At 44.8% G+C, this 71,908-nt stretch overlaps 1 protein-coding gene across 1 annotated transcript; it reads left to right on the top strand.

Moving 5' to 3' along the window:
- Positions 1–25,484: 25,484 nt before the first annotated feature.
- Positions 25,485–71,855, top strand: LOC138830070 (anaphase-promoting complex subunit 4-like; the record flags this gene model as incomplete). The annotated part of the gene is given in 25 exon segments (XM_070026495.1): positions 25,485–25,553; positions 25,884–26,200; positions 44,153–44,226; positions 44,341–44,368; positions 44,468–44,512; positions 45,379–45,463; positions 46,105–46,236; positions 47,768–47,851; positions 49,623–49,709; positions 50,468–50,532; positions 51,641–51,742; positions 53,929–54,062; positions 55,591–55,615; positions 56,000–56,055; positions 57,819–57,865; positions 59,569–59,652; positions 59,911–59,967; positions 61,892–61,985; positions 65,890–65,987; positions 66,813–66,874; positions 66,960–66,998; positions 67,080–67,184; positions 69,593–69,665; positions 70,107–70,282; positions 71,732–71,855. Coding segments are annotated over 25 exon segments (2,262 nt in total), but the record flags the coding sequence as incomplete, so codon positions are not given.
- Positions 71,856–71,908: the final 53 nt, after the last annotated feature.

Here is a 71,908-nt window from a genome sequence, read left to right as displayed (position 1 = left end):
AGCCTCCTCCTTTGTTTACCCTTCACATCCCTTCCCAGCCTCCCTCCCCCCCCCCCCCGCTCCCCCACCCAATCCCCCCCCACACACACCAGAGTTGGAAAGTTCATCCAAAAACTTTTCTTTATAGTATGTCTGAGTGCCTTCGATGGGATCCCAGGGATTAAAGTTAAACATTAGAGCCCAGTGTCCCTGGTTCGTACCTGTCATCCCTGCCACTCAGGAGGCTGAGATCTGAGGATCACAGTTCAAAGGCAGCCTGGGCAGGAAAGTGCATGAAACTCTTATCTCCAGTGAACCACCAGAAAACTGGAAGTGGTGGTGTGGCTCAAGTGGTAGAGTGCCAGCCTTGAGTGAAAGAGCTCAGGGAAAACACCCAGTCCCAGAGTTTAAGACCCAGGAGCAACACACCCACACCCACACCCACACCCACACCCACACCCACCCACCCACACACACACACACACACACACACACACACACACACACACACTTAAACCTTAGGACACAGAAAGGGTTTAGGGAGAGGTAAGGTAGTGATTTGGTATATAACTTATGTATGTATATATGTATGTATGTGCTTATTTATTTAGTTGATCATGGACTTGAACTCAGGGCCTGGGGGTTGTCCCTGAGCTCTTTTACTCAAGGCTGGTACTCTACTACTTGAACCACAGCTCCAAGTCTGGTTTTCTGGTGGTTCATTGGAGATAAGAGTCCTGCCCTAGGCTGGCTTTGAACCTTGACCCTCAGATCTCAGCCTCCTGAGTAGCTAGGATGATGAGCATGTGCCTGGCAGGCATTATAATTTTCTTCTTTTTTTTTTTGGGGGTCCGGTTGTGGGGCCTGAACTCTGGGCCTGGGTGCTGACCCTCAGCTCTTCCGCTCAAGGCTAGCAGTCTACCACTTGAGCCACAGCGCCACTTCCGGCTTTTTTCTTTTTGCTTATGTGGTGCTGAGGAATCAAACCCAGGGCCTCAGGCATGCAAGGTAAGCGCTCTACCTCTGAGCCACCTTCCCAGCCCGAGGCATTATAACTTTCAAGGCCTCATGTTGAGGGGTAGAGCACAGCTAGAGGTGGGGTGTATAGCAGATCACTCTCCTCCACAGGCCCATGGCTTTTCAGGGCCCATATTTGGTCACTTTGGGGTTATACAGAACATTCTCTGTGCTTTACCATCTCTGCGTTTCCACACTATTTATCTATCTCTTTTCATGGGTCTGACTTCCAACCCAGACTGAAACTCAGAGGTTAGGAACTGAGTCTCCATTGTGTGTGTCAGTCCTGGGGCATGAACTCAGGACCTGGGCACTGTCCCTGAGCTTCTTTGGCTCAGTGCTAGTGCTCTACCACTTGAGCCACAGCACCACTTCCAGCTTTTTTGTAATTTATTGGAGACAAGGGTCTTACGGGCTTTCCTGCCTGGGCTGGCTTTGAACCATGATCCTCAGATCTCAGCCTCCTGAGTAGCTGGGATGACAGGTGTGATCCATGGTACCCGGCTCAAGAGCTCGGTTTTCTAATCTCTGTATCCCCAAGACCTGGCAGTGTTGAGTGCAGGGGCGGCCTTCCCTGAGAGAGGCCTTTAGGTTAGAATTTGTTCACAGTGAGCTTCCGCTCTTTCTTCTCCATGGTGAGGAGCCTTAACTCAGGACAGCACTGTGGGCATTTGGTGGCTGCTGCTGAGGTGCGGATGACATCTCATTTCCATGGCAACAGGCCTATATACTGACAGTGTTCCTTGGAGGGTGGGGGTGGGGGGATATATATATAGATATAGATAGATAGATAGATAGATAGATAGATAGATAGATAGATAGATAGATAGATAGATAGATGCTTCCTCCCACACTGGAAGAACATCTGTTGTATTTTGGCATTTCTAGTCACCTATTTGCCCCCTCTAAATGTATTTATTCTGAGTTGTCTGTGTACTGTGGTCTGGGGTGGGGAGATGAAATGGATTCAGACAGGAAGAGAAGCAGAGATCAGGTAAAAAATAAATAGGGCTGGGAAGGTGACTCAGTGGTAGAGTGCTTACCTTGCATGCATGAGGCCCTGCGTTTGATTCCTTAGCACCACATAAGCTGAAAAAGCCAGTAGTTCTGTGGCTCAAGTGGTAGAGCACTAGGCTTGAGCTAAAGAGCTGAGGGACAGTGTCCAGGCCGAGTTCAAGCCCCATGACTGACAATAAATAAATAAATTCAATAAATAAATTATTAAATAAAAAATTAAACAGAAAGGACACCAGGCACTGGTGGCTCATGTCTGTCACCCTACTACCAGGAAGCTGAGATCTGAGGATGGAGGTTCAAAGCCAGTCCAGGCAGCAAAGTCCACGAGATGCTTATCTCCAGTGAGCCAGCAAAACCTGGAAGTGGAGCTGTGGCTCAGGTGGTAGAGTACCAGCCTTGAGTGAAAAAAGAAGCTCAGGGTGAGCATTCAGGTGCTCAGGTCAAGCCCTAGGACTGAGGAGAAAAAAAAATCAAATAGAAGATAATTAATAAGGAAAAATGAAGGTCCCCCTAAGAAAAAGGTGTCAGATGAAATTCAGAGGTACAGACAGCCATAGTCTAATACAAGGGAGGGGGGGAAGTGGGGGAAAGGACAGGAAGGATGAGAGGGAGAAGGAGGGAGGGAGGAAGGGAAGGAAAGTGAGGGAGCAAAGAGAAGAAGAGGAGGAAGAGGAGGGAGGGATGGAAGGAGGAAGAAAAGGAAGAGATATATAGAGGTAGATGAGAGATGGATGGGTGGATGGATAGGAGCAGAATGGAGAGAGCGAAGGGAGGGAGGGATTTTTCTTGTAGGTGACCAGGTAGAGGATGCAGCCCTGGGGAGTTGTGTTAGCAGCACTGGTGCCTCTTCCTGGCCGCCATGTTCCCAGAGCTGGCGTGGTGGCCGCACAGACATGGGAAGGCCTGCGGAGGTGGGCCCACCGGCTCACCGTAGACATAACCACAGTTTGTTGTTCTTGTGAGCTAAGAAGAATAAGATTATTAGGAAATAACATGAATTACATGAATAATATGAATATGAATTATTGGAAAAGTTCAACTGAACACTTGCAGTCCATTGACTTAAAAAAATTTTATTGTGGGGCCAGGAAGGTGGCTCAGTGGTAGAGTGCTCGCCTAGCATGCATGAGGCCCTGGGTTCAATTCCTCAAGACCATATACACAGAAAAAGCTGGAGGTGGTGCTGTGGTTCACGTGTTAGAGTGCCAGTTTTGAGCAGAAGCAGCAATCCTGAGTTCAGGCCCCAGGACTGGAAACAAAACAAAACATCCAAAAATTTACTGATGATGTGACATGCAGAGGGGTGACAGTGACATCATTCAGGTCATGAGCGCATTTCTTTGTGGATCATGTCCCCCCTTCTCTCACTCTCTCCCCCAGCTTTTCCCTCCTGTCCCCACTCACAAGTGATAGAGTTCATTCTCCACATGGTGTCCAGTGAGGTCCACGGCTGCCTTGATTCCCCTTCTGTCCCCCTATTTCTATGCCTCCCTCACCCGAAGACAGAGAAACCCACACAGGAGACCAGAGATAAGCAAGCAAAAGTGAAGAAAAATCCTCTTTCCATTTCTACTCTTTTTTTTTTTTAAGTAAATGACATGCAGCTCACCAAGGTGAATAACGTGTCAAAGACACACGGAGAGCACACACCGAAGTTCAGCCAGGGAATAATGTGGGCACATCTGGACTCAGACACCATTCTCTTGCATGCATGTATGTGTGTGCATGTGCACGCATGGGTGGGCACACATCCATGCGCAATGGGCACACATGCACATTGCACACACATGCACATATGTGCATGCACAATGCACGCACACGCACACACACATGTACAGGCGGGTATTCCTGGCAGGACCGGGGTTTGGAGCCAGCCTCCGGCTTGCTCTGCAGGCACTCCACTGCCCACGCCCTCAACCCACCCTGCCTGAGTTAAGGTGTTCATTTGGTCATCAGCAAGCCGGTCACACCAAGCTGCCCCCGGTGGGTACCTTCCCGCCTGTGGCCACGAGGGGTCACCCGAGGGTCGAGACAACTCCAGGGTGGATTCCCAGAGCATGGCCAGGTGGGATTCGATCAGAAGCTCCAGGCCCCTCGTCTGCCTTCGGTGGGTGGGGCGGGAGTCGGGGGGTGGGGGCCCTCAGGGTGTGGGTCGTGCACAGGTGGCATTGATCCCCTGGCTGTGGAGGCCTAGCTGCCTCACACAGATACAGACACACAGACATAGACAGACACACACACACATGCCCAGGCATCTCTGCCCCCCCAGGCCCGGGCCCATGTTTGAAATGCAGACTGTCATGTGAGGAGGCCCGTGTGCAGTTTGTGTGCACTGCCCCTCTGCCCACGGGCACTGAGGGGCCGGCGGGTGGGCGGGGCTGGGTCCAGGAAAGACCCCCCAGAGATGGCAGTAGAAGCAAGGGGGTCTCCCTGTGTCCTTATCCCCATCGGTCCATCTACCCATCCATCATCCATTCACCCATCCATCCACCTACCATCCACCACCCATCCATCCACCCGCCATCCATCCACCCATCCATCCATCCATCCACCCACCCATCTATCCATCCATCCACCCATCTGTCTATCCACCCATCCATCCATCCATCCATCCATCTACCCCATCCATCATCCACCCATCCATCCATCTTCCATACATCCACCATCCATTTATCTATCTACTCATCTGTCCATCCATATGTATGTAGCTGTCATTTATCATTTATCCACTTTCAATCATGTATCATCTATCCATCTATCTCTTATCAATCATCTACAATTTATCCAGTCTATCAATCATATTATCTACTTCCCTCCTTCCCTCTCTCCCTTCTTCCTTTCTTTTCTTCCCTTCCTCCCTCCCTTCTGTTCTCTCCAGCTCTCACCCATCTCTTGTCTGTGTCTGTCTGTCTGTCTGTCACCTGTGGAGTTGGTTCTTGTGACTACAGAGTTTGGCAGCTGGGATCCTGCCAGTGGCAGTGGGGTCGGTGGTTGTGGTGGGTGTTGTGTCTGGAGGCTGGGGGGTGGTCTGCTGCCCCCTGCTGGCCTCCCTGCCTCGGTGGATCCGGTTCTCCTCCCAGCTGTAGTGACTTGCAACCCCTGTGTGGCATGATGCTGTGGCTGCACTGGGCTGTGAATGAAGAACTCATCTTCTGTGAAAGTGCTTCCCACATGGACTCTGGGCATGACCAGGCCCCTTGACACTGACATACCAGCAGAGCTGGGCGTGTGCACAGCAAACCCTCCGTCTCCCTGCCCAGAAAGCCATGAGTGGCCACGTGGTTCTGAATAAATCTGTGACACGCTTGCACTTGAGTATTGTAAAAGTCAAGAATTCGGCCCTGTGTCCCTTCTGGAGGCCTTGGACAGGGAAGGCAATGAAGAAAGTACACATGATGTGAAATACGGAAGCATCAAGTATTGTTTATTACCAGTACTGGAATTTGAACCAAGAACCCTGTGTTTGCTAGGCAGACGCCCCACAAACTTGAGCCCCACTTCCCATCTCCTTTCACAACAGTGTTGTGAAAGCCCCACACCTCCACTCCTAGCCAGCCTCAGGCCTCCTTCTTCCTCACTCAAGACTTCTGTCTGGCTGAGATTATAGATGTTAACCACCATACTTGTATTCTCTGTAATTTTTTGTTTTTTGGGCCCAGGATGGCTTTGAACTATAATCTTCCCAACTGCCCAGAACCGGATTTGTTTGGACGTCTTCGTGTTACGGAGCAATGGAGATTCAAGAGGATGACGTGAGTGTCCTTAGGAGGAGGCAGGGGGCACAGTGCTCGTGTGGGGTGTGTGGGGCCTTACACGAATCTCGGTTCATGCAAGAAGTGGCCAGGGTGAAGGCAAGCAGATGGCGGAAGCTCAGAGCAGGCCTTCGGGAAGGAAGTGGCGCTGTGGCTCAAGGGGTAGAGCACCAGCCTTTGGCCGAAAGAGCTCAGGGACAGCGCCTAGGCCCCAAGTTCAAGCCCCAGGACTGGCACAGAAAAAGAAAAAAAGGAAAATTAAAAAAGAAATAACGAAGCTAAATCACAGCAAAGACGTGCCACGAGGCATAACAACATCTGCCTCGTGTTATTTCTGTCACGGAAGCCATAAGGAAGCTTTGAAATTTCCTTTTGCTCCCTTTTCCTTTATTTTTTCCTTTTCCTTAAACAAACAAGGCACCTGCCTCCCCACAGCCAGCGCCACCTGCCCCGCGCTCAGCTCTGCAGAGGACATGGTCGGAGAAGTGAAGGAAGGCACACGTGGTGTGGGGTTGGTGGCTGCCCTCTCTACATTAGCAGTGTTTTGGGGATCACTCGGGTGATCCAAGTCAGATCGGTCTACCTGGGCTGGCTTTGAACCTCAGTCCTCAGATCTCAACCTCCTGAGTAGCTGGGATGACAGGTGTGAGCCACAGCAACCCACTTCCTCCCTCTCTCTCTCTCTCTCTCTCTCTCTCTCTCTCTCTCTCTCTCTCTCTCTCTCTCTCTCTCTCCCTCCCTCCCTCTTTTCCTTGGGCTTGAACTCTGGGCACTGTCCCTGAGCTCCTTTTTTGCCCAAGGCTGACGTTCTACCACTTGAGTCACAGCAAACACGCCTAGTTTTTTTTTGGCGTAGTTTACTGAAGATCAGAATCTCTCAGACTTTCCTGCCCGGGGATGGCTTTGAACCTCGATCATTGGATCTCAGCCTCCTGAGTAGCTGGGATGGCAGGCGTGAGCCACTGCGCCCCGCCTGCTTCATCTTGTTTTGGATGCAGAATCCAGGCACTGTTGGCTGGTGGTGCATCTAAGCGAACCCTGGCTAGGTTTCTCCCTCCCTGCATTTTCTCCTTCACCTCTGTGCCAGTCCCTGGGATCTGGAATTATCCTGCCACAGAACCTCTTCATCTGTTCCTCAGTCATCTGCCTCCCCAGCCTGCCTTCAGTGCCCATTCCCTGGCTCTGCTCCACTGGAGTTTGTGGTGATATCATCTTCCTCCTCCTCCAGCTTTGGGCCCCACCACACCCCAAGCACTGAACTCCTGGATGCTGAGCTCTGCCACGAACCCTTCCTTCATCCTCCAGCCTCTGCCGACTTCATTTGATTCTTGCCACACCGTTGGTAATTCTCTATCTGAAATCGCTTCCAGTCTCGCAGATCTTTGCAAAGATCCTTCTGGAATAACATGTGGTTAAATGGCCACTTCATTTTGGTTTCATTTCTCCACTTGGCTTAACAACAACAACAACAAAGGCCAGTCCTAGGGGCTCACGCCTGTCATCCCAACCACTCAGGAGGCTGAGATCTGAGGATTGCGGTTCAAAGCCAGCCTGGGCAGCAAAGTCATGAGACTCTCATCTCCAATGGACAACCAGAAAACTGGAAATGGAGCTGTGGCTCAAGTGGTAGAGCACCCAGGTCCTGAGTTCAAGCCCCAAGATAGGTATACTGTACACACACACACACACACACACACACACACACACACACACACAGATGAGATTTCAGCCCTCATGGAGTGGCAGTGTCTGCTCCTGCCAGTTAACACCATCGTTTTCCCTTTTGTCTCGGATGATGGTGTTTTGCACATGGCACCATTAGACCAGGGGTGAGCTGGAATTGTCCTCTCACCGGCCAGCCCCGGCACCTTGCAGTGGATGTTCTATGGACTCCTTCCTGTGTGTTCTGGTGCCTTCTTGAACAACTCCTTGAAAGACCTCCCACGGTATTTGTCAGCTCCGGTCAACCACCTCTGCAGGCCAGGTCAGCCAGTGGACCAAACCTTTCTCCTCCAAGGAGAGAGAAGTAAAACGTCAGAACACTACATATTGCTCACAGGGTGGGAATATTAAAAAAAAAATTAGGTTATCATAGACTGTCCTTGGAAAATTCTGTAGCCCCAATTCTGACCTGAGCCAAACCATCGGGAAAAAACACTTCTCTACACGATCTTCCTCCCTGGACATGGCCCGTATCATACATACCGTATCATACACAATATATAGTATATATTACATATACTGTGTACTATTTAATATAAGTTATTTAAGTATAACACATGTATAATGTATAGTATGTATATATTATATAATATATAAACAGTATATTTAAATAACATTTAGACTATAACATATTTAAATATATATATATATTTAAATTATATATTATTTAAATATGTATATATTTAAATATATTATATTTACTATATTAAATATAATCATATATATGCATATATACATATATGTGTATATATATATAGACCTATATCTATATAGATATCTATATTTATGTCTATATCTAATATCTACAGATCTAGATCTATCTATCTATCCATCTATCTATCTTTCTATCTATCTATCTATCTATCTATCTATCTATCTATCTATCTATCTATCTATCTATCTATCTTCTGTTTATCTATCTATCTATCTACAAGTCTTTGCTCACTTGGGCTTGAATCTTTGTATCCTCTGGAAGGTTCTGGAGCTTTCCAGATGTCTGAGGAGAGGCTGATGTGGGATTGGCCCCATGTGTGGATGGAGTTGGGGTGTGGAGAAGTGCAGTGGCCCCTGGTCCCACAGCAGCACACACCGGGGTCTTCTGCCTGGGAATAGCCCCTGGGTGGATGGGGATGCATGTGCATGTGCACACACACAAACACACACACACACACACACACACACACACACACACACACACACACACACGGCTCCTCAGAGAGCGTTCTCCAGTTCCTGGTAGACTTTAGGAAGGCGTCCATTGGTCTCCACGTGTAGAATGTTGTTTGACTTAAAAGCGTGTGTTCTCCTTTGCATCTCTCCCGCTGTCCTCCAACCAACCAGGTGTAAGGCAGGGCACTCAGAGCAGTCAGCTGCCTGCACACGGGCCCTGGTTAAAGCCCAGCAAACTCACCATCAGGAGAATGGAGGCAAGGCAGCCTCGCCATGGCTGTGAAGCTTGTTTGTATAGTGCATGTCAAAAATGACCTGGAGGATGAGGTCTTAAATGCAAAAGCTTTATGGGTGCTTGGGGGCAAAATAACAATAAGAATAACAATAACAATAGCACAAATATAATAATACTAATAACAACAACAATAATAATTATAATAAATGAAATAACACTCCCCCAAATGAGACCGTGAGATGTTCAAATGCTACTTATATCTTTTGCTTTATGCACTCTCCAAATGTAATTTGAGAAAATATGCCATTATTCTCTTTTTTTAAATCTTTGGTTGGTTGTGGGTCTTGAACTCAAGACCCCGGATGCTGTCCCTGAGCTTTTCTGCTCAGGGATGGAGCTCTACCACTTGAGCCACAACTCTGCTTTTGGCTTTTTGAGTGGTTCATTGGAGGGATAAGAATCTCACAGACTTTTCCTGCCTGGTCTGGCTTCTAGCCATGATCCTCAGCTCTCAGCCTCCTGAGTCGCTGGGATGACAGGCGGGAGCCACCAGCGCCTGGCTGTATACCATAATTATTTAGAAGCTACTAGAATAAAAAATGCAAGGAAAGGAATTGACTATTCTAGAAATCTCAGGTTGAGGAAAAGTGCACGCTAGGGAAGTGCTGTACACACAGCTCCTTGGGCGTTTGAAACAGGCCTTTCTGGATACCTCCGGCTGTCCTTGAACTTGATATTCCCCCGGCATGCTGGGACTACAGAGGTGTACCATGACACTTGGCAAACAACATCTGTATTTAACAACCTAGTCGTCAGCCTGAGCTCTAACTAGGGCTGTTTTCTCTAGTGAAGCTGCTCTTAACTCCCTCCTTCCCTTCCTCTACTACCACCACCATCACGTGTGAGAGCCATGTTCTTCAGTAAGACAAGAATTGTGTCCTCCTAAAAAGAGTCCTTTGTTGGGGCTGCTACCATCATCACCGCAAATGGTACATATACGTCACAAAGTTCCTAGAGAGAGAGATTGGGTCACGCAGCCCATGAATGGACACAGAATTTAAGTGTCCGGCTGCCAGCCTTCAAAAAAGCCAAGTGAGGGCATTCGAGGCTCTGGGTTCAAATCCTGATACTCACTCTCGTACACACACACACACACACACACACACACACACTAACACACACACAACTTAGAGAAGAACATAGGTTGAAGATGACCTCATATGTGACAATGATTCATTTTCTTTGCAGATTTCCATGCGCATCTATAGACTAGCAGTAGCAAAAGCAAACAAAACAACAAAACAGAACTATGGTGGCCCTCTCAAATTGAAAAAATGAAAAACAAAGCCAAATTAAGCCCATGGTTCTGTCAGCTTCAGGCCTCCCACCAGGCAGAGAAAGTCGTTAAATAACACGAGGAGAATGCTCTAGAACCAATATACACACTGTGCCGAACAATCCGGTACTTGAGACATTGAAATGATAATTGTCCATTTGGTGACAATCATACAGATTAAGGTTAATTTCTGTGATTCTCAGCCACTCAGGAGGCTGAGATGTGAGGATCGTGATTGGAAGCCAGCCTTGTCAGGAAAATTGATAAGGCTCTCATCTCCAGTGAACCACCAAAAAGCTGGAAGTAGAGCTGTGGCCCAAACGATAGAGCACCAGCCTTGAGCACAAATTGCTCAGGGACAGTGCCCAGGCCTTGTGATTAAGTCCTAGGCTTGACACACACGTGTATTTTTGTTGGTCATGGTACTTGGACTCAGGGCCTGGGCGCTGTCCCTGAGCTCTTCAGCTCAAGACTAGCGCTCTACCAGTTGAGCCACAGTGCCACTTCTGGTTTTCTTGTGGGTTATTGAAGATAAGAGTCTCAAGGACTTTCGTGCCCTGGCTGGCTTTGAACTGCGATCCTCCCTCCTCCCCCCACCCAATTATACCCCCCTCCCCCCCCACACCGACATTGTAAAGTTGGTTTTGACATGACATTTTGTACTTCTCATTGTTGCAACAGGTCCACCTGAATCCTTAAACGACTTGTTTGTCCCCATCTCCTCCACATGTTATACTGACATCAAATATAGTGAAAGTGGGGGTTACACTGTGGGGGAGGAACATACAAAGCAACAAAGAAATAATCTTATAAATGCGTTAGAAACACATGCATGAAAGAAACGAAAACATTAAAATACATATTTAAGGGTTCATTTTCCTAACATCACATTATCTGACCTTTTCTGCTTGACTCATACCTATACTAGATATTGCAAATAAGGGAAACCATAGGACCTATGCTTCTTTGGGCCTGGCTTACTTCCTTCCCTCCTCCCTGTCTTCCTTCCTTCTTCCCTCCTTTCCTTCCTTCTTCCCTCCTCCCTATCTTCTTTTCTTCCTCCCTCCCTCCTCCGTCTTCCTTCCCTCCTTCTATCTTCCTTTTCCTTCCCTCCCCCTTCCTTCTCTCCCTCCCTCCATCTTTCCTTCCTTCTTCCCTCCTCCCTGTATTCCTTTCTTCCCTCCCTTCTTCCTTCCTTCCGCCTTCCCTTTTTTCTTCACTCCTCCCTGTATTCCTTCCTTCCCCCTTCTTCCTTCCTTCCTCCCTCCCTTCTTCCTTCCCTTCCTTCTTTCCTCCTGTCTTCCCTCCTGTCTTTTCTTTCCTCCCCCCGTCTTCCTTCTTCCTTCCTCCCTATCTTCCTTTCCTCCTCCCTGTCTGCCTGCTTGCCTTCCTTCCTTCCTTCCTTCCTTCCCTCCCTCCATTGTTGTGTCCCCTGGGATGAGGAGCTAAGGTACAGAGAACTGGCACACAGACTGGGCTGAGCTGTGTAAGCCTTGGGGTTGGTTTGTGGGAGATTCTTAGGAAAGTCTGGGGGTTGGGGTGGGGCTGGGACTGCTGATGACAGGGCATGGCTGGGGGGCAGACCAGAGGGCTGGTGATGAGAGTTTTGAGGTTCACCTTTGGTGCTGACAACAGGTGGGGTAGTGCGTGGTACAGTATCTGCCCCAGAAGCATTTTCCTTGTGCCAGAGGTTGGTTATCATGTGTGTGTGTGTGTGTGTGTGTGTGTGTGTGTGTGTGTGTGTGTGTGTGTGCATATGGTATTTTCTTTTTCCAGTGCTGGAGTTTGAACCTGGGGCTTCATGCTTATTAGGCAAGTGCAGTACCACTGAGCTATAGCCCAGGTACTGTTATATGTATATGATGTTGTTGACCTTTTATTTTTGATGCCAGTCCTGGGACTTGAACTCAGGGCCTGGGTGCTGTCCCTCAGCTCTTCAGCTCAAGGTTGGCACTCTACCCCTTGAGCCACAGCCCCACTTCTGCTTTTCTCATGGTTTATTGGAGATAAGAGTCTCACAGACTTTCCTGCCCAGGCTGGCTTTGAACTATGATCCTCAGATCTCAGCCTTCTGAATCTCTGGGATGTCAGGCAGATGCCTGGCTACTTCCTTGCTTTTTAAGTTCCCGATTAAGAAGACAGATGTCAGCATCTGCTTCCCACCTAGGCAGAGCCGAAGACTGATCATTAGGGAAATTTAAACTTCATTAATTACCCCATGTTCATAAGAGGCTCAGAGAGAACAGGAGTGCTGCTTAAGTAAATATGTTCTCCTCCCCAGGTGACGGCTCCCCTGCCATTCAGACACAGGCATCAGGGTTGGCTTTTTTGCCATTTAATTTTAATTTTAGTGGGTTGGGCCATTAAAAAACATTTGGGTTACCGAGCATTTGATCAGCTTCTTCCAGCAGGTTCTCTCGCAGAAACTGCTCTGTGCAATTTTGAAGCTACAAGCGATGTCTAAATCTAAAGTGGTTTATTTTATGTTACGTGTTTATTTTTACTTTAAAAAATTGTTATTATAAAGGTGATGTACAGAGGGATTACAGTTCTATAAGTCAGATAAAAAGTACATTTCTTTTTGGACAATGTTTATCTTGTGTGTGTGTGTGTGTGTGTGTGTGTGTGTGTGTGTGTGTGTGTGTGTGTGTGTGTGTGCTGGTCATGGGGCTTGAACTCAGGGCCTGGGTGCTGTTCCTGAGCCTTTGGATTTAAGGCTAATGCTCTACCACTTGAGCCACAGAGCCACTTGTGGCATTTTTGGTGGTTCACTGGAGGTAAGAATCTCATGGACTTTCCTGCCCAGGCTGGCTTTGAACTGAGATCCTCATATCTCAGCTTCCTGAGTAGCTAGAATGACAGGCGTGAGCCACTGGCGCCTGGCTCTAAGTTTGCTTATTTATTTTTTATTAGCACAGAGCATTCCATCTGTGAATAGCTGCAGCCGCCATCTTCTGGTTCCTTTACCCGGGAGTCCATGAATGCTTAAAGATTTTTCTTGTCAATTGTAGCCCAGGTTTAAGGGGACAGAGAAATGTCAGTTGATAAGTGAATGTTTCATGCTGAATTGTCCCATGTCAAGATTTCTTGACCTCCCATTACCCCACCCCTCACCTCCCAATCTCCGAGACGCTGAATAAAAATTGTGGTTATGTGTGTTGCTGTTTGATTGTCTCTTGCTTTAAAATTTAAATATTTTCCTTAAAATTTAAATACTTTGTTCATTCTGAGTCTCAAAAAGTGATTTCAAGCCAAGCACCAGTGGCTCACGCCTGTCATCCCAGCTACTCAGGAGGCTGAGATCTGAGGATTGTGGTTCAAAGCCAGCTCGGGCAGGAAAGTCCATGAGACTCTTATCTCCAATGAACCACCAGAAAATCGGAAGTGGAGCTGTGGCTCATGTGGTAGAGTGTCAGTCTTGAGTGAAAGGCTCAGGGACAGTGCCCAGGCCCTGAGGTCCAGCCCCAGGACTAATAAAAAATAAAAAAATAAATCTCACAGTTTTATTTCCTCTCCTTTTTCCTCCCCTCTCCTTGATAACTCAGGCTTCTCATTTGTGAGTAAGCTGAAATACAAATTCCTAAAGACTCCCTTAAAAAAACTGTCTTCCTCAAAACCTCTCCTTTGCAAGTTGTTATAACTGATTGTGACCGTCTGTTTGCACGGCTCTCACTATTTTTCCTTTTCACAAATCTGACCACCTTAGAAGCTGAGATCATTCTTGAGTTATTTTGGTCCATCAGTTGCCTGGTGAAATTTAAAAAAAAAACCCACATACAACCCAGTAAACACTCAATAAAGACTGTATAAATAAGTAAGTCTTCCCCTTGGAGATCTTTCATGGACCTTTCTCTCTTCCTCATTTGGTACCTTAATTATGTCAATTACTGTAAGTGTTCCGTTCCTGATTGCTGCAAGAATTCAACCCATTTACCCTCGAAGAATGGTTCTTATGAGAAGCAAGCAAGCCGGACATCAATGTCAGGAAAAGGACATCATATCACCACATATCTGATGCATCTGGGTCCAGGATTTCTTCGTTCTGTCACAGCAGGGGTCATGTTTTCCCTGAGGGGGTCACTGCCATGACTCTCAGGGGCTTTAAACATTGCTTGTGGTCCAGTCCCACACACACAGAAGAGTCATGAGGTCAGACTTCACTGATAAACCTTACATGACTTCCCCAAACCAAAGACAGCCAGCCTTCCATATTCACCTGGGCCACATCTATGGGTCCAACCAATGGTAGACAGAAAATCTCTGCATCACCGGCCACCAGTGACTCATGCCTGTAATCCCAGCTATGCAAGGAGGCTCATGGTTCCAGGCCAGCTTTTGCAAAAAGTTAGTGAGACTGCCTGCCCCACCCCCCACCTCAATAGAAAGAGCATGGTGGCACATGTCTATAATCTCAGCTATATGGGAGGTGTAGGTAGGAGGATCAAGGTTTGAGGCAGGCCCAGGCAAAAGCATGATGCCCTTTCTGGAAAAAAAATAGAACCTAAGGAAAAAAGTATTTGAGCTTATGTTTCAAATGGTAGTGCTTCTGCCTTGGAAGAATGAGGCTCTAGATTCAAATCTTGGTGCGAGCCCCAGAAAAATCTTTTGGTGTTCTATTTCTCTCCAATCCTCTTTCCCACATCAGCCTCTAACTGGCTCCCTGTACCCCAAGTCGTCCCATCCCACATTGCATTGCAGACCGCAAGTGAGCTGTGCATTTCCACTGTTGAACTACGGTTTCCTCAAGCACGATTGTCATCAGAAAGCTAGCACTGGAAATAGGGCTGATTCTCATTTTTTGGACTTTTTTTTTTGTCCTTGCACCCCCCCCCCACCATGGTTTTAATTCACTCGGTTCGCAGCCGGGAAGCTTAGCCCAGCAGTACGGAGCTGGTGCCACTGCCTTGCTCATATGTCATATGAGCATCAGTGGCTCATGCCTGTCTTCCCAGCTACTCAAGAGGCTGAGATCTAAGGATCACTGCCCAGGAGAACTCAGTGGACAGTTCCCATGCAGGAAAGAAACATAAAGATGAGGGTGAGCAGAACCTCCATTTTGCTGAGTTTAGAAGCTTTGTCCCTCAAGGAAGAGGAAGAGAACAGTTGAATGAATGAACCTGCCAATTACCAATGAATGAATGAATGACCAGCAACTACTAACCAACTAACCAATCACCAATGAATGAATGAATGAGCCATCAAGTACTAACTAACCAACTAAACAATCACCAGTGAGTGAATGAATGAACTATCAACTACTAACCAGCCAACCAACCAAACAATCACTAATGAATGAGCCATCAACTACTAAGCAACCAACTGACTAGATAAACATCCAACCAGCTAACCAATAACCAATGAAAGAATAAACATCCAACTAACCAACCATCAACAAATAAATGAGCATCAACTACTAACCAACCAACTGACCAGCCAAAACTAACCCAAAAAACATCCAACCAACTAACCAATAACCAATGAAAGAATAAACATCCAACTACCAACCAACCAACAACAAATGAATGAGCCATGAACTACTAACCAACCAGCCAACTAGCTAAAACTAACCAAAAACATCTAACCATCAAGCTACTTACCCACTGCCAACAAATGAGTGAATAAACCAATTACTAACCAGCTAACCAACTCACCAAACATCCAATCACCAACAAACCAATCACCAATGAATGCGTGAATGAATGAACCAACTGCCAACCAACCAATGAATTAACCAGCCAAAAAGCCAACCATCAACCAACCAAGCAGGCAGGCAAACACTGAATAAGCCAGCCAGTCCACGGCTGCCCACTCCAGTCCACGCAGCTCTCTGTGGTCCGGGATCTGCAAGGGCCACCTGGAAGCCTGGAGCATGGAAGCCAGGCTGCCCAGATGGTGTGGGAGGTAGGGGAGGCAGTGGGGAGGAAGGAGTAGGGAGCAGACAGTTGGGACAGGAGCAAAGAAGTAGCAGAGAAGCTTACTGAACCACACCCAGGCATGCTCCTGTGGCTGCTCCTGGTGTCTTGTCTGTGTCATGTGTGATCCAGGTAGAGCCCTGTGGTTCTGACTCTGCCTGCCCGTGGCTGGGTGAGATCTCCATCCAGGCCTTGGGCTGTGAAGTGGGGTAACATGACAACAGATGAAGCAGGTCCTCCGGGTTCTCAGTCCTGGGTCTCCACTTGAGGTTTCATGAGGCACCAACCATGCACGCAGAATGCTAAGGCCCAGCCACCGGTGGCTTTCTCTTATCCAGCTACCTCTACGGGTGGCATTCTCTGGCTATAGCTAACCAGAACAGAGTGAAGCAACAGGAAATATATATCATATGAGCGTCAGTGGCTCATGTCTGTCTTCCCAGCTACTCAAGAGGGTGAGATCTGAGGATCACAGTTTGAGGCTAGCCCAGGTTGGGAAAGTCCATGAGACTCTTAGCTCCACTGGACTGCAAAATGCTGGATGCAGGGTTGTGGTTCAAGTGGTAGAGCGCCAGCCTTGAGCATAAAACAAAAAGCCAAGGGACAGTGTCCCAGGCCCTGAGTTTTATTTCTTCCAAGGTGGCTGTGAACCTGGCACATTTCCACTGTTTCAAAACCATTTCCTCTTTGCACTGACCACACAGAGGAGGCAGCTCGTCCAATTGCTTGTGCCATGGGCGAAATAAAAGACCCTGGCTTGCTTTGGCTTTTAAGCACATTTTCTTTTGCACATGCTTTCTTGTCCCTCCCAAATGGAGCCATCCAATTACTCTCCTCTTTGGTCTTTTAATTTCACATTTTTTTTCCTTTTTCTTTTTTGTATACTTGGAGACTGCACTGAATTCGCAAGCAAAGCACCCAAAGAGCATTTAGATGAAAAGAAATGTATTTTACCTTGTAGCCACGTCACCTGGACTAGCCCTTGTGTTAAACCAAGTGAAGAAAACAAGGTTCTTATCACTATTATTATTATTACTTGCTCATTGTGGGGCTTGAACTCAGGGCCTGGACACTGTCCCTAAGCTTTTTTTTTTCCCCTCAAGGCTAGCACCCTAGCATATTAAGTCACAGTCTTTTGGGCAGCTAACTGGAGATGAGAATCTCACAGACTTTCCTTGCCAGGTCTGGCTTTGGACTGTGATCCTCAGATCTCAGCTTCCTGAGTAGCTGGGATGACAGGCATGAGCTACCAAGCACCAGCCACCTTCAACTTTTCTTGAGACTCCTCCCCTCCAACACCACAGTCCCCTCTTCTGCAGTTTCCTCGCTTAAACCTGGGGTGCTGGCCATTCCTTGTAGGCCTTTCATCCCCTGCCTCACCATTCCACCAGAACATGCGAGTGGGTACAACCTCCCTCCCCAAATCTGGGAGACATGAGTCTCAGCTTCGCCTGCTCTGAGAATAATGATGAGGCCTTTGCTGAATTCTGAAGGTCATGGCCGGGTGGGAAGGTGGAGTTGCAGTCTCTTTCCTGTGCCATCTGTTCCCCGTGGATCTCGATGCTTCTAGGTACAGCATGTCTGAAATCCCCCATCATCTTTTCCAAGTGGGTGCTGGGCCTTGCTGGTGCGTTGGGGTCTGGGTTGGCCACAGTCGTGGTTGACACTGAGCGCTTGTGGTGCCTTGTGTGACTGGGTGATTTGTGTGTGTGTGTGTGTGTGTGTGTGTGTGATTTTTTGGAGAAGGCATGGCATGGGGTGTTAGAACAAGTGGGGGAGGGGAAGAGAGAATGCTGGACATCTTTTCTGAGCAGAGACACAACGAGGAGGGGAGTGGTTTCCTAGGAGATGGAGCTCTTCTTTATTTAAAGTTTTCCCAAAGAAAGATTTCTGTGCTGGCTTCTGTTCAGTTACTAGATGAGGGGGAGACAGCCTGGGAGGCCCCACTCAGCTCTGCTCTCCGTCAGGAGCCATTGTGGGTCAGCTGAGTCCCCCCCCCACCCCACCCCTTGTCCTCCCTGCTTCCCTTTCCTACAGCGATCCTACCGAAGGCAGTGGGGCTTGGCTTCCCAGGACTGAGAATCAGTACCTTGTTGGAGAGGGAGGAGGACTCTGTTTGCCTGAGTGCTTGTGATAAGTGTCTCGGCCAGTGGAAGGTGATAGGAGTCAAAACATGGGTGAAAGCACACGACGGCTACCACCCTGCCCCAGGCCCCTGATTTCAGCATCTTCCTCAGCTCAAGGGGCGACCAGTCTTCCTCAAGGTTGAGCGAGGTTGATGCGGACAGCACTGGGATATTGCACAGTGCTGGCTTGGGCTCCTGGTGTGGATCTGGGGAGATCTGAGGGCCTGATGCTGAGATCTGAGGATCAGGGTTCAAAGCCTGCCTGAGCAGGAAAGTCCGTGAGACTTTACTGCCAATGAGCCACCAGAAAACCAGAAGTGGCACTGTGGCTCAAGTGGTAGAGTGCCAGCCTTGAGCTGAAGAGCTCAGGGACAGTGCCTAGGCCCTGAGTTCAAGATCTATGACTGGCACACACACACACACACACACACTCACAGAGTGGAATGGCTCAAGTCTCTAGAGCTCTAAGTTCACACAGGAGTGTAGGGTCGGAACACGTCTTGTCACTTGGTCCCACAAGCATGTCAATACTGTAAGACAGCTATTCTCTCTGTTTTTTTGGTGGTCATGGGTCTTGAACTCAGGGCCTGGGCACTATCTCTGAGCTCTTTTGCTCAAAGCAGGCCCTCTACCAACTTAAGCCACAGTGCAACTTCTGGTTTTTTGGTAGTTTATTGGAGTCAAGACTCTTATGGACTTTCCTGCCCTGGCTGGCTTTGAACTGTGATCCTCAGATTTCAGCCTCCTGAGTAGCTGGGATGACAGGCGCCTGGCTTGTAGAATTCTTGCAAGGGCAGTGAAGAGCCGGGCAGCTGGCAGGGTCTGATCAGCACAGCCAATGACACCCGCAGCGATCACCCATCTTTGCTCCCATCCTCAACCAATCAGTCGCTGTAGGCCTATTTAATTAAATCTACCAGTTGATCTGATCACAGGAAGGTTTCCTTTCTTATGGACATAGACACTTTAACCACTGGGAAGATATGCCCTACATTTAACATGATGAATTGCCATTTTGATTCATATTAAGTCTCTGGTGAATCTGTGTAGTGTAGGTCAGCTCTCCTGGATTCCTCCCACTCCACAGGGATCCAAAAACTCAATTAGTTGTCTTCATTAGTTACTATCTCTTCTTCTCATTAACTAATGGCATGGGTCTCTTTCTGGGCCACCCAACATGTTATTTAACATTATTCTGTCTCAGATTCATACAAGGCTTCAAAAGGTAGACAGGAGCTGTGGACAGGAACCGTGGACAGGAGCTGTGGACAGAATACATAGCTCAGCTACTCTCAGGGTTGATTCCAAATCGTTCTATGTTGATACAAGTGTCAAAAAGGCAGATGGGCAGGGGCAGAGGGAAGATACCTGCAGTTTCGGTTATCCGTTTTCTATTGTTGCTTTAAGAAATCATCACAGCCTATTGCTGGTGGCTCCCGCCTGTCATCCTAGCTACTCTGGAGGCTCAGATCTGTGGATCAAGGTTTGAGGCCAGCCTGAGCCAGGGAAGATCATGAGACTCTTATCTGCAAGGAACCACCAAATTAAATAAATAAATAAGGGCAGATAGAGAGTTGTGGCTCAAGTGGTAGAGCGCCAGCCTTGGGCAGAAGAGCTCAGGGAAGTGCCCAGGCCCTGAGTTCAAGCCCCACAATCGACAAAGAAAAAAAAGAAAAAAGATCATACACTGGGCCTCACTCTGAGTCTGGGAAGAACATTACCATTTCATGAGATCCTGATGGTCTCCTGGGGTCAGGGGTCAAAATCATCACAAAAGCTGCCCATGTGTCCTCAGAGATTCACAGTGAACTTCCTCAGGCCAAACGAAGTATCTAGTCTTGGGTGCTGTTTAACTTGGTTTCTCAAATTTGATATTTTAACATTTTGGGGTGAGTGTGTGTGTGTGTGTGTGTGTGTGTGTGTGTGTGTGTGTGTGTGTGTGTGTGTGTGTGTGTGAGTGAGTGCCAATCCTCTGTCTTGAACTCAGGGTCTGGGCACCGTTCTCCACTTTTGTGCTCAAGGCTGGTGCTCTATCACTTGAGCCACAGCTCCACTTCTGGCCTTTTGAAGGTTCATTGGAGATAAGGACTTTCCTGCTGAGCTTCTCACCACGATCCTCCAATCTCAGCCTCTTGAGTGGCTGGGATGAAGATACAGACTACGGGGCAGTTCTTGTTCTCACTGGGCCAGCCTGGACTGAAGAAGAGCACAGGTTAGCAAATCCATCCCTGGGGCCGGCCCGGACCACCTTGCTGTCCATCGTGTCCCCTGTGGGTTTTCTTCATGTTCTCCATGCTGGTGTACTGAGGCTGCCAGCTGTCCCCAGCTGTTCCTAGCTCTAGGCCCCCTTTCTGGGCGCAGGGCTTGGACGTGTTTGTCGAGGGCATGTGTCCTTGCTTTCTTGGCTGGTGACTTTTCTGACACAATAGCTTGGGCACACCCTGCTGCCTTCCATTCTCTGCAAACATTCCAGCAGAAGGCCTCCACAAAGGCGGCTCAGCACCTGGCCAGTCTCAGACAGCAGGACTTAACTGGGCCTTTTCAGGATCGACATGAGCTGGCCCCACCCTCAGAGACAAGAGGACAGGGGACAGACAGACCCCCCCCCAGCCCTGTGAAGGACAAGCAGCCCTTTACTAGTGGGTTCCATCAGCCCAGGGAAGGATTCTAAGAGGCCTTGTCTTGCCTTGCATTGGGGCTTATTGGCTGGTTTGTGGCTGTTTGAACTGCACTGCATCAGGGAACATCCTAGTACTTGAGACACAAAAGCCACAGGCCTTGAATGACCACAGGAGGGCCACTAAATTGTGCTCCACATCTTGGCACAATTGAACAATGCTTAGTTAGGTCAAAACTTTGTCTATCATTCTCACAAAGACCCAAGTGGATTTCCCATGTCTGTCTTTTTTTTCCCTTCCTTCCTTTTCTCTCTCTCTGTTCCCTCTCACCCCTTTCTCTTTGATGCCAGTCCTGGGGCTTGAACTCAGGGCCTGGGTGCTGTCCTTGAAGTTCTTTGGTTCAAGGCTGGTGCTCTATCACTTGAGCCACACCTCCAGTTCCAACTTTTCTTGGTGGTTCATTGGAGATCAGAGTTTCACGGACTTTCCTGCCTGAGCTGGCTTCCAACCACGATCCTCAGATCTCAGTGTCCTGAGTAGCTAGGATGACAGGTGTGAGCCACCAGCATCTGGCACTATTCAGAGCTATTTTTATTTAATGCAACAAATTAGGCAAGTTAGGTGAAATAGTTAATATTCCAGAAGGATACAAATTCTCAAAAAAAAATTCCCAAGAAGAAATAGAAGTCTAAATAGGTCTGAAATATATAGAGGTTGAATTAGTAATTAAAAATCTTCCTACAGTGCCACCCCAGTGCCAGCTGGTGTCAATAGCAAATTTTACCAGGCCTTCAGAAAATTTCAATAACACCATGCTAAATAAACATGTTCAGGAGGAAGGATGGGCTACGTTCAGCTTGACAGTGCTAGTGCAGACTCAAACCCAGATAAAGGGGGCACAGGACAAGGAGCCAAGGAAAATCTCTTCCCAGGAGTGTAGCAGCATCCTCTAAAACCAAAAACTTTCCAGAAAGTGAAATGAAAACCACAATGAAAAAAATCTCTAAAGACACACAGAAATATCCACTGTCAGAAAGCCCCACATTCTTATACACTGGGAAAATTAAAATTTTTAATTTTTTTGTGCTTGTACAGGGAATTGAACTCGGGTCCTTTTAGCCTTTTATTATGATTGAATTTTAAAAAAGTTACATACCTGTCATCCCAGAGACTCAGGAAGCTGAGATCTGAGGATCACAGTTGAAAGCCAGCCTGGGCAGGAAAAGTCCGGGAGACTCTTATCTCCAAGGAACTACCAACAAAACCCAAAGTGGAGCTGTGGCTCAAGTGGTAGAGTGGCAACCTTGAATGAAAAAAGCTCAGGCAATTTGATGTTAGTACACTAGACACATAGATGTAAATATGACAATAAAATCCCTATGTGCAATTAATTTATGCTAATCCAGAAGGAACAAAAGAAAGCGACTCAGACACAAGTAACTGTGCCTTGCCTACGGCTATCATCGGAAAAGCATTTACTAGCATTCACTGATAATTATTACACGTGAGGTTGGAAATTAGCAATTTTCTCCTGTCATTCCTTCAGCATTTATGACTTGCATGAAAAACCTTTTGTTTCCATTGTTCACTATGTGGGGCATCCCAAGGGAGTAATGATTTATATAATGAATCATGGTCAATAATGGTCATTATTGATTTTTGCTTATACATTTATGTATATTTGGTGTATATGCTGGTCCTGAGGCTTGAACTCAGGGCCTGGGTACTGTCTTTGAGCTTTTTCACCCAAGGCTGGTGCTCTACCACTTGAACCACAACTCCACTTCTGGTTTCTGGTGGTTCATTGGAGATCAGAATCTCATGGACTTTCCTGCCCGGGCTGGCTTTGAACAGCCAATCCTCAGATCTCAGCCTCCTGAGTAGTTGAGATGACAGGCATGAGACACCAGTGCCTGGCCCAAGGATATTTTAATCATGATCCTTGGTGATCTCAACCTAGTTTTCCCTGTCCCCTTCTCCACCCCCACCCTACCCCCAGCCCCTTTGGCTGGGTATTTTGAAAGTGATGCTGAGCACTCTGGAGATGAAGCTGAATGCAAGCGCAAGTTGAACTGGAAACGGGTTTAGTGAGATGTTATTTATGAAGCTCGAATCAGCTCCTTAGAGACTTAGGTTGTTGGTAGCTTGCCCCAGAGAGAGAAAGACTTTCTGGTACAAGAACAAGTCACAATTGCCCTGTTCATCTCCTTGCTCTTTCTGGATGTGAAGCTGTGGGATAGATAAATGGATTAAAGTAGATTGCTGGCAACTGTGAAAGTGGAAGGAAAAAACCTGTTGAAATTGTTCTGGGAAGGGGAGAAAGAGTGCTAGAAGGGGTGGGACTGCAATATATTGATAATCTGTGTGGAAATGTACAATGAAACACCTGTAATACTAATACAAGCTAACGTATATGCATATACATTATAGACATACAGAAAGAGGCACTCTGTATTGCATGCATGCATGCATGCATGTATGTATGTATGTATGTATGTATGTATGTATGTATGTATGTATGTATGTATGTATGTATGTATCTGGCATTGCCTCTCTCTCAGTCCTCGGTGAGAATTTGTTTTTCTCAATAAGCATTGCTGGGGAATACAGTCAGACCCCTTGTCTCATTAGAACGCACTTTCCTTTGGGGTGGTGAGGAGGTGTGCCAGGACATCATAATTTGTCACATCAAGGAATGGCGTTTCAGATTTGAAAAAGCTGCCTGGCTCCTGATATAGTTTTAATGAAAGGTCTGTGGTTCACAGAGGCCAAGTTGTTTGTAAAAATGTGTAAAAGTAGCCGGGTGTCAGTGGCTCACACCTGTCATCCTAGTTACACAGGAGGCTGAGATCTGGAGGATCATGTCTGGAGTCCTCGCTGAGATCTGGAGGCCGGAGTCTGGAGGCCCAGCAAGGGGCAGCAAAATCGGCTGGACATAGTCCCCTGTGGACAAAGCCGGGTTGCCATTCCGATTTTAAGGAGAAGTCTAGAACCAGCGGGCCGCAGTCCTGCTAGGTCCTGCACAGGAAGCCGGTGCAAAGTGGGCCGGGGCCTGGCTTGGCGACAGAGCACCCACCCGAGACAGACGGTCTGCACGCGAACGAGCGGGTGTGAACTGTGAACCGTGTGAACAGGCGTGACAGGTGTGATTCCAGCTCGAGTGTCGGGGAGGCTGGGGACTGCGGGGTGCCCTGGACCCCCCATCCTGCTTGCACTTATCTCAGTCTGCACCTTCCCAGGGATCAAACTCCGGGCCTTGAATTTTGGGCCTGCAGGCTGCACTTTCCCCTTGAGGCTGGCGCTGCACCGCTTGAACCACAGCTCCACTCCGGGTTTTGTGCTGGTTAGCTGGAACTCTGGAGAACCCCGCAGACTTCCCAGCCTGGGCTCTGATACGGGTTCCAGGGGAGATGGCGGTGGCCCTCGGCTGCGCCTAGGCTCCTAAAAGGCTGGAACCAAGCCTAGCATGCGCCTGGCCACCTGGCCAAGGCCACCGTATGCAAATTACCGCCTGTCAATCATACCTCTCAACCTATCAGAGGCCCCCACGGAGGAGTTTAGCCAATCAGAGGCACCCAGGGGCAGCCCCGCCCACGGCCTGGGCCCCTTCATCGCCTCAGCGGCCAGCAGGAGGCTCCGCCAACTGGGGTTTGGCCTCGGGTATCCCCCAGTTCGACCCAGTGCCTGGCGCTTGATGTGGGCCGCCGCCCCCAGCTAGGGTGCTCGCGATCCCGCAGGGCAGAGGCGGGGGTGCAGGCCCGCTGGTGGGGCACGCGCCTGCGTGTGCTGTGTGTGCAGCCTCGGGGGTGTGAACCCCAAATCCAGCCATGGCCCGGCCTCCTGTGCGGTCCTGGGGTGCTGCCGCGCCGCCCGGTTCCTCCCAGAGTGCTCCAGACGCCAATCAACCAACTGAGGTAAACCTGCCACGGGAGGGAGGCGGCCCGACCCTTGACCCCAACCCCCGCCCGCGCGCACGGAGCCGCGGTGAGCGCCCAGGGTCGGGCCTGCGGGGGGCGGGGCTGGGCTGCGGGGACCTCGCTGTCGATCTCTGCGGGTTTTGGGGGTCGAGGGGATCCCGGGGGGCTTGTTGTGGTTCTCTGCGGGTTTCGGGGGCGGGGCCGGGGCTGGGCCCTGGGGATCCCCCTGGGCCCTGGGGATCCCTCCCTTCTCCCGGGTCCTGCACGGGGCTGGCATGGCAGGTGAAGCCCCTGAGGACGCGTGCGTGCAGAAGGGGCGGGACAGTGCGCAAGGGGGATGGTGGTGGGGGCGTGCGCAGGGGACAGCGGGCAGTGCGCATATGCGTAAGGGCGGGGGGAATGGCAGCGGCAGCGCGCGCGGGGGGGGGGGGGCGGGAGCACGGCGGGGGCCTGCGGGGCTGAGCGTGTGTGAGCCAGCACAGGCCTGCGAGCGGAGCCCCGGTTGTGGCACGGGCACCTGCAGAGCTGTCTGCACAAGCCAGGGTAGGAGGAGGAGGAAGGAGAGGAGGAAGAAGAGGAGGAAGGAGGAAAAGGAGGAAGGAGAGGAGGAAGGAGATAAAGGAGGAATGAGAGGAGGAGGAGGAGGCCCCGCCGCCGCCACCGCCGCAGCCGCCAGCGCAGCCATGATCCGGGTGCCCCCTACCTGTCAGCCCCCACAGCCCGGGGCTTCGGCCGCATCAGCCGAAGCCAGTGTGAGTGACTGCCGGTGCTGGCCCGCGCGTGCCCGTGTGCGCGCCTCCCCCCCCCCCCGCCCCCCGACCCCCTCGGGTCGCCCGTCCCGGCGCTGCCCTGCGCCCCCCCTTACACACACACACGCACTCGGGGTGCGGTTCTCCCCCTCCACTGCTACCCACTTGGGATGTCTCCTGGAGCACGCCCCCCTCCACACTGACCCTCTTTCTCTCTCTCTTCCCCCCCCCTAGGAAGGGGCGGCGGCGCCATGCTCCACCGCCGCCAGGGGGACACAGCTGGCTCCCTGCTGCTCCACCCCAAGCTTCCACTGCTGAGCCTCTGTGAGGAAGAGGAGGGTCAGGAAGAAGAGCCAGGCGCGGAGCCCCACCGACAGTAGGAGCCCCACCCTCGGGCCACTGGAGGGGGGAACCGGGGCCACCCACCGACCGACCCACTGGACTGCCCGCCAGCCCACCGGCCCGCCACCCCGCCACCCATGCTGGGGCCGCCCCACCGTGCCCTCGGACCCCAGGGCCAGATTTCCATGCAAGCTCCCTGGCTCCCTCCCAAGTGGATATGACAGGCAGCACCCCAGGCCTGAGCCACCCACCAATGCTGGCCGCTGCCCTGACCGGCCGGGCTACAGGTTCGGCTCTTACCCATACAGGTGAGCCCCGCGCCGGCCGTGCCCCCCCCCACTCCTCACAGGGCTCAAGGGGCTCCCCGCACCCCTGTCCCCTTCCCGGACCACACACACACACACAAAAGGGGTCTCTACTATTCATTCCCTTCAAGTGATTCTTTATTCATTTATTTTTGGGTCTCTCACCCCAAAAAACGGATCTGAAAAATAATGCTTTTTTTTGGGGGGGGGGAAGACTTCTAACAAAGAAGGCGGCCTCTTTCCCCTCCATCATCAAACAGGTTTTATTGGGGGATCCTGGCAGGGGGCAGGTGGGAGGGTGGGTAGGCGTCTGGGTGAATGATGATTTTCTAGTTAAATGCCATTGTCTTCGCCAAGAGCTCCAGCTATCTATTCTTTTTTCTTTTTTTGGGGGGGGGGTCCGGTCGTGGGGCCTGAACTCTGGGCCTGGGCACTGTCCCTCAGCTTTTTAAGCTCAAGGCTAGCGCTCTACCACTTGATCCACAGCGCCACTTCCGGCTTTTTTCTTTTTGCTTATGTGGTGCTGGGGAATCGAACCCAGGGCCTCATGCATGCAAGGCAAGCGCTCTACGACTGAGCCTCCTCCCCAGCCCATGTGCTCCAGCTATCTAGATTCCAACCCCCCCCACTTCTCCCCTTCTGCCTAATGTCTCCACCCCCACCCCCACCCCCCTATCTCCTGGCTCCATCTTTCCACCCCATCCTAATGATCTGCACCCTTACATTAAAAATCAGGAGAGAGGATTACAGCAAGGGTCACTGCGGCCATCTCGAGGGCAGACTGCTGGTCCCGTGCTGCCTCCCATCCCTGGAGGCCAGGTCGCCCAGGGGTCCAGGCTGGCTGGAGAGGCAGGATTGCCAGGTTCCACCCCCCCTAGGGGGTCGCTGAGGGAGACCTTAAAATCCTGAGCTGGGCAAGGAGGGACTGTGTCTGTAATCTGCTTTTTCATTTGGATTTGTGTGTGTGGGGGGGGGGAGATTTCTTTATTTCTTTATGTTTTTCAATCATCCTCCACACCATGTGTTCTCTCTCTGAGCTGTAAATTTCTCCTGTGTCTACACATCTATTTATACCCACACATTCCTCCCACCTCCCCCTTCCCTCCCTATTTTTTGGGGGCAAACTGCTGGAGCTCCTCAGTTGCAAATGGCTCTCTCCCTGAGTTCAAAATGCAGGGTGTGTGGGAAGGGAGTCCACACGTGAGAGAGCTTTTGTGCTGAACAAAGGGATGGTACTGACCCCGCACGTACGTGCGTGTGTGGTGTGTGTGTGTGTGTGTGTGTCTTACCAGCCCTGAAAATCGCATGGATACTTCCATTTCCCCCACCTTCCCCTTTCATCCATTTTCACAATATGGCAAAATGTCGGTTAGGCAGCATCTTAATGTGTGTGTGCATGTGTGTGTGGGGGCGGGGGAGGAGAGCTGAAGAAAGACTTAGTGAAATGATTCTTCTATGAGCCACTTGGGCAAGCCAAGGTAACTCTTGAGGGAAAAACAAGATGGGATCACGACCCAGCTAGGGGTGGCAACAGCTGGAGCTTCTGATCTTCCAGGGCCCACCTTCCTGCCTCACTCAACAGACAGCTGCAAACTCAGGGAACAGGTACACACCAGCCTGAGCTTGGGATCAAGGTCTGGAAGGAATCTAGAGCAGAATCATCAATAATGCTTTCCCGATATCTCATCCCTTTCTTTATGTGTGTTACTTATTTTCCCATCTCTGGTCTTAAAAAAGCGAATCAGCAATGCTTTGGAACCATTGAGATGGAGAGTCAACGGAAGGCGCTCGTCCCTCTGCCCTGTAGTAGATGATTATTAAAAAAAAAAAAAAAGAATTGGCCAGAAAGGGCGGATGGATGTCAGCCAGATGCCCAGTCATCTCCTCTTGTTTCAGAGTGTGTGTGAGACTCCAGTCTGTGCCCGAGGTGTCTCAGAGTGAGAGGTTCGAGTCCCACCGCCTCCACACATCCTCGAGGTGCTTGCTCACTTTGGAGGTCCCTCAGCTGGCTTCTCCACCTGCTTGCTCCAGGAAGGAGGTGGGCTGGGAGAACTCTTCATCTTTCTTCAGAATAGCTCAGAGGCAGGGGTGGGGTGGGCCATGATTGCAGGTAGAGTTCGCAGGTGAGTACCTTTGGGTCTCCCAGTGATTGGCGTGGAGTGGGTTGGGGCGATGGCAGGGTCTCAGCCCCCGTCCCTCCCCACTCACCCAGTAGGACAAAGCCAGGTTTCCAGCTGTCATGTGTGGACCCCAGGACCCACCAGCAATGGGGAGGGAGGGGTGACAGAAGGTGGGTGCAGAGGAAGAGAAGAGAAAGGGCATGAGGAGAATGTGGAGGGGCAGGACCCGAGTGGGGGTGAGGGGTTCCGACTGGCCAAGGCCTTTGGGGGAGTGGCCACAGGTGGGCCTTTGTGGGGTGGGGGGGACCCCCAAGACGAGGGGTCGGGGTGAGGGGGGAGCCTTTGTTCTCCTCTCCTCCTGGCTGCATGAATTGCCAGTTGGGTTGGCTTTTTGTCTCCTCCTGCCCCCTCCCCCCTGTCATGCATGACGAGGTTGCTGGTGGGAGCAAAAGTAGTTTTAATAGCAACAGCAATGAGGAGCACGCATGGTATGCAATTAAGACAAGAAATTAATAGGAAACCAAGACTTCCCAGGAAGGGTCAGTGGTGCTGTGAAGCGAGGAGTCCCAGCCCCCCTGGGGGCCGTGTTTCTGGGTTGCCGGGCTGGGGTCCCTGCATGGAGATGGTGGCCCATGGGCTCCGGCCTGCCTCCTCTTCTCACTCATTGGCCTTGGCTCTAGGAAGCCTGTCTTGTCTGAAAGTCTGCCTCTGCTACTGGGTGATTTTTTTCTTAGGGGTGATGCAGCAGGCAGAGGAGTAAGTGAGGATAAATGGCAGGATAGGGAAGGGAGGAGAAAAATCCCTCTCGAAAAATCACCCCCTCTGCACACCAGTTGCTTTTTTTGGCTGTTGTGGGGCTTGAGCTCTGTGCCTGGGTGCTGTCACTGCGGGCTTGAGCTCAAGGTGAGTGCTCTACCACTTGAACCACAGCACCACTACCTCCAACCTTTTCCCAGTAATTTACTGGAGACAAGAGACTCACAGACTTTCCCACCCGGGCTGGCTTTGAACCTCTATCCTCAGATCTCAGTAGCTTGGATGACAGGTGTGAGCTGCTGGTGCCTGGCTTCTTTCTCCTCCTTCTTTTATTTAGTCTGGTTGAGAAGAGCGGCTCCTACTGGAGGCGGAGGGAACTGTAGGACCTTGCATCTAGAAAGATGGCAGCAGATTCTTCCCTGTCCTCTTGGCTTTTGGCCTCATGGCCCCCATGGGTAGGGCCTGGTGCAGGGGAGGCCAGGTAGGGAACAGCACCGGGGCTGAAATCAGCAGATGGAGGAAGTGATCTTCAGCAGGGAGAAGCAGGCTGAGTGGATCTGGCTCTCAGCATGTTTTTTACATCATAAGACATCTTTCCAGATCCTTCTCATCTCTGCTGGATTTGAGGATGGGGCGGGAGAGGACAGGGAAGATGATGATGGCATTTTATGTTTCGCTGTTCAAGAATCAACTGACAATGACATCTGTGCTCCCCTCTGTGGGCTGACGTCCCTTCAGTTGTCTGAGGCAGGGTGTGAGGAAGGGGCAGGGAGAACTGGCCGTTTGACTGTGTGTGGTTGGGCGTGGTGGTTCCAAGCTAGTGTGCTTCTCTTTCCTTTTTCCGTTTTGAACTTGAACTTGGTCCCTGACCCTATTGGCTGGCACTCTATCAACGGAGACACGCCTCTGTGGCTATGTGTGGTTCACGCCTCTGTGGCTATGTGTGGTTGGGCATGGTGGTTCCAAGCTAGTGTGCTTTTCTTTCCTTTTTCCGTTTTGAACTTGGTCCCTGACCCTATTGGCTGGCAATCTATCAACGGAGACACGCCTCTGTGGCTGTGTGTGGTTGGGTTTGGTGGTTCCAAGCTAGTGTGCTTCTCTTTCCTTTTTCCATTTTGAATTTGAACTTGGTCCCTGACCCTATTGGCTGGCACTCTATCAACGGAGACATGCCTCCTTCCCCCCCCTGCAGTTCCTCTTTTGAACTACAAAGATAAAGGTTGACCCAAGGGGGTGGGGTGTGGATGGTCTTGGCCAGGCAAGGCTCTTCTGTTTTGTTTTGTTTTTCAGCCCCATCCTCCAAGCTTCCCTGACAATTCTAGAAAGCTCTTCCTCACAGTTGACTCCCATTTTCCCTTCTCTGCCATTGGGTGTGCACAGCCCCATCCTCGTGGAGTCCCTCCACCCCCCTCCCCTACCCTCTCTGTAAATAGAGATCAAAAGGGGAGTTATGGGTCTAATGAGTTGTTCACATTTTATTAGAGTGGATCTCCTCTTTCAACCACAAGGGATTCTCCAGAGACAGGAGATTAGTGGTGGGATTGATGTCCTCTTCCAGGATGCCGGGGCTGGGCCAGCAGCAGGCAGTCCAGAGAGGGGTGGGCTTCAGGGCCTGCCCAGGCCCTGGCGGTGGCACAAAACCCATTGGGTGCCTCAGCCCCTGGGGGCAGGAATGGGAGAGTGGTGGTATGAGCTGGAAGGGCGTGCTCGTGGTTGGATGTCCATGCTCCTCCCAGGTTAGTGGCCTTGTGGCCTTTCTCTGGGCCTTCTCGAAGCTACCGGCACCTGCTCAGGATTTTGGGTGTACTTGGTGCCCCGAAATTCTCTTCACGCACCCTGCTGGAGAACGGGAAGTATGTGAACTTCTCCAGGGCGCGGAGAGAGATTTCAATTCAGCACTTGTATTTAACATTGTTGAGTGACTAGTAGCACCTAATGAAATACACACGTGTGGACTAAGTGAAGGAATGAATGAGTTAATGAAGCTGGGGGCAGGGGTTGTCTGGTCTGGTGGATTAGAGGAAACCGGAAACGTCCAGCTCTGACCTGCTAGAAAGATGTCCACTGCCGGCTTCTCATTTAAGAGATGGGGGAAAGTGAGGCCCAGGGTCTCCAGGTTGATTTGCCTCAGGGCTGGCGGCTCCTCAGTACCCATGTCCAGTGGGTCTTCTTTTAATGGGTGATTTGCTTTCTTATTCTTTCTTTGGGTCCCCCCCTTTGTAATTGATCTTATCTGATATCTTGGCATCTCTTCTCTTTCACATTGTCTTCTTTTAGTTAATTAGATTTTTTTTTTTTGGTGCCAGTTGTGGGGCTTGAGCGCTGCCCCTGAGTTTTTTTTAATTTTTAATTAATTAATTAATTTTGATTTTGCTCAATGCTGGCGGCTCTGCCTCTTGAGTCACACCTCCACCTCTTGCTTTTTGGTCTCACAGACCTTCCTGGCCTAGGCTGGCTTTGAATATTGACCCTCAGATCTCAGCCTCCTGAGTGGCTGGTATTGCAGGTGTGAGCCACTGGTGCCCAACTTCTGTCTTTTCTAAGTGTGTGTGTGTGTGTGTGTGTGTGTGTGTGTGTGATTTCTCTATTCAACTATTCAATAAATACCTGCTACAGACAGATTTGCCAAACATGGGGTGACCACTGGGGCTGGACTCTGTTCTCTGCCTTCTAGCACTGTGGGAACAGAGTGCTTGGAGACCATCTCAGGGCCGGGTGAGATATCTCAGGAAGAGTGTGTGGGGAGAGAGGGATAGTCCATATTACAATTAATTTTTTTTTTTTTTTGCTGGTTGGGGCCTGAATTCTGGGCCTGGGCACTGTCCCTCAGTTCTTCAGCTCAAGGTTAGCACTCTACCACTTGAGCCACAGCGCCACTTCCAGCTTTTTTGCTTATGTGGTGCTGAGGAATTGAACCTAGGGCCTCAGGCATGCAAGGCAAGAACTCTACCACTGAGCCTCCTTCCCAGCCCACAATTGATTTTTTATTGTGATGATAAAGATGACGTGCAGAAGGGTGACAGTTACATCAGTTGGGTTGTGAGCTCGTTTTTCTGTGGACCATGTCTTCTCTTCCCTCGCTCTCTCCCCCAGTTTCTTCCTCCCGTCCCCATCCAGGAGTGGTAGAGTTCATTCTCCACGTGGTGTCCACTGAGGACCACGGCTGCCTTTGTTCACCCTCTGTCGCCTCATTTCTGTGCCTCCCCTTCCTTTGTTGTTGTTGGTTGTTTTCTGATGCAGATCCTGGGGCTTGAACTCAGGACCTGGATACTGTCTTTTGCTCAAGGCTAGTGCTTTATCATTTGAGCCACAGCCTCACTTCTGGCTTTTTGCTGGTGCCTTGGAGATAAGAGTCTCACAGAGTTTTTCTATCTAGGCTGGCTTTGACCCACGATCCTCCTGTCTCAGCCTTCTGAGCTCCTCAGGTGACAGGCCAGAGCCACATGTTCCCCACCCATATTTCAGTTTCCCCCTGAAGGATGAATTGCAGGAAAGGAGGAGAGAGTGGTTTCAGGAGGAGGAGGAAGGACACAGGGAGAAGGAGCTGGTGGAGGGCCCAGCCCTCCGTGTTCTGCACCCCCACTCAGGGAGACACATAACGAGGGGCACGTGCATGCATTCTCTGGCCAGCGGGAAGGGGGCCGGCTCCCTGATCTAGCCGCACCAGAGCTGTCCAGCTGAGGGGCTAGTGAAGGACACACGAAGCAAGCTTCCTCCCTGGCCACTGGCTTTCTTGCTGGCCAGGAGGAAGAAAGGGAAGCTGCTGGTTGACTCTCGGCCAAGACAGAGTTGGATGGGGGCCCAGGCCTGGCTGTTCACAGCGAGGGGCTGGCCTGGGCCCCTGTGTTTCTGGAGTGGTGAAGGCCGTGCCGTGCACACACTGGCCACTTTCACTGGGGGTGCAGAGCAGGCCGGGTGAGGGGTGTGGGGGGGATTGGACAGAAGGGGGGTGCCCAGGACAACCTCTGGGCGTGTCCCAATCCTGTAGCACTTCCTTCCTCAATGTGGACAGAGGAAGGGGCGGGGGCAGACCCCACGCACGGAAGCACCCAGCCCCTGGGGTTGTGGTTTGGACAGATGCCGCCCCCAAATTGATTTTTCACCTTCGAATCTCCACGCTGTGGTTTGCATTCGGAAAGACAATTCACAAACACGAAGCGAGGCTCAGCTGAAGATGTGCTCACTTGCTCTCCCCCCCCTCTCTAGCTCTCTCTTTCTCTCACTCACTCAATGGGTGGGTGCTTTCCTCCACTAGCTGGGCACCCAGCCCTTTTCACTTTAGCTGCTTTTATTCAGGTAGGGGACCTCAGATGGTGATCTTCCCATGCATACCTTTGGCATAGCTGGGATTACAGGTGCAAGCTCTCATACCTGGCCTTTAGCCTGAAGGCCAGATGTGGTACTCTGGGGCTGGAACTGTTGGGGATGAATTTTTAGGGGTCTCTGAAGGGCAGCGCCTGGAGGTAGAGGCACAAGACTATGCCTTTGAGGCCAGAGCAAGAGGGGAACTGAGGAGAGGCCAAGGTGGATCTATAGATGTCAGGCCTGGCTGGGGGTGGGAGGTGGACATGGTGGTCAGAATCCTTCACTGGACTTCCGGGTGTTGTAGGGGGGTGGGAGAGAGTTGTAGGTGAGAGCTTCCTTGGCCTTGAACTAGAGCCACAGCTCTACTTCCCACCTCTCTGCCGGCTCATTGGAGATAAAAGCACTTCCCTCCTCCCGTCTTCTGGGGCCCCATCAGGTCATGCGGATGTCAAAATAGAGGTTGGTGGAAGAGTAAAGAGGGGAAGGAGGAAGAGTGAGGAGGAAGAATAAGGAGCAGGAGAGGAAGAGGAGGAGAAAAAGAAAAAGAGAAGGAGGAATGAGGAGGAGGAAGAGCAAGGAGGAGGAGGAGGAAGCCTTAAGAGACACCTTTGCTCACCTGACTGTGGCTATAATCACTGATGGTTAGCCTGGCTGGCTTCGTCGTTTTTGCACAACCACCTTTTTTGGCTTCCTCCTTTCTGTGTTTTAAAATAAATGGGAACCCAGATGTACAGAGGTAGGAAAAAGAAAAAAAAGCCAATCAAGATCAAGATTTATGGATCTGTGTTCCTGAACAAAGCCCAGTGCATTCATTTATTTACCTATTTCTTTTCTGCTATTTTTCTTCTGGATGCCTGTTGGTGGAGGTGGGTTGGGGAGGAGTGGTAGTGAGTGTAATCTGGGTTTTCGGGTGTGTGTGGTAGGTTCTACAATATTCAGGGAAATCAAGTCACGCCTCATGGATCTGTGTTTTCAGACCTTGGCTGGTGGGCTCCACCTAGGCAGGGGCAGTGATCACAGACAGACTGAGTGACCATGGCTGGGAGTTCCTACCAGGCAGGCCAGGTGTGCCTCTGGAGTGTCAGAATGGGAGCCTTGCTTGTGTGTGTGTGTTTCTCCTTGTTAGAAACTCCAGGAATTGTTGATGAAACTCAAGGGTCATTATTTGTTTGATTTGCACCCACCTCTGCTGGAAATGACTTGAGAACAATTCCACTTTGGCCTACCTAGGGTTCTGGGCCGCAGGTGCCCTATCATAGGGAGGGGCACGTAGAATCTACTGGAGTGAGACGGAGACTAGACTTGAAGGGAGGGAAGGCCTTGCCGGTCTAGCTGTAGTCATGTAGGAGGAGGGCTGAACCAATTGCACCTGTGTTGGTCATTCGGTCTTCATCTAGCTTCATCCTTCTGTGTGGATGCTGTTTCCCCAAATTCCTCCAACTCCATTTCAAAGCTCTTCTCTCCTCTAGTTGCATCCCAAAGGGGGTGTCCGCTGCAATTCTTGATTGTTCTCCTCAGCTAGAAATAAGCTCTGAGCATGTCTGTCCTCGAACTCCTGTCCTCATCTCTGTTCCTAGCATTTTTCCTAAGTGGTTTTGGGGTCAGGTCTTATGAGGGTTTTTCACCCCTTCGTCATCCCAGGTCCTCTCTCTGTCCTTCCGTTTTCTGGAACAAACACGATCTTACTTCCTTAATCTTCCCGACCTCTTATTTATTTAGTTGGTCATGGGACTTGAACTCAGGGCCTGGGCGCTGTCCCTGAGCCTCCTTGTGCTCAAGGCTAGCACTCTACCACTTGAGCCACAGCGCCACTTCTGGTTTTCGAGTGGTTCATTGGAGATAAGAGTCTCACAGGGACTTTCTTGCTCATGCTGGCTTCGAACGATGATCCTCAGACCTCAGCCTTCTGAGTAGCTAGGATCACAGGCATGAGCCATTGGCGCCCAGCTGTTTTCTTTTAAAATTTATTCTGTGCCTATTTACAAAGGTGCTTTGGTTTCAAGAAGAAAAACCCAAGAAGGTTACTTCTGAAATACACACGATCCTTTCAAGAACCTTCTCCTGGAGTCTGTTTTGCTGGTGAATCCACATTTATTTACAGAAAGCAAGATGAGAGCACTTAAGGGAAAACACAAGTAGGTTTCTAGACATAGGGAACTTGAGATCATTAATGTTTTTGAAAAAATAAAAAAATAAAGGGTGGGGTGAAAGCTCTACAGGCCTTTGGTGTGAATCTGACTAGGATAGTCTCCCATTGGTACTTGTGACTGGTCTCTGCTGGTGGTGACTTCCGGCAGCTACGGTGCTGATGGGATAGATGTCCTTGGAGGCTCGTGGCTGGCCCTTGGCATTCTGTGTCAGGTTCATACGTGGAGGCCTCAGGAGACTGGCCTTGTGTGATTCTCGCTGCCCTTCAGAGGCACAGAGACAGGGGCTGCAGAACTTGGGGTGGCACTGATACCAGCCAGGTTTCCGAGTAGGTCTCCTGAGAGTTGAGCTCCTGGTGTGTGGCCTGCTGGGGGTGTAAGGCACGGTTTACATTGTAAGTGAAGGAACTCCTTATCCGCACTGGCTTTGGGACGTCCCCCAAAGTGCCCTTCTAGAGCCTTGTCTCTTCGCACATCACACAAGGCTGATTTGGTTCGAATGAATGACTAGAATTCCTGCAAAATAGCCCATTTCCAGGTTTTGATGTACTTTGTGGAGGACAAGAGGGCGGGAAATTGCCCCGCACGTGGTGATCCTGTTTCCCACAAGGCTGAGTTCTGGCCGCTGTCCTCTCCACCTTCCCCTTTCCTGCTGTACATATGTCCCCAGCGCCCCCCTGTGCATCTGGGAGACCGTCTACTCTCCTGCGCCTGTCTCTGCCTGCATTCTGTCTGTGTATTCGGACTCTATGTGGAGATTGACTGTGATTCTCCCTACTCAAGAATGGCCGGCGGGAGTGCTGTTTCAGTGATGGGTTTTTTAATCATTGTTGTTTTTAAAGGAGCTTTCCAGAAAGGATGTGAAGCCAGGTGTTGTCACTTTCTCCTATCATTCTAGCTACACCTGAGGCAGAGATTGGGAGGATGGAGTTTCTAGATCAGCTAGGGTAAAAAATTCAGGAGAATCCAGGTGCCTATTGCTCATGCCTGGAACCCCAGTTTCTCTGAAATTTGAGGATTGAGGTTCAAAACCAGCAGAGGCATAAAAATCCTCGAGACTCTTATTTCCAATGAACCACTAGAAAATCAGAAATGGAGCTGGGCTCAAGTGGTACAGCACTAGGTCTCTAGCAAAAGAGCTAAGGGACAGGTTTATGATCATTGTCTGAAAATCCATGGGATGGAATGGCTTCCTTGCTCACCCATGATCATAATAGGCTGAGGTCTCCCAAGTGTGTAGGTGGCAGTACAGAATTGTGTGGTGAGTTCAAGGCTGGTGCTGTACCACTTGAGCCACAGCACCACTTCTGGTTTTCTAGTGGTTCATTGGAGATCAGAGTTGCACAGACTTTCCTTCCCAGGCTGGCTTTGAGCCATGATCCTCAGATCTCAGCCTCCTGAGTCACTGGGATGACAGGTGTGAGCCACTAGTACCTGATGTATTATACCTGGTGTATATAATACACCTGCTGTATTATGAATGTATTTTGTTTTGAGATTTCTCCGATGCAGCCAGCAGCTTTGGCGGCATCTTGGATACATTTCATGTCTTGTCTCTCCCGATGTCTCTTAGAAGCATGTGGGTTCTTTGGCCAGTGGATGAGCTCAATACTTCTTGAGAACCTGTGGGACCCCTGGGTGTCTGTTTATTTAGAGGATGTGGCCCCTCCGTCCGCAGCCTCCCCTGCCAGCCGGGTTGGGGGGTCAGTGGCTGGCATCCAAAGAGAGCAGGATCTACGGGGTCATGCGTGTGGGGCAGTGCTATTTGGGTGTGGTGGGGGACTGGGACTGCCCTGCAAATGCAGAGCACAATCAGCCTGGGCGCCGTGTAGCAACCCCTCCCCCCCAGCCTGCCCCCCATCCAGACTGAACAAGACTCTGTTCTTTTGCTGGGAACATTTTTGAATTTCAACCTAGAGGAAGGGGCAGATGGGTCCCTGATAGTATGTCATCATCCCCTCCCCTCCGCTCCCCTCCCCTTCCTTTTCCTCTCCCCTCTTCCCCTTCCCTTCCTTTCCCTCCTTTTCCCTCCCCTTCTGTTCCCCTTCCCTCTCCCCTTCCCCCTCTCCCTCTCTCCTCTCTTCCCTCCCCTTCTTCTTTTCCTTCCTTGGAGACAGTGTGCCTGTATTTGCCCCAGAATATCATTCTTTATTCCTTTGCATTCAACACAGTTTGACATTTTGCATGATTGTCTGGGTACTAGTATTAGATGTCATCTTATCCTTCTCTAATAATAATTTTAACAACCAAAAGTCAATTGGTGTGTGTGTGTGTGTGTGTGTGTGTGTGTGTGTGTGTGTGTGTGTGTGTGTGTGAGTGTGAGTGTGTGTGTGTGTGTGTGTGATAGTACTGGGGCTTGAACTCAGGACCTCCTTTGCTCATGCTCAGATTTTTCTCTCCTGGCTGACACTCTACTACTTGAGCTATGCTTCCTGTCTCTAAAAAGTCAGTTTATTAAAGTGATACTTTAATAAATTAGTAATTAATTAAGTGGAGTAAAGGTACTCTACCATTTGAGCCATGTATCAAGTTCATTGTCGCATTTTTAAATTTATTGTGCTTGTCCTGGGCTTTGAACTCAGGGTCTGGGCGCTTTCCCTGCGCTATTTTTGCTGAAGGCTGGTGCTCTACCACTTGAGCCACAATTCTACTTCTGGCCTTTGGTGGTTCACTGGAGATCAGAGTCTCATGGACTTTCCTGCCCAGGCTGGTTTCAAACCTCGATCCTCAGCTCTCAGCCTCCTGAGTAGCTGGAATGACAGGTGTGAGCTGCCAGGTGCCTCCATTTTAATGGGGGGGGGTAATCTATTCTGAGATCTTGGCAGAACATGTAAGTCAGGGAGTCGCAGATGCTCATCTGGAACGTTCTCCATGTCCTCAGACTTCCTCCAAGGAAGTTTGTCTGCTGGTTCTCCATGGAGGTGACCTTTGGGCTGGCTCTTGGTTGGAGCTCTCTCCCTAGTGTCTGACTGGTTCAGCCACCCTCCCGTGAGGCTCCCCACTCCTGAGTATCGCCTCTGTGGCTACACGTGTTACTCTGGTATCTTTGCAATCGCTGGCCTAGTGCTCTTCAGGGAGGTCAGCCATGAGTCATATGCAGACGAGGCCCCAGGACCCCTCTGACTAGTGTCAGCGTGTCCATCGGGAGCTGAAGTAGAGTCGGCTTTCTCGTGCCTAAATAAATGCCGTACTTCCTGGGGGTAAAACTCATGTTATCTTGTGTCAAGTCCTGAACAGAGGATTTGGCCTGGGCTGAAGTGTGTGTGTGTGTGTGTGTGTGTGTGTGTGTGTGTGTGTGTGTGTGTGTGTGTCTGTGTCTGTGTCTGTGTGTGTGTCTGTGTGTCTGTGTGTGTGTCTCGGTGTGTGTGTGTCTGTGTGTGTGCTGGTCCTGGGGCTTGAACTCAGAGCCTAGGTGCTTTTCTGAGCTTTTTTACTAAAGACTAGTGCTCTACCACTTGAACCACTGCTCCACTTCTGACTTTTTGCTGGTTCATTGGAACTAAAGACTCCCATCAGACTTTCCTGCCCAGGCTGGCTTTGAACCACGGTCCTCAGATCTCAATCTTCTGAATGGCTAGAATTGATAGGTATGAGCCACTGGAGCCTGCCTCAGAACCCCACCTTTTATTTCAGTGTTCTCTCTGCTTCTCTGCCAAGGTGTACATTCTCCACAGGCATGGTCTAATGCTGTGTCCTTGTTCATAGGGATTTTGTTTAACATCACTTATGTGTTTATGTGTTGCAAGCTAGCTGGTATTCAAAGGACATTTAATGCCCACCTTTGCCTGCTTAGTGTTGGGAGAGCAGCAGGAGAAGGGGATGGAGCAGAGGTCCCAGCTGGGACTTTGGATGAGACCAAAATGTGGGTTGTGTTGGACTTTATCCCATGAGAAGATAGAAGCTGGGGTGGGGTCCTCAAATTGGGTAAAAATCTCTGACTGGGGGAAGACTCTCTTGATTTTTCAATTTGTTTTCCAATTTTTATTTTTATGTAGGTCATGGGGCTTGAACTCAGGGCCTGGGTGCTGCCCTTGAGCTCTGATTTGCTCAAGAGTAATGCTCTACCATTTGAGCCACAGCTCTACTTCTAGCTTTTTGTGGTTCATTGGGGATAAGAGTCTCACGGACTTCCCTGCCTGGGCTGGTTTCGAGCCACAATCCTCAGATCTCAGCCTCCTGAGTAGGTAGGAAGACAGGCGTGAGCTACCAGTGTGGAAAAGGAGAGGATGGGAGAGACCGTTGGGAAGACAAGCTAGAGCAGGGCCATGGGGATGGTGCCATCTGCCCAGGCCATGGGCAGCTTTGCCCTGGCTGCGGTGGGGGAAATGTCTGCCTGTGTCTGCTCTCTCAGGTCCCCAGTCCTCAGGGAGGTGAAGGCCTGCTTGTCTAGTGGAGCCTGGCTCACAGGTTTTCTGCTGGCTGGGCCAAGCTGTCAGCTCCCTCCTATTGGGAGATAAAGAGGAGAGGAAAGTCGTGCGGCCCACATTGGCATCACCCCGGGGCGAGGTTCGCATAGGGCACCACAGCCTCTCCTTGCTCAGGGAATGGCAAAGAGCCGTCTGCAGCCACTGCCGCCGCCTCCAGTGTAGAGAGCAGAGGACATGCAGGGACCCCCAGCTCTGCAAGGAGTGTGAAGGTGTGGGTGATCGGAAGGTTCTAGTTTCCAGATCTTTCCTTCCCGCCTGCCTGTCTTCCATTGCCAGAGACAGTGCCAGCCCTCCCCTCTCCCCTTTGTGGCTTTTTCTTACATGTCAAAAGAAGAGGGTGTCTCTCATTTACCTAGAATTTCACTACCTAGCTAGTCCCAAGGTGTTAATGCTCCTAAGGTCATAGAAAATGATAATAAGAAATACTGGTGTTAGAGGAAGCATGGTGTATGTGTGTGTATGTGTGTGTGTGTGTGTGCGTGCACGCATGCGTGTGTACACACATATGCACCAGTCTTGGGGCTTGAACTCAGGGCCTTGGCACTGTCCCTGAGCTTTTGTGGTGGTACTCTACCCCTTTGGGTCACAGGCCCCTTGACTGGACCCAAAAAACAAACAAACAAAAACCAAAGATTATCAGTGTATATTCTGGTTGTAAACAAGTGTCACATAATCCAATATTGGGCAAAATTAGATTTCTTTTTTTGGGGGGAGGGTTCCAATTGTGAGGCCTGAACTCTGGGCCTGGGTGCTGTCCCTCAGCTCTTCAGCTCAAGGCTAGCACTCTACCACTTGAGCCACAGTGCCACTTCTGGCTTTTTTTCTTTTTTGCTTATGTGGTGCTGAGGAATCGAACCCAGGGCCTCAGGCATGCAAGGCAAGCACTCTACCACCGAGCCACCTTCCCAGCCCCGTCCTTTGGAATTTTTTTAAATGGTTAAACATTTTTCATAGCTCGAATTCTATCTGTTGGAGATACCTCTTTGGAAAAATGTGGCTTCTTGGCAAAGATAAGTGCAGTAAACTCTAACTTTGTTCTTTCTATACTCCTGTCCTCTACCCTTTGGTCAAGCACCAGCTGCCGTTTGCCAGTCTAATCAATGCCATCATGGCCTTTTACCCAGAAAATATTTCAGCAGTAGTTGTACAGGCTCGGAAGCATTCTTATGAATATGTATGAATAAGTGTGAATAAGATATGCATAATGTAAATAAGTAGGTCACACATGAGGACCCCCTGCTTTGACTCCAGTTCTTTCATTTCTGTGTGGTCTTTTGCCTCTTGCTACCTCTTCTATCGTGGCTGGTAGGGCTATGATGACTGAACTTCTCTGCCAGGTGTTTCACAGTGACAGTCCTTTTCTGAGCTGTGGTACACATCCAGTCAGCTCTGTAAACTACTAAATCCTAGTGTCAACTTTGTCTGCATCATTAGTACTCTAAGAAAAAAGCAAATTGCTTTTGTAAAGTGAATATATATTCTTCATTGCTTAATTTTTATCTAGGTAAATGTAAGGACTTAAAATTCTTTGACGGGCTGGGAAGGTGGCTCAGTGGCAGAGCACTTGCCTTGCAAGCATGAGGCCCTGGGTTCGATTCCTCAGCACCACATAAGCAAAAAGAAAAAAGCCCGAAGTGGTGCTGTGGCTCAAGTGGTAGAGTGCTAGCCTTGAGCTGAAGAGCTAAGGGACAGCGCCCAGGCCTAGAGTTCAGGCCCCACTACTGAACCCAAAATAAATAAATAAATAAACAAACAAATAAATAATATTCTTTGAAAGCTTATCACTGAAAAGTAGCAACTGCTTTTATTTTGGTGAACAGTTTTCCACGTTGCTTGATATGTTCAAATAGAGATCTATGTGTGTACTTTTATTAAGTCAGTGAGCTGTAAACCCTCTGTACATCACCTTTATAATAACAATACAATTTTTTAAAGTTAATGATGCTTCCTATTTTCATACATAATTTTTTTCTTTTTGGCTCAATAGAGATAGATTTATCACATTAATGTTAAATGCCTGCATAGCAATTCACTCTTTCATATATTCTAATTTACTAAATATGACTCCTATGGTGGTTTTAGGTAATTGTCAGTTTTGGGTTTTTATAAGCAATGTTGTATAAACATTCTGAGTACTTGAAATAACTCTGTGTAATTACTCCTTAGATTAATTACTAGAAGTAAAATTTCCAAAAATGCTTTCAAAATAGTATAGACAAGTAAAGCTTGCAGTAAAGGTAGACTGAGGGGCTAGTGAATCTGGGTGATGTTGAATTTGGGGAAGGGAGGATTAAAAAATTTACTTTTCTGCAGGGAGCCTGTGGCTCACGCCTGTAATCCTAGCTATTCAAGAGGCTAAGATCAAAGCCAGCCTGAGCAGGAAAGTCCATGAGACTCTTATCTCCAATTCACTACCACAAAACCAGAATTGGCCCTGTGGCTCAAGTGGTAGAGCACTCACCTTGAGGTGAAGAGCTGAGGGACAGCACCCCGGCTAGAGTTCAAGGCCCAGAGTTCAAACCCCACTACCAACCACCCCCCCCTAAAAAAATAATTTTTTCCCTCACCTCCTCCTCACTGATTAAATTTTACTAACTTGATATCAAATAAATTTGTAAATCCTGAATGTTAACTGACAACTTGATGAAGGGCCTGAAAGAAATAGATAACAAGGTGGTAGCCTGGCATTTGAAATATACATGAATCCACAGTGATTAATCCGTTATCAGATAATCAGTGAATCTTCTAGAAAGTGAGAGAAGCAGACCATATTTGTACTTCCTATCCCAGCTCACTTACTTGCTAACTGTGTTCTCAATACTTGGTACTCATGGTTTAGAATTGTTTCCTGTTAAGTCTAGAAACTCAGGATAGCTACTTTGTGTAAAAGTGTGAAAAATACTTCTAAATTCCCATTCTTTCATTTGCTAGCTTATCTGTTTCCAGTCTTATCTGAAAATGACAAGGGGAAATAAACCTATTTATAAGCCAAGTGCAGTAGTACATGCCTATAAACCCACATGCTGTTATCCCAGCTACTGAGACTGTTGCAAAGTTTATGATATAGTCTCTTGTACCTGCTGTTTTGTCAGATGGCAAATGTATGTAAGCCATAGAACCAGTAATTAAATGATATATTAATTGCACTGTTCTGTAAAGTTACTTTTAGTAGCAAAATTTCTTAGATTTGAGTTAAAAAATCATATATTTTCAGTATCCCAATACTGAGTATATATGAAAGGTGGATTTTGTGTGTGTGTTTTTGTTTTTGTTTTTATCTGGCATAAGAGCTTGAACTCAGGGCCTAAGTGCTGTTCCTAAGCTTTCATGCTGAAGGCTAGTGCTCTATTACTTTGAGGCACAGCTCCACTTCCTGTTTTCTTGTGGTTAATGGGAGATAAGAGTCCCACAGACTTTCCTGCCGAGGCTGGCTTTGAACCATGGTCCTCAGATCTCAGCCTCTTGAGCAGCTAGGATTACAGGCACCTGGCCGAAGGTATTTTATGCTAAGAAAGCTGTTTTTGTTTTTGCTTTGGGTCTGGTTGTGGGGCCTGAACTCTGGGCCTGGGCACTGTCCCTCAGCTCTTCAGCTCAAGGCAAGTGCTCTACCACTCCAGCCACTGCGCCACTTCTGACCTTTTTTTTTCTGCTTATGTGGTGCTGAGGAAGCGAACACAGGGCCTCATGTATGCAAGGCAAGCGCTCTACCACTGAGCCACCTTCCCAGCCCAAGAAAACTGTTGAATAACAGTAGGTCCATTTGTTTTTACAAACAAAAGAAATTTCTGCTTTTATCATTTCTTATTTGTGATTATTAGACAGGTAAACTATCTGTGCCATATCTTTACTTTTTGTTGTTGTTGGTTGTGGGGCTTCAACTCTGGGCCTGGGCTCTGTTCCTGAGCTCTTTAGCTCAAGGATAGCCCTCTACCACTTGAGCCACAGCACCACTTCTCATTTTCTGGTGGTTTATTGGAGATAAGAGTCTCACTGAGTTTCCTGCCCCGGCTTGCTTTGAACGGTGACACTCATGTTTCAGCCTCCTGAGTAGCTAGGATTATAGGCATGAGCCATGAGCCAGGGTGTCTTGTATATCTTTACTTCTTAAAGTTATGGAATGAGTCTTTAAAAAATATATTTTTAATAGAAAGAGAAGTAACTTATTACTGTTTGTGTAATGCCTGTTTCCCTTCCTTTTAGTGTTCTAATATCGTTCTATAATGCTGAAGATGAGTCAAACATTCTCTTACCCAAGCTGCCCACATTACCAAAAAAGTAAGTATCAGAGTTGTATTTCTTTGGACTTAATCTTGCAGGTTAATCTGCTTTAAATATTGGTACATACTTCTCTCATGAGTATCATTTTACCTTTGTCTCTCCTTTCTCTCATTATAGCAGCACCTCAAAAATATTTAGGTAAAATATACTTTTTTGTTGTTTTCAAATAAAATAATGTTTTTTTTTTAGTTGAAAGAACATGGTTGAAAGATGACTCAATTTATCTTTATATTGTAGTGAGGAGAATTCTGATGAAATTATTAAACGCTTGGGAGATGTCAGGTAAATCTAATTTAAATAAGTCACTTTTCATATTGGAGGAACATTTCCAAATTTTCAGGAGCAAATCTTTTGTTATGTTATCTCATTGTAGACACGCTGTGTCTTCAAATAATAGATGTCACCGTCTTGCTGTTTTTACTGTGTGCTCGTTCTTTGTTTCGTGTGTTAGCAGTAATGCAGTATACTTGTTTTTAATAAGTAAAAGGGGATAGTACTAGAATTTTTAAAATTTCAATTTTAATTATCCAAGTTCTTCATTGTGTCATATCCATAATAAAACTGTTTTGTTATTGGCTGTATGTGAATACAATTATTAGTATGTTATGTTACTATAAATGCTTAATGTTAGCTATAAGAAATATATATTGTTCTTTGGAAACAAAAGAAATGGCCTGCTGTGATTGAATATTGAGAGTTGCTGTGTTTGCTTAGTGTATCAGTTTTCCCCACAGAGGAATTTTAGCACTCAGATTAGATTAAAGCAGTAACAATTGATATTTTGGCTAAAAAAACCACAGTCATCTAAAAGAGAGAAGAGGAACCAGCAGGAGGGAGAAAGGAAAAAGAGATGGTGAGGGAAGGTGAATATATATGTATGACAATACCAGCATGAAGCCCTACAGAAACTTAGGAAGGAATAGATAGGGAGGAAGGATAGTTAAGAAAGAGTAATATAGATTAGGAGTAAATTTGATCAAAGTGTATTATATTCATGTTGTAAATATCACAGTGTAACACTTTTGTACTATAAGTTCATGCTAATTATTTTTTAAAGATAGTGTAGAAATAAAATCCACAAATATAAAAAACACCCACAATCATCTGTGTTGTTCACTGGTTCTCTGCTTGTTACATTTTTTTATTAGATTAAATATTCTTGTCCTTGGAGGAAGCTCTGGATTTATTGAGCTTTATGCTTATGGGATGTTCAAAATTGCTCGAGTCACAGGAGTGAGTTTTTCTTTTAGGTTTCCTGTATTATTTCTCTTAAAATATAGTGGCTAGTTTACTTATGGAATAAGAATAACATAGTAAGTTTTATTTTTATTTTTTCAGTTTCAATTTGTTTTTAAATAATTAGAGGATTTTTTAAGCTAAAATAATGATATTACTATAGAGATGAGAAACTTTTGGTGGAATTACTCATGCTTTTTCCTTTAATGAAAAGATTGATCTGATCCACTTGACTGTGATTTAACTGGAGCCTAATGAAAGCTATCGGAAGCCACTCTTTGTTGAGTACTGAGTCTCCTACTACTGCTAAATCAGTCTTCTCCAGAGCCTTTTTCATCTCGCTCTCACAATTCCCCAAGGTGTAGAAAATATCATAGCCTTCAGGGAATTTGTTCATCAACCTTTGATGTGCAACTGTTGATGGGATTGGGATCAGAAGTTTTAATGTTTATAGGTCTTTGTGACTAGGAGGAGCCCTTTACCTGCTTTACCTACCTTTACCTGCTACATGAGTATAGCTGAAACCAGAAGTGTGTGTCACAGCTTTCTAAAGTTGTGTATAAATTGTTGCTTCCAGTATTACAAAGTGCACCCTAGCAGTGATACCACATGTATGAGGGTGTGTGATTATTTTGCAGATTGCTGGCACTTGTCTTGCATTGTGTCTATCAAGTGATTTGAAATCATTATCAGTGGTCGCAGAGGTTTCCACTGGTGATGCTTCAAAGGTTTCATACTTTCAGCTATGTAATTGTAGAGATTAAGAATATGTTTTAGTTTTTCAGTTGTTTTTTAGGGTGGTTGGTGCTGAGAGTTGACAGGACGTACGAGCATGCTGTCCACCACTGAGCTGGGTCCCCACCTCTGTGGGTTTGTATCTATATCTCACTGTATTCTAATGGGCAGCAAAATAAAACATCTCCGTGGAGTTTCTAAATTGTACATATTGAATGCTGTTGTAGTACTATTATTTTCCACATAAAAACAATGTTTTGATGATCTACAAATTGGTTCCTATAACAGAATTACTTGGTTTTGAGCATTTTCTTGGGACTCAGTTATTAGTAATAATAAGGGCTGATATTCATCATTTATTATATGCCAAACCCTTAGTGCCTTAAACACAACAACATATGGATAGGCACTGTTATTATACCTGAAGAAAGTACTGGACACATACAAAAGCTCATAATTGGAAAGTGATACTAGGCAGTCTGCATTCAGGTTCTGTGCCTTTTTTCTCCTTCTAATGAGAGGAAGGCTTGCTTTGTAATCCAGACTGGCCTAGAACTTCAGGTTCTCCTGCTTTAGCCTCCCAAGTGTTGGGATTACAGGTGTGCACCATTAGGCTCTAAACATGCTTTTTGTGTAAAACATTTAAGTATTGGTGAGGGCTCTTTTATTGTGTGTAGCATACATAATAAGATTAGGAAACTGTTTGGGCTCCTGTTATTTAGATTGTACCTTTGCTTTGCCAAGAAAACTTCCCCAGTGTTTCCTCTGAAAATCCTATATGTTTATCCTAAGTATGTGTGAATTTTCAAACAAAGTAGAACAAAAGGATAGAAGATGTGAGGACTGCTTAGTGTCTTCAATAGCATGCTGTTCAGTGTTCCAGAGCACCCTAGACATAGAATTCACAACAATGGTAGTACACATTTGTGTCTTAAGGCTGAGCAACTGTGATCACCAGGCTGTATTTGTGCTATAATAGAGCAGCTCTTTTTTTTCTGTGAAATTTGTAAAAGTTTTTTTTTTTGTTTTTTTTGTTTTTTTTTTTTTTGTCCTGGGGCTTGAACTCAGGGCTTGGGCACTGTCCCTGAGCTTCTTTTGCTCAAGGCTGACATTCTACTACTTGAGCTACAGTGCCATTTTTGGCTTTTTCTGTTTATGTGGTACTGAGGAATCAAATCTAGGGCTTCATGCATGCTAAGCAAGCACTCTACAACTAAGCAACATTCCCAGCTAGTAATAGATTTTTTTTTAATGACAACTTCTGTGCGATACAACTGGTAAGGGATATTTTCTTTGTTTTTACCAGTAGTATTTTAATGCCTTTTGATGCCTTCCCTTGGTTCTGATGCCTCCAACTTGGTTATGTTTCAAAGGGGACAGAATTATGATTTGGTCTTCCTGATACTTAGTTACATCTTTGCTCCTCTTTAAGTTAGAGGATGCACACGTGTGCGCATGCACATGTGTGTGTATGTGTGTGTGTGTGTGTGTGTGTTTTACAGGAACAATTTATCTTTAAAAAAGTAAATACATCTGATTATGACTCAATTTATTCTTGTTTTTCAGCTTGAAACCAATCTGCTCTACTCCTTCTTACATGAAGTAACTCAGATGGCCAGGAAGTTTATTCACATTTCAGCTCTGTTGCAGGTATTTATTCATCACTTGCTTTCTAGTAGTATCTACTGTAACATTTGTAATTTTATTTTTTAAAACTGACGTCAGTTGGATGTCTATTCTGCTAATCTTACAATATTTATTAAAGCCAGAAAAAGTAATTTAATTAATCTACTCATCCAATCCTATCACCTCCAAATGAAAGGGAAAAAATAGTCAATCTTTTAAATGTTCCTGTTAATGTTACTTATACTTTATTGCAAATAAAATAGTCTTTTTATGATTTTAGGTTTTGATCATAACAAAGATACCCCAAATTAGTAGATAATTTTGTAGGTTAGCAGTTTGGACTAAACTCAGCCAGAAAGTTGTGGTGATCTGTACCTGGTATGGCTCATATCACCCAGCTTGATCATGCAAGCTGATATGTGTCCCTGGCTGAAGTGGCTTTGCCTCTGCCCTGCATCCCTCATCTTCTAGCCAGCTAGTCCTGTGCTGTTTCTAGGGTAGTGGCAGCAAAGGTTTCAAGAGTACACATTGAGGGATGGGAATGTGTCTCAGTGGTAGAATGCTTGCCTCACATGCATGAAACCCTGGGTTCGATTCCTCAGTACCATGTACACAAAAAAGGCTAGAACTGGAGCAGTGGCTTAAGTGGCAGAGTGATAGTCTTGAACAAAAGAAGCTCAGGGACAGTTGCCCAGGCCAAGTTCAAGCTCAGGACTAGCAAAAAATTAAATAAATAAGAGTGTAAGTTGAACTGTGGTTGGTGGGACACTTCTATAATCCAGCAATTGGGAGGCTCAGGCAAGAGTATTATAATATCAACTTGAGTTATATAGCAAGCTTGGGCTATATAACAAGATCCTGTCTCCCTCTCCGTCCCCTCAAAAAAAAGTGCAAGTCAAGATGTATAAACAACTTGAAAGCCCTGGCCTCAGCAGTGTTTTTTCTGCTATGTTCAGTTAGAGCAAGTTATAGGGCAGCCAGGTGCAAGGTGAGGAGAATAAGTCAGGATAGAAGAACTGTAAAGAATTCAGGCCATTTTTTTCATTATTGTTCTACCACAGCCATTAATTTACTTGATGGCAAATGTAACTAGGTGTCGAAATCTTTTAAGGGTCCTCTGACAGTTTAATAGTTGAACAAATTAACATTTTGACAGTGTAATAAAACACAGCTTAAATAATAAAATGTAAAAGATGTTTGTTTTACTAGGTATAGAAATGTTCTTTTGAAATGAAGGAAGGGGTAACACTGTGCAAAAAAGAAATGTACTCATTACCTTTCTTATGTAACTGTAACCCCTCTGTATATTACCTTTACAATAAAATTTAAGTATAAAAAAAGTTCCTTTCTAAAGTTCTAAGAATCATTGATTCTTTGGTAAAAATAGTTGTTACCAAACAGTTAGACCCTGGTGGCTTACACCTGTAATCCTAGCTACTTAAGAGGCTCAGATCTTAGGATCATGGTTCAAGGCCAGCCCAGGCAGTAAAGTCTATGAGACTTTTAGCTCCATTTAACCACCAGAAAATAGGAGGTAGCACTGTGGTTCAAGGTGGTAAGGAGCTAGCCTTGAGCAAAAGAGCTCAGGGACAGTCCCCAGACCACAAGTTCAAGCCCCACAATTGGAAAAAAAAAAAAAAGAAGTTACCAAAGGTTAGCTATGGTCTTCTCTTTTCCTTTGGCTTAACTAAGTTAATTAGGGTGGTTGAAAGTAAGTTCTGGATTTTTTGTGACCTTAAATAGCACATATTAGGTAGAATGTGGGTTTAAAATATTTTTTTCTTTTTGCTAATAGTATATAAATTTGTCACTGACATGTATGTGTGAAGTATGGGAAGAAATACTGATGCAGATGGATTCTCGTCTCACTAAGTTTGTGCAGGTAATGTAACTGATATTTCCTGTGGAAAGAGTTTAAAAGTCTATTTGCTTTATATGCTATATGAGAAAGGTCAGTTTAATTTATGAAATATTAAGACCATAATTTCTTCAGACAGCTTGGCCTAATGACTATTTTCACAGAAAATATTTGCAAAAAGGAGTCTATATTAGGTTTTGTTACTATAACAAAGTACCTGAACTTGGGTAATGTATACAGAAAAGAGGTTTATGTATCTTCCAGTTTTGTAGACTAGAAGTCCCAGATTGTGTGGCTCTGTTATTTTCTTCCTCTGGGAGATGGCATCTTGGCAGAGGGATCACTTTGTGACGCAGGAACCAGAAAGTGGAGAAGGGTGGTCTTGCTCTTTTAGAATAACTCACTCTGCAGGATCTAACCAGGTTCCTATGAGAACTACATTTTCTTCACATAGCAGCACCCTCAGTGACCTAACCACCTCCCAGTATGCCTTACCTCTTAAAGATTCCACTACCTCAGCAGCATCATAATACATGAACCGTTGGGGGACAAACCATATCAGATCCATAGCTGACTCTTCCACCATTGGAACAACTTAATGCAGTGGGTGTGCTTTGGGAATGAGGAAGCTATTGAAACAGCTGACTGGTTGTCTCCAGTCACTGAACCTCAGATATTTCCTGTATATAAGGGCTTGAGAGAAGACAGAGGAAAGAACAGTGAGTAGATGTACTTTATAAGCTGCAAAACATGTACCACATATTTCTTTTTATTTTATCTAGGAAAAGAACATAACCACATCAGTACAGGATGAATTTATGCACTTGCTGTTGTGGGGGAAGGCAAGGTAATAAACTCTTCCTTTTCCTCCCTTCTCCCCCGATTGGTTGTAGGGCTTGAACTCAGGGCCTATGTGCTGTCCTTAAGATCTTTTCGCTCTACCACTTTGAGCCACATCCCTGCTTCCAGTTTTTTGAGTGGTTAACTGGAAATAAGACTCTCACAGAGACTTCTCTGTTTGGGCTGTCTTTTTTTTTCTGTACTGGAGCCTGAACTCTGGGCCTAGGCTCTGTCCCTGAGCTCTTCAGCTCAAGGCTAGCACTCTACCACTTGAGCCACAGCGACACTTCAGGCCTTTTCTGCTTATGTAATGCTGAGGAATCCAACCCAGGGCCTCATGCATGCAAGGCAAGCACTCTACCACTGAGCCCAGCCCTGTCTGGGCTGTCTTTGAATCACAATCCTTAGATATCAACCTCCTGAGTAGCTAGGATTATAGGCATGAGCCACTGATGCCCTGTTTCACCTCTCTCTCCCCTTTTTAAATCAATTGATTTTAAAAGTAAATAAAAATGAATAATTCATTTGTCCAAATGAAATAGAAAATTCTGGTATAAAAAGAGTATTAGGAGTATAGATCTCCAGGTTTTTTGATACACCCTTTTGGGTTAATGTGATCATTTTGTACAGAAATTTTAGTTTTTATGTTGCCAAACTAAACTTTTTCTTTTTGGTATCTTAGAACTTTCCCCATCTTAAGCGCATGAAAAGGTTAATCTGTATTTACTTCTGGAATTATTTTTTATGGTTTTCATTTATTCCCTCCCGTGTTTCAGATGTGATTTCCATGGTGCTTTGTGGAAACCTCTGCCATCCTTTTCCTAAATGCTTACATTGGTACAATATGGCTTAGTGAGCATTGCCCTTTGCCTTACTAAGCCAAGTCCTTTTTAATATGCAGTGTATCCTCATGTGTACTTAAGTGTGTTAGGGTTATTTTTTTGTTTCTTTTTGTATACAAAAGAAAGTTGTATTTTTTTAAGAAAGTTTTATTTTTGTTGGGAGTAGTTTTACTTTGTTCCAAAATCTTGTTTTTTTCTTTGAAATCTATGATTTTAAGCAATGTGTACAGATTTTAGATGGAGAAATGACTAAAACATCCTTTTACATTGTAGTGCTGAACTTCAGCCCCTTTTGGTGAACCAGCTAACTGTAAAGGTGCTGTTAAAGTCATCATATTCCAGTATTCAGAAGTTGGTTATAAGTCATTTGCAGAGGTATAAAGATGATGGACATTGCTTTGGTCTTTCTGAAAATTTACCTTTATTGTCTGGCATTTTCTTCTGGAATCTTTCCTAGCTGAATTTTTTTTTTTTTTGTCAGTCATGGGGCTTGAACTTTGGGCCTGGGCACTGTCCCTCAGCTCTTCAGCTCAAGGAGAGTTTTCTACCACTTGAGCTACAGTGCCACTACCCTGAAAATTTTTTAATAATAATTTTTAGTGAGATTAAGTGATTATATAAATGTCACAAATTTCATAGTACTGTAGGATAGTGATATTTTGTTAAAATCACAAACACATTTTAACCTTTGCAAGGCAAATTGTCATTATCTTGGTCTATAAAGTTTGTGAATTCTATGAGCTTTGACAATATTTCTTCTGCTTTGGGTGATAAATATATTTCTTTCCTTTTGCTTAGTGTTAGCTGTTCCCTCTTTCCCTCTCATCCCTCCCTCCCTTGAGTTCTTTAGTTCATTTTCATCAATGCCCAGTGTAGCTGATGGGTTCCTCTGTTGTATTTTTTCACCTGTTTCCCTCTGATTCCATGCCCTCCTCCTAGCTTCCCTTAGATGTGTGCACATATATACCCCATATGAGGTCAAGAACATGGAGTCATTTAGAAATTATATGGCAGATTAAGTAGATGTCCTTTGTTTCTTGAGTCCTGTTTACTTTGTCGTATTTCCTTGCGTTTTGGATTTTAACATCCTCATATCAGGAAGAACATGTGCTATTTGTCTTTCTGCTCTTGTCTTACCTCACTCACACTGATTCATTTTAGTTCCATCCATTTCTCTGCATCTGGGTTGTTTCTATATCTTGGCTATTGATTGTGAATAGTGCCTAGCTGAAATTTTTGCATTGGCATTTGAAGGGGAATCTTGGCACACTCAAGGGTAAAGATTATTTCTGCTTCATGAAATAATTTTTCACTATCTTTTCACCAAGCAAGTCTCCCATCTGGATCCCCCCACTATACTATAAGGTATATTTTGAAATAGGGCATATATTCCTTTTTTTGTTCCACAGAGAAAATTGAGTATGTTGTATATTTTATCTTGTAAAACATATTGTGTATTTTTCATTCAACACCCTAGAATTTTGTTCTGAGTCTCATTTTACCAGGATGAAACTGAATTAGTTATATGGATGGCCCAAAGATAGTACATGGCAGAGCCACAATTCCTTTTAGTGTTCCAGGTCTCGTGTTGTTCCTATCCGTAGCTGCTTGAGTGACAGTTTTACAAGCGGATGCTGAATGTTCAGTTTAAATTTGTATACAGCCCGTTATGTAATGCCTTCTGCACTGGTCTTTCTATACTTTGTTCCACAAATGTCTGGTCTTTTTACTCTTCTTTTTCCTTTTCTTGCAATGCTCTGGGTCAAAACCAGGGTCTTGTATATGCTGGGCAAGGATTCTACTAGTGAGCTATATCCTCATCCCTGTAGAATGTGTATTCCTCAGTAAATCCAATAGAATACCTCTCACAGATGCTCCTGTTCCCTTCTTTTTGATCAGTCCCCATATTTTTTCACCAGTCCCCATATTAACTCATATTACACTTATACCCTTGTCCTATGCATTCCCCTCAAGGTATTTATGGCCATTGGGAAGATTACACTGTATGATTGTGTGGTTGAGACCTGTCTCCCCTGTTATGCTGTAATTTCTGTGGTCACAAGGACCTGATTCTTGTCAGCTTTCTGTCCCTAGCATCTAGCACAATGTCTGACACAAAGTTGGATCTCAAAAACTATTTGTTTAGTATCGGATAGATATGGGTGAACAAGATTGCCTACTGGCTCTCTTTAAAGTGCCAAGATTGGGGCTAAGGGGTAGCTTAGTGGTTGAGCACTTGCTAGCTTATGCAAGGCCCTAGCTTCATCCCTAGCATTGCGCCTCCCCTCAGATAGTGCCAGGACTGTGAAACACAATTTGTTCATATAAAATTTAATCGTATTGTCATGTATATTCATTTCAGTAGATGATAGCCAGATGATTGTGCTTATGTTTATAGAACTAGAGATACAATTTTTTTAATGGCAAGAAAATTAAATAGTTACCTTAAATTTTTATTTCTGAAAAATTGGAACTGTCTACCACTGCCTACCACCCTGACTAAGTAATGATACTATGTCTCCTGTGACTAAGTAATGATACTATGTCTCCTGTTGTGCTAGTGGCTCAGAGTCTTTATTGTATTATTTGAGTGAACTGAAAGGAATGGCTTCATGGAAGCAAAAATACAAACCCCTTGGACTGGATGCTATGGGAATTGAAGGTAGTGATTTAATTTCTCAACAGAATATATTAGGTATAGTTTACTTATTTAACAAGGACTATTTCTTTATATTTTTTATTTCCTTTTAGATGCTATTGATTGTGAATATTTACATTTGAAATTAATAAGAACCTTACACACATACCTGTAATCCCAGTGCTTGGTATGCTAAGGCAAAAGGATTGTAAGTTTATTTAATCATACAAAGAGTTTCAAGTCTATGAAATTTAACTTTGATTCAGTTTTTAATCTATTTATATTTGGCTAGTATGTCCAGTACAGTAAGATACAGTTTAGGAATACATTTTACTTTCTCTTTCTGTTGAGCTGTTTTTCTTTTCTTTTCTTTCTTTCTTTTTTTTTTTGGTGCCAGTCTCAGAACTTAAACTCAATTCCTGAGTGCTGTCCCTGAGCTTTTTTTCTCAAGGCTAGCATTCTACCATTTGCTCCATTTCTGGCTTTTGGTGATTAGTTGGAGTTTATGAATCTCCTGGATTTTCCTGTGTGGGCTGTCTTTGAACTGCAGGCCTCAGATCTCAGCCACCTGAGTGTCTAGGATGAGGCGTGAACCGCCACAGCACCAAGCTTCTCAGACTCTCTTGTCATTCCTGGCTGTTGGCTCTTTGAGCTTTCTGCACTTGGCTTCTCCTGGAGAACTTTGTCACTCACCAGTATTCAGTACTTCTGAAACTAGTTTTAAGTTGTTCTTTACTCTTTATTTTTCTAAGTTTATAATACATATGCTTCCTCCTGTTCACTGTCATTATGATTGGGCTCTAGAAAGTGAAAACCCCAGCACTTGCTCAGAAGACAAAGTGAGAGGAGAAATGACATTGCTTTTCCTGTGTTTTGGAATATTTTTGGAATTTACATTTGCTGAGAGCAAATATGATATACTAAGTTTTCTAGGATTACCTCTCACGATGAATAGAAAGTATTTAACTTCTTGATCCTCTTAAGTAGAAAAAATGTCACTACGAAGGGTTACAGATGGAGGAACAGAGCAGTGGGGGAGGGCTTTAGTGTGGTCTGGTTGTGTTAGGTAGGGGTGAAGGTATTAGTTAGGTAGAACACAGAAAACTTTGTTTTTCACTGGTGCTGCAAGAGAATGTTAGTTACCTTACTTGATAACATAGGAGTGCTGCAATCTTTGATTTCCTAGTAGGGTGATTGATACTGATCCACCTCTCAGTGATATTATGAAACATAAAAAAAAATACTTGTACTGTTGGGAATGTAGCTCACTGGCACACTGTTGTCTAGTATGCACAGGCTCCCGGTTCAGGTCTTAGGACCTCAAGGAAAATCAGTACAGGTATTATTTGCTTACTGTAATTATCACATAGAAGTAAACTTAAAGAGTTTATAAAAATTGAACTCATCTCTGTATTCAGAAAGTTCACCAAAATGAAAATGAGTTTGATTTATAATACTTAACGTTTTTTCATTTGTGTCAAATCCAAGAGAGTTCAGTTTTTGAGACCTCATTTATTTGTTGGACTAAAAGATTAGTTTCATAAAATGATGTCCAGTGGTATCAGACATTGTGACATAACATAAGTTTATAGTAGTAACTTCCTCTTGGAGTCAGTTTTTTTTTTTTTTTTTTACTGATTAGTAATTTTTTAACAAAAAATGTGGGAAAATTTTTTCCTCACTTACTTGCAGAGTTAGGAAAAGAATTCATATGTCACAGAATGCTGGGAAAGATTCAGTTTTTTGGAAACACAGTTACAACCAGATAGTATCATTTATTTGCTTAATTTTTGAAAGAATCGAGATGTGTTTTGTTTTTGATTGCCTTAATTTTAGGAATGTAATAATGTTTGGCTTGTAAAATCTGCTCTTCTAAGGGCTTAAATCCTGACAAGACAAAGAAGAACAGTAAGGTTTATTTTACTCTGTGACAGTTGAACAGTACTACATGAACTGCACATGACTTTTTTTTTCTGATTTGTTTATCTTTTCAGAGTTATAGACATTAGTATAAAGAATTTCAAGGCATTTTTCCAGTGGCTTTCTGTGGGTAAGTTAACTTTAACATTGTTGTTTTAACACTTTTGAAAACTGTGGAAATACATCTTAGATTTGAATTAGTCTGTTAAAATTTCAAATACTTATAAAATAGTATAATGAGCCTCCTTGTTTCCTTCTTTCACCCAGCTTCAACTGTTGTCCATCTATGGCAGTCCTATTTCACCTACTCCATGATTCCCCCATAGAAGTATTAAAGCTAATTTGTAACACCTGTGCCCCTTACACTCACTAGTACAGTGATCCCTTACCTATCTTGGGAGTTAAGTTCCAGACAACCCCGTGATAAGTGAAAATCCCATGCTCTATTGTGGTTCATTTATTGCTCTGGAAAGTAACTACCTGATAGGTGAGGGATCACTATTTCTGGTTTGTTTCGTTTTGTTTTTTAACCCTGGGATGCAATGAAGCTACAATACAGCGAGGGACAACTGCATTTCCTTAGGTTAAAATTTAATGTTTGAGCCCTTGCTATATATTGGGCACGGGTATAAGATTTTCAAAAAGCCCTTCAGTAGCTTGTGTTACATTTTACACTCTGTTCTTCAGTCTCTAGAGCTGTGTGGTCCATGGTGGTAACCACTAACTAGCCTGTGGCTGTTGAATTGATGGAAATCATCTAAAATTACACATTTAGTTATGTAGTCAGGCTAGCCTCTTTGAAGTTCCTAGGACTCACAGATGATCACTGACAGCACAGAACTGGGATCTTGCTATTACATTTTCATGGGCAGTGGTGCCCTTGCTAAGTGGTACACAGACTTCTTTAGGACTTTCTTTGTAATGCCACTACGTCTTTGCCATTGGGTAGGCAGTTTAATTAACAAATACCTGTTGACTTCACATGAGATGGTTTGATCACCACTCTGAGGTACTTGCATTTTTTTAGGCCCATTTATACTGCTATTTTTGTGAAGTATATTCTTTAAATAATGAAACAAACATTTCTCTCCAACATATGCAACATTTAGTTTTATGTCTCATATTTGTTAAAATTTAGAGTGAAATACAAGATAAATTCCTTTTGATATGCTAATACTGCAAAGTGTCCAAATGTTCAGTTCTAATATTACAAAAGCAGACTTTATGCTTATCACTCTACTATAGTTACTTTTGTTTAAAACCTGAATGTGATCTTAAGTTACTTGAATTCTTGGTTGGATATTTTTGTTTGTTTCCTTTTTTTAAACTATATGATTGATAGTTGGAATAGGGAACTGGAGTTTTTTCAGGCTAGCTTGTTGCAGATCTGAGTTTTAATTAGAATAAATTGCAATATTAAAAGTAGGACTTTAGAAATCCTTTCTCTGATGGGATTAGTGGTTTAGTTTTACTTATAATTATTGCGTGCTCTAACTAAGCATCAGCAGTAGAAGAGCAGTGAGTAACGGCTCAGTTCTTATCTCCAGAATGTGACACTGTTGTCACCCTGGCTTTGTCACTGACACAAGGTTATAACTTTGTTGTCTTTTTTTTTGTAAAATGTAATTTCCATGAAGGCATTTTTACTGCTCTGTCCCCAGCAGCATAATCAATAAGGTTTTGTTTGGGGTGAGGACCAACAATCCTGAATATATTTTAGATCCTGATTAAGTCAGATTTTAGTTCATACTAAATTGTTCAAAGAGAAAGTTTTTTGTAGTAAAAAGAAACTGTTCAAATGGAAAATTTAGTTCAGTAAACCTCATTTGGTCTTTGAGGTATATCTGTAATAAAAATTACATTTCAAGATAATTTTTAACTTTGTATTTCCAGCCATGTTGAGAATGACCGAAGACCATGTGCTTCCTGAGCTGAATAAGGTATGCACAGAAGTACTTATGGCCAGCCCTGTGTGTCAGCAGGTTCCATCTCAGTAGATTCAACCAACCACCAATGAAAAATATTCTGAAAATAATGCATCTGTTCCAAACATATGTACTTGTTTTTCTCTTTACTATTCCTTACACAATACAACAATAGTTATTTACATCGTATTAGGTGTTACAAGCACTCTAAATGGGATTTAAAGTGTACAGGAGGATGTGTTTTCTTATATAAAGATCTTGAGCACCTGAGGATTGTGTTATCTGTGGGGGTCTTAGAACCAATCTCTCAGATAACAGGGGACACCTGTGTAATTTCCTTACCTATTGTCCTGATTGAGCTCAGCCTTGCTCATGGTTTTGGTACTCTTACAGAGTTAGATAACAGGACGTTGGTCTTGTTATCTAAATAAATTTGAGTGGTTGCATAATATTTTCATCTCGCGGAATACTGTTACGGATATTTGAATTTACAATTTTCATGTTTGAATGAGGTTGTATAATTCTTACAACATAGCATCCTTATACTCTTTAACTGCCTTAAGTCTTTTTATTATTGTGAAAATATTGTACAGAGGGGGTTACAATTACATGGGCAAGATAATGAGTACACTTCTTATCAAGCATTGTAGCCTCCTCCTTTGTTTCCCCTTCCCATCCCCGCTCCCCCACTTAACCCTCCTCCCCCCCCCACCAAAGTTGTAAAGTTCGTTTTCGACATATGACTTGTACATCTCATTTTTTTTAGTCCAGTCGTGGGGCCTGAACTCTGGGCCTGGGCGCTGTCACTCAGCTCTTCAGCTCACGGCTAGCGCTCTACCACTTGAGCCACAGCGCCACTTCCAGCTTTTTTTTTTGCTTATGTGGTGCTGAGGAATCGAACCCAGGGCCTCATGCATGCAAGGCAAGCGCTCTACCACTGAGCCACTTTCCCAGCCCTTGTACATCTCATTGTAGCAATGGGTCCACCTGTATCCCTACTTAAATGATTTGTTTTTTTCCCTTCCCCTCCACAAATTATAACAACATCAAATACAGTGATAGCAGGGGTTATTCCGTGGGGGGGGGGGACATACAAATGAACAAAGAAATAATCTTATAAATGTGATAGGAACAATCGCATGAAAGAAAAAAAAAACATTTGAATACATATCTTAGGGTTCATTTCCCTAACATCAACTTATCTGACCTTTTTGGCTTGACTCAGACATATACTAAGTATTGAAAACAAGGGAAACCATGGGACCTATGTTTCTTTGGGCCTGGCTTCCTTCACTTAATATAATTTTTTCCAAACCTTTCCATTTCCTAACAAATGGGGAAATGTCATTCTTTCTGATGGAGGCATAGAATTCCATTGTGTATATATACCACATTTTCTTGATCCACTCCATCTACTAAGGGGCATTTGGGTTGGTTCTATATCTTATGCCTTAAGTCTTAAATGCATTTTTATTTTCCTTGAAATATAAGTACTTAAATGTTGTACCTAAGTTGAAGCCTGGAAATGAGCAGTTTCTTTCTGTGAGGATGTGGAAAGAAGCATTCCCTGAAAGCGAGCTTAGAGAACAGCCAGCCTCCTCCTTGCTCTCCACAGCCCACTCACCTGCACCCAGGCCCAAACTGTGGATTCAGGTAAATTATTGGGAAGCTTTCTTTTTACCGTGATTTGTTTTCTTTTTGCCCCTTTTTGTTAATAGATAACTCAGAAAGATATCACATTTGTTACTGAATTTCTTACTGAACATTTCAATGAGGAAAGAAATAGCTATTTTTACAATTAAGTCACTTTGAAAATAATCACAGCAAAGATGGTTCATGGTTAAAAAGTAATGAGCAATTACTTTTATAAAAAGACTAATTTTAAAAAGACTAAACATAAAGTCTATAAGTAGACTTCTGTCTGTATGTATCTTACAATCTGCAAAAAACTAAATGCAATGGATAGCTGTTTTATAAAATACATATTGAGTTTGTTAATTTTAAGATTATTTTCTTAATATTTTGAGCTTTTAGAAATAAACTATGTTTGTTCTTTCTAGGCTCCAGACTTTTCTAATCGAAAAAGAAAATACTTTAATGTTGAAAAAGTTGGTCAGGTATGGGCTTTCTATTGAACTTGGTTTGATTTTTAAGAACGAATTTTAAGACTTTGTACTGTTAATTCATATTATCTAAATTTTATGGAAAATAATACAATGCCAGTATAACTGGCATTGTTGTTTATTTTCTCAGCTGTCTTTGATGTACAGCTTAATAGAAGACAGCTAATTTTAATGTCTACCTATGTGTTTATTCTGTTTTAATATGCTAATTTGCTTAATGTATATAAGGAAAATCTAACTTCAAGCAGGTGTGTGTCCTTGGAAAGGAGAAAGTACTGAACTAGTTTTGTCCTTTAACTGAGGATATTCTTTAATATTATACAAAATCCTTCCAAGTGTTGGTCTCTTGGAAGTTTTTAATGTGGAATCTAAAATTGTGTTTAGTAGACACTTCATACTCAGTTTCATTAAAAATCTCTCCATCTTCCTTGCACTTTGAAAGGCACTTTTACTCATGCTTGTTTTCATAGCATCATAACTTGGTCTTTTTAGAAATATTGGTTCTGTGGCTTTTACAGATCTTTTTAAGTACTGACGCCTTCCATTATACATTATAAATATGTGACTTCAGTCTACTCTAATCAGTCTTTAGTTACTGTGAAGCTGTCAGGCACTCAGTAACAGATGCAGGTGCCAACATTTTGAGTTTTGCTTAAAAGTTGCTTTTTTTTTTTGAGACAGGGTCTTGCTCTATAGGCCTTAAACTTGTGATATTCCTGCCTCATCCTCTTCTAAGTGCTGGAATTACAGGCCTTTAGAACCAAGTTTAGCTGAAATGTTATTTGCAATAAATATTTTAGGTTGTTTTGTTCAAAGTCACTTTATTTTCAAAAAAATACCTGCCAAAAGTAAGAGTTTGAGGGGGTAGAGGGATGGATGAGTATGCATGTTCAAAGGGGTAACATTGACCAAGACATATTTGTCCATAAGCTGAACCATGGCAACTCCTTGTACATCTATTTAATAAAATAAATAAAAATTTTAAAATTAAAAAATACCTCACAAACATCTAAGTATGAAGAACCAGTTTGTCCCCTAGTCTTTTGTTTCTAAGTAAAAATGGAATGTCATTTTTAAAATATTTATTTATTTATTATTGTGAAAATACTGTACAGAGGGGTTACAATTACATGGGCAAGATAATGAGTACGTTTCTTATCAAGCATTGTAGCCTCCTCCTTAGTTTCCCCTTCCCATCCCTTCCCATCCTCCCCCTTGGAATGTCATTTTTTATAAAATGTCTGCCTTTACAACTGAAACAAGACAGTTTCAGTTTTTCTTCAAGACAACTTTGCATGCTTTGATGTGTTGTAAAATCACCCGTGTGCCTCCTAACTCTGACTCAAAAAACGTTAAAAGATCTGCCATCAAGACTTGAGAATTAACAATTTAATAGTTCTATCAGGATAAATGAAACTGAATATGTGACAAAGAACACAAGAATTTGGTCTACTAGGTGAGGGGTGCAGGTACTGGCTGTTCTTTCTTCCACACCTTCAGTGCAAATGTTGACACCGTGAAAGGGCAAGTGACACCTTGGCACTAAAGCTGGCATTAACCTTGTAGTCAATGGAAGCATGCTGAGCACTCTCAGGGATGGGGCTACACTGTGAGAACTGCCCTTGTGGAGCATACTGTCAGTTGGTACTTGTAAAACTAAAATATAGCCCTGATAGGTAAGGTTAAAATATATCTTGAAAATGAACCACAAAATGTAAACTCTGGTTTCTACATTTACTATACTCTGACCATTTAAGTCATTTTCATGTTGTCTAGAATTTGTCACCTCACTTAGAAAAATAATGTACCTTCAGAGAACCTGGCAGTACAACAAGATAACTTAGTAACTAGAATAATGTTAAATACAGATTAGAGCCTGAATCATTGCTTAACTGAAAAAAATTTAAACTATTTTTAGTATTTGAAAGATGAAGATGATGGCCTTGTGTCACCCCCTAACACGGAAGGAAACCAGTGGTATGACTTCCTCCAAAACAGCAGCCATCTTAAAGGTACTTTATGAACCAAGCAGATGTTGGCCATGTTTATACATATTTGAGATTAAAGAGTAACCTCAAAATTTGTCTAATTTCTTCAGGCTTACTTGGCATGTCCATTTTATTTGATTAGAGAACAGCATTTTAACAAGTAGAGTATGATGTCACCATGATAGATAGAAAACACCCTGAAATTAACTGTGCTGTGGTACATTAACTATGCTGACACTAAAATTATTTTTTCCCTCCTGACACCAGCCAGTTATGATACCAGCTGAAGGTCCTGCAATGCAATTCATTGCAATTATGACACTGAGCACCCACAATGATCATTAGCCTCCAGAGGGAGGAAGGCTCAGTCTGCTAGACTCCTCACATCACATCAGTCCCAAGAGCTAGGTTCCCTTACCCACACCTCTGTGGGACTTGACTATGGGACATATGTCCCAACTTTCTCCCTTAAGTTGGCATAGCTTCCAGACTGGTGTACAATGCTCAGGAACACATTCAGCTTTCCTTTCCAGACTGTTTGTAATAAAAATTTAACTTGGGCATAGCCCAGTGGAAAACATCATTCAGGGTTTGATATGGAGGAAGAGGCCACAGCTTTTAGATCCTCCCAGCACTCAACATGTTCATCAACCAGGGAGCCATCCAAACCTCCCCAGTGTCTTTTTTTTTAATTATTAAGAAGGTTAGTAAAGAAGGGTTATGGTGGGCTGGGAAGTTGGCTCAGTGGTAGAGGGCTTGCCTTGCATGCATCAAGTCCTGGGTTTCATTCCTCAGGACCACATAAGCAGAAAAAGCTGGAAGTGGCTCTGTGGCTCAAGTGGTAGGGTGCTAGCCTTGAGCTGAAGAGCTGAGGGACAGCTCCTAGGCACAGAGTTCAGGCCCCAGGACCAGAAAAAAAGAAAAAGAAAAAGAAAAGAAAAGTTATGGTTACGTAAGGCAGGTAAAGATTACATTTCTTTTTTTGACAATGTCACCCTTTCCCTTGCTCTCTCCCAGTTTGTCTTGGGTTTTTGATGGAGGCTTCATTATAATGATTTAGTCACTGGGGTAGAATTCAACCCCAAGCCCCGATTCCTTTCCTGCAGTCTGGCAGATGGAGCTGAAACTTATAAGCTTCTGGTTAAGGCATAGACTTTCCACGCCACCCAACCCTGAGGCTTTGCAGGAACCTGCCAGAGTGGCCACATTAAAATTGGCCATCATGGGCTGGGAAGATGGCTCAGTGGTAGAGCGCTTGCCTTGCATGCCTGAGGCCCTGGGTTCGATTCCTCAGTACCACATAAGCAAAATGAAAAAAGCCGGAAGTGGAGCTGTGACTCAAGTGGTAGAGCTCTAGCCTTGAGCTGAAGAGCTGAGGGACAGCGCTCAGGCCCAGAGTTCAGGCCCCACAACCGGACCCCCCCCAAAAAAATTAAAATTGGCCATCACATTTACTACTCAGGATATCTGGGTTTCAGGAGCTGAGTTTTGGGAACTGGCGACAAAGGCAACATGTTTTTCTGTAATTACCTAGTATGTCACCTCTTGAACCTTAAAGTGCTGAAATGATTATTTTTTTTTACCTAACACAGCTGGTAAGGGAAGTGCTGAGTGTGGGAGAGACAGTCTCAGAGCCATTTGAGCTGGTGGGCCTGAGTCACAGCTTGATTCACAGCTCTTTTCATCCCAGGCAGTTCCAGAGGCCCAGTAGGCCTCTTTGTTTTTTTTCCTTTTAAGTTGGAGAATAAGATGAGTTCTTATGGATATTGTAATACTGTATAAAAAAGCCATTTTAAAATAAAAAGCATACTGAATACAACAGCAAAAAAGAAACAAAGCTAGCAGTGGCAGAGTATCCTGGACTGCTGCTGCTATCACATTGTGGCAGAGTTGAGAAGAAAGAACAGGTTTCAGTACATAGCTTATGGTTTCCAATGCCTTCCATTTTTCTAATAGCCAATAGCATTTTACTGTTGGGCTTTGGTGTAGGACTAAGCATGAGAAGGACCAAGCGAATGTAGTTGTATTAAGTGGACTGGATTGAAGGGAGATTCTGGTCATTTATTTTAACAAGGTATGTCGAAAGTATAATGAGAATTCCACCATGAAAAAGTATGGACTATAGTAATCAAAACAGCTTGGTATTGGCATAAGAACAGACCTCAGGACCAATGGAATAGAATTGAAAACCCAGAAATGAACCTACAGACCTATAGCCATCTAATCTTCAATAAGGGAGCTAAAACAATAGAATGGAAGAAAGACAGCCTCTTCAGTAAATGGTGCTGGCAAAATTGGTTAACTACATGCAGAAAACTAAAGCTAGATCCTTATATATCACCCTGCACCAGAATCAACTCCAAATGGATCAAAGACCTTGAACTCAAAGCAGACACTCTGAAAACATTACAGGATGGAATAGGAGAAACCCTAGGTCTCCTTGGCTCAGGCCGAAATTTTCTGAATAGAGACCCGGAAGCACAACAAATCAAAGAAAGGTTGGACAAATGGGATTGCATAAGGTTGCAGAGCTTCTGCAGGGCAAATGACATAGCTAGCAAGATCAATAGAAAGCCCACGGATTGGGAGAAGATCTTTACTAGCCATACAACGGACAAGGGTCTCATATCTAAAATATACTTGGAACTCAAAAAATTAAACCACCCAACAACAAATTCCTCAAAGAAACAACTGCCCAATAAATAAGTGGGCGAAAGACTTAAAGAGAAGCTTCTCTGAAGAAGAAAGAAGGATGGCCAATAGACACATGAAGAAATGTTCAACATCCCTAGCCATAAAAGAAATGCAAATCAAAACAACATTGAGATATCACCTCACTCCAGTTAGAACAGCAAAAATCAAGAACTCTAACAACAACAGATGCTGGAGGGGATGGGGACAGAAAGGAACCTTACTTCATTGTTGGTGGAAATGTAAACTTGTTCAACCACTTTGGAAAGCAGTATGGAGGTTCCTCAAAAGACTTCACATAGATCTCCCCTATAATCCAGCAATCCCACTTTTGGGCATTTACCCAAATGTTTACAAACAAGACCACACTAAAGCTACCAGCACAACTATGTTTATTGCAGCATTATTTACCATAGCTAAGATATGGAACCAACCCAGATGCCCCTCAGTAGATGAATGGATCAAGAAAATGTGGTATATATACACAATGGAATTCTATGCCTCCATCAGAAAGAATGACATTTCCCCATTTGTTAGGAAATGGAAAGGTTTGGAAAAAATTATATTAAGTGAAGTAAGCCAGGCCCAAAGAAACATAGGTCCCATGGTTTCCCTTATTTGCAATATCTAGTATAGGTATGAGTCAAGCGGAAAAGGTCAGATAATATGATGTTAGGAAAATGAACCCTTAAATATGTATTTTAATGTTTTCGTTTCTTTCATGCATGTGTTTCTAATGCATTTATAAGATTATTTCTTTGTTGCTTTGTATGTTCCTCCCCCACAGTGTAACCCCCGCTTTCACTATATTTGATGTCAGTATAACATGTGGAGGAGATGGGGACAAACAAGTCGTTTAAGGATTCAGGTGGACCTGTTGCAACAATGAGAAGTACAAAATGTCATGTCAAAACCAGCTTTACAATGTCGGTGTGGGGGGGGAGGGGGTATGATTGGGTCGGGGGGAGGGGGTGGCTGGGAAGGGAGGTGAAGGGTAAACAAAGGAGGAGGCTGCAATGCTTGGTAAGAAATGTATGCATTATCCTGCCCATGTAATTGTAAACCTTCTGTACAGTATGTTCTCAAATAAAATAAAATAAAATTTTAAATTTAAAAATAAAAAATAAAAAAAAATAAAAAAAGAAAAAGTATGGACTGCCTCTGACAATGGATTATTTTCTCCTAATCATTGGTTTGCTATAGTTTTTGTTTTGTTTCTGTTTTTGTCTGAAACCAGAAAGCCCTTTGCTGTTTCCTTATTATGCTCGAAAATCATTGCATTTTGTGAAAAGGCAAATGGAAACCATTATTGATCAGTGTTTGCAAATGACAGCAGTAAGTTGGGAAGAAATGCATGTCTTCGTGTGGGAACAAGAGTATAGTATGTCTCGTCTATGTAAATGAACATATATATTAGGATAAATTGTAAAAATGCTGATATTCAACTCGTTTTGATTGTCAAAATTGGCAGTTTCTTATGGCTTGGTTATATCCATAGTTAATTCCTTATATAAATTTATTTTACTTTATGTATTTTTAAAATTATTATAAGGTAGGCACTTATGGCTCATGCCTGTAATCCTAGCTTCTCAGGAGACTGAGATCTGAGGATCGAGTTCAAAGCCAGCTAGGGCAGGAAAGGCCATGAGGCTTATCTCCAATAAACCACTTAGAAAACCAGAAGTGGCACTGTGGCTCAAGTGGTAGAGCACTAGTCTTGAGCTGAAGAGTTGAGGGACAGAGTGCCCAGTCTTGAGCTGAAGAGCTGAGGGACAGAGTGCCCAGGCCCAGAGTTCAAGCCCCTCCACCGACAAAAAAAAAAAAAAAATTATTGTAAAGGTGATGTACAGAGAGGTTACAATTACATAGGTCAGGTACTGAATACTGTACATTTCTTTTTCAACAATGTAACCCCCTCCCTCATTTTCTGCTCACATAAATTTAAAAATTATCGTCTTAGTAAAGTATCTTTAGTGTTTTATTTGCCCCCCCAGATCAATCTCAATACAGTCTTAGTCCCAGAGCTGGTGTGTCTTGTCAGTGACTGATGTCATGAGACCAGAGGGAGGGAGTGGTCTTTTAGCACAGGCCAAGCAGGCTCCTCACCACTAGCTGCTCCCCTTCTCTCTAATGATGTTTCCAAATCTTGCTTTTCTGTAGGATGAAATTGGAAAATCAATGAATCAAGCCATCTGTATTCCATTATATAGAGATGCTAGAAGGTTATCTTCTTTACCTGTTAGGTAGTATAATTTAGCAGCAAGTTTGAATTTTTCTCTTTTTTTTTTTTTTTTGCTTTTGTTTTAGTGAGGACTCTGCGCGCAGATTGTTCACATTTCCTTTTCTGTGTGTGTCTCCTCGTCTTGTGTAAACAGTAGTTTTTGTTCTAAACTTAAATAGCTAAATACATTACTTTTCTTTCCTTAGGTGGAATAATAAAAGTTCAAATCTACAGTACCTTCTTTTTACTATTTTAGAAGACTCACTGTATAAAATGTGTATCTTAAGATTAAGGCATACTGATATTTCCCAGTGAGTATTCCTTTGAAGTTTGAACCGAAGAGATGAGAGCTTAATATTTGTAATAATAATAAGCCATTCAGCTTCCCTCCAGCATTTCGGGTTTCAGCGAAGCTGCCTCATGACTTTAGGTTTGCATTCAGTATTCTCAGTTCTCACATCTGGGAGATGGTAATGCTGAATTGAGAAGCTATTTGATCCCTTCTTGTTCTAGAGTTTTAACTTTTATATTAGTATATAGCCTCGTATATAAGTTTTTTTTTAAAAATAGGTTTAGGAAAATGACAGCAGACCTGTGTTATATCTAAGAACACTTAGTGATTCAAAACTGTGTTAGTAAGTACTTTATAGAAAGGCTTTTTTAAATTTTAGGTTAATTATCTTTCATCAAATAAGAGCTCTTGCCCACAGAGACTTTTTGAGATTCCAAAGTAAACATTCTGAAAATCAAATGATATTCAGGGTTCCATTAGCATTTTAAATCGTTTTAAGTCTCACTATGAAGGTACTAGTTTATTTTTGTGTGCCACTCTGGGGTATGAATTTAGGCTCTGGGCATTGTCCCTCAGCTTTTGTGCTCAAGGCTATTGTTTTCCCACTTGAACCACAATTCCACTTTTGACTTTTTGGTGGTTAATTGAAGATAGGAGTCTCCTGGATCCCTGCCCAGGCTAGCTTCAAATGATGATCTTCAGATCTCAGCGCTGAGTAGCTGGGATTACTGACATGAGCCACCAGCACATAGCTAAAGGGATTTCTTTTTTCATTGTCAAGAGGGGTTACAGTTAATAAGTAAGATAATAGGTACATTTCTTGTCTAACTTGTTACCCCCTGCCTCATTTTTGTCCTTTCCCTCCCCTCCCTAATCCTCCCACTTGCCAAATTGTACAGATCATTTCCAACATATTGACTTGTGAATATGGCTATTGTATTGGATCCCCCTTGTCCTTTGTCTCACGATTCTGTTCTCCTTTCCCTTCCCTAATTCAGATAAATGTATGTATAATACCAGGGTACCAAAATCAAATACAGTGACAATAGGGGATAAACCGCAGGGGGAAGAACACACCAAAGAAACAAAAAGTACATAGTACATTAAAAACAACAGGGCTGGGAAGGTGGCTCAGTGGTAGAGTGCTTGCGTTTCATGCCTGAGGCCCTGGGTTCGATTCCTCAGCACCACATAAGCAAAAAGAAAAAAGCCAGAAGTGGCGTTGTGCCTCAAGTGGTAGAGCACTAGCCTTGAGCTGAAGAGGTGAGGGACAGCGCCCAAGCCTAGAGTTCAGGCCCCATGAACGGAACCAAAAAACAAAACAAAACAAAAACAACAATAACAAAGAAAAACCTCATGTTTCCATGTCTTGGAGTTCATTTCACTTAGCATCATCTTATATGGTCATATGTACATAGCTCTTGAGCTATTTTTCTCATCTGTTAAAATTATCCTAGAAGTATACTAATTATTGAAAATAAGGGAAACAATGGGACCTATTTTGGGGGGGTGTCTGGCTTCACTTGATAGGATTTTTTTCCCAGTCTTTCCATTTCCTTACAAATGGGGCAGTGTCATTCTTTCTGATGGAAGAATAGAATTCCATATATGTATATATATATATATATATATATATATATATATATATATATACACACACACACACATGTGTGTATGTATGTATACATATGTGTGTATGTATGTATACATATGTGTATCACATTTTCTTTTTTGTTGGTCATGGGACTTGAACTCTGTGCCTGGGCACTGTCCCTCAGCTCTTCAGCTCAAGGCAAGTGCTCTACCACTTGAGCCACAGTGCCACTTCCAGTTTTCTGGTGGTTTATTGAGGATAAGAGTCTCACAGACTTTCCTGTCTGGACTGGCTTTGAACTGCATTCCTCAGATCTCAACCTCGTGAGTAGCTTGGGTTACACGCGTGAGCCACTGGCCCCCAGCTTTACCACATTTTCTTGATCTATTGATCTACTGAAGGGCGTGTGGGTTGGTTCCATATGTTAGCTATGGTGAATAATGCGGCAATAAACCTAGTTGTGCTGGTAGCTTTAGTATGGCCTTGTTTGTGGTCATTAGGGTAAATGCCCAGCAGGTGATTGCTGGGTCATAGGGGAGCTCTATGTGCCTTTTGAGAACCTTCACTAAAGGGAATTTTTGAATTCAAGATGTTAGTTTTCCTTAGTTATGGCCTTTAGCTGCTTAGTGATTAAGATTTTAAACCAAGCTGGTTTGCCTGACTAAGTGTTTAAATTATAGTATTCTGGAGTGGAAGTGGTAGTGTTGGTCTGGGATTTGGGAAGTAGATATGTGTGCTAACATTGCCAGTCATGTTTGTTCAGGCATTTAGATTTATTGGCTATGTAGTTGTTCCATAGGGTCTCATTCCCCTCTCTCCTTTCTTTCTTCAAGATCTGTAAGTAATGGACTAATTGCTGTGAAATTTGGGAGCTTCACCTATGCTACAACTGAAAAAGTCAGAAGAAAATAACGCCCAAGCCTGATTTGGGACAGAAGCATGTGTGATGTATGTGTAGTCAGTGCTATGTCAGATGTGCTGTCAATAAAGGGGCTCTGTCATTTGTAGGGGGGCAGATTTTCTTTTACTTTGATTCTTGTTAGCTCTGTTCACTCAGTTATATATAAGGTATAACTCATGAAATTTTCACAGGCTTAAGGCCTAGCCATTTATGTTCAGAGTTTTCTAGAACAGTGATAAAATGTCACAGATCATTTTGTTTGATCTGATGATTACTTATTTTGTTATAACTAGTTATATTTGTGAAAATTGATATAAAAGTATAAACTGATAAGGTGTTTTGTCATTGCAGGGAATATCACCTATGGTTTTATTTTGTTTTTGCTTAGTGTCAGCATGTTATGTGGTTATGATCATTTCTGATATAACAAAATGCATCTCACTTCCAGCAACTACAGCTGTTTAGATGCCCAGTTTTATGATGATGAAACTGTAACAGTCATTCTTAAAGACACCATGGGACGTGAAGGAAGAGACAGACTCTTGGTCCAGTTGCCATTGTCGTTTGTGTATAACAGTGAAGATGCTGCAGAGTATCAATTCACTAGAACTTATGCCACAAGGTAACTAACTACCTTAGTGGTATAGGGTCTGTGTGGTTAAAGTTAGCTTTAGTTTTTTAAAGGTAGGATCTCAAAAAGAGCTGAAGTGTGGCTCAAGTGGTACAGTACCAGGTGCTGAATTCAAAACCCAGAACCACCAAAAATTTAAAAAAGAAGTGTCCCATTGTGTATCTCAGGTTGCCTCGCCTTGAAATAACCAGGCTTGTCTCAAATTCATGAAGTTCTTGCATGGTCTCCAAGGTGTTGAGTTGTCAGTCATATGGTACCAGGCTTAGCTTATATTTAGCTATATTTACCATATGCCAAGAATTCCAGTTTCTTACATATGCTAGGCAATGTTTTTTTAGTTACTGGTCTACCCATACAGACAGCTGAGCAGAAAACCTCCTGCTTTGTTTTTTTTTTCTTTGTCCATCATGGGGTTTGAACTCTGGGCCTGAGTGCTGTCCCTCAGTTCTTCAGGTCAAGCCTAGCACTCTGCCACTTGAGCCACAGTGCCACTTTGGGTTTTGTGGTGGTTTATTGGAGAGAAGAGTTTCACAGTCTTTCCGGCATGGACTGGCTTTGAACCATGATCCTCCTGAGTAGCTAGGATTACAGGAATGAGCCACCAGTGCCTGCCTGGCTTCCTACTTTGTATTTTTAAAATCCGAACTTCATACAACACACTGAAACCCACCAAACACTGTTAGGAAAGATGAGGAGGAGACTAATTGCTATTAAATTTAGGAGGATCATCTACCCCACAACTGAAAAAAATCAGAAGGTAAGTCTTCCTTCATGCTACAAAGTCTTCCCAAATGTTACAAATTTCCTAATGTTACAATTGTATGTTACCTCAAAAATTAAAAAACGGGAAAAAATGTGCCGACTTTAATCATTGTCTTGTCCCTTGCTTTAATATTAAACTAGGATTTTTTGCTAGAATAAGATGAGGAATTATTTGGAATGGAGAAGAGGACTTCATTTGAGTTATGTTTTAAAGGATAGCATTAACTTTAGTTTGTTGTCACTAATAATTATAAACTTGCCTTTAGTGTTTTCCAGAATTGGGACCCCAGTTCCATTGCAGAGTCTATAGTCAGTTCTAGGAGATAGTTTTAGTTGCTTGAGGATTTAAAGTAATGAGATTCCTTCTCTAATTTAAAAACATGAGCATCTGCTCTCCTTGAAAGGGAATTGAGGACTGGGTGCATAGCTCAGTTGTGCAAGGCTTGAATTTAATCTCTAGTACTGTATCCTCCCTCCCCATCACCCAAAAAACAAAGGGCACCAAGACCTTACTAAAATGAAGCCAAGGCTCTGTGGAATGTAGTATTTTTACAGACTGTCTTGTCACCTGGGAATGGAGTGTGGGTGGGAGTAGGACCCCAGTTGCCCCAAACCCCTCCTCTAGTGAATGTGGGAGGTGGAGGTCCTGTTTGATTCCTGGGCTGGTTTTTCCTCCAGGCTAGATGAACAAAGCAGTGTTATTCCCACATGCACCCTGCACTTTGAGAAGCACTGGCGGTTACTGGAGAGCATGAAAGCTCAGTACGTTGCTGGGAATGTTTTTCACAAAGTGTCCTGTGTGGTGAGTATGGCTTTGTTTCTATGCAGCATCCTATGAGTACTCAAGCATGTCAT

This window comes from Dipodomys merriami, unplaced genomic scaffold (genome assembly GCF_024711535.1).
Source record: "Dipodomys merriami isolate MVZ:Mamm:240054 unplaced genomic scaffold, mDipMer1.0.p SCAF_1815, whole genome shotgun sequence".
Classification (NCBI taxonomy): domain Eukaryota; kingdom Metazoa; phylum Chordata; class Mammalia; order Rodentia; family Heteromyidae; genus Dipodomys; species Dipodomys merriami.
This window is presented reverse-complemented; position numbering and strand designations above follow the sequence as displayed.